This window comes from Salmo salar, chromosome 27 (genome assembly GCF_965601325.2).
Source record: "Salmo salar chromosome 27, fSalSal1, whole genome shotgun sequence".
Taxonomy (NCBI): Eukaryota; Metazoa; Chordata; class Actinopteri; order Salmoniformes; family Salmonidae; genus Salmo; species Salmo salar.
Window position 1 is genome coordinate 10,863,692 of NC_138317.1, and position 69,874 is coordinate 10,933,565.

A 69,874-nucleotide genomic window follows, 5' to 3' on the forward strand; every position below is an offset into this window, starting at 1 on the left:
AAAAAGTGTTAAACAAATGAAAATATATGTTATATTTGAAATTCTTCAAAGTAGCCATCCTTAGCCTTGATGACAGCTTTGCATACTCTTGGCATTCCCTCAACCAGCTTCATGAGGAATGCTTTTCCAACAGTCTTGAAGGAGATCCACATATGCTGAGCATTGGCTGCTTTTCCTTCACTCTGCAGTCCAACTCATCCCAAACCATCTCAATGTCGGTTGAGGTTGGGTGATTGTGGAGGCCAGCTTATCTGATGCAGCACTCCATCACTCTCCTTCTTGGTCAAATAGCCCTTACACAGCCTGGAGGTGTGTTTTGGGTAATTGTCCTGTTGAAAAACAAATGATAGTCCCACTAAGCGCAAACCAGATGGGATGGCATATTGCCTCAGAATGCTGTGGTAGCCATGCTGGTTAAGTGTGGCTTGAATTCTCAATAAATAACTGACAGTGTCACCAGCAAAGCATCCCCACACCTCCTCCTCCATAGTAGGAACCACACATGCGGAGATCATCCGTTCACCTACTCTGCGTCTCACAAAGACACGGCGTTTGGAACCAAAAATCTCAAATTTGGAGTCATCAGACCAAAGGACAGATTTCCATTGGTGTAATGTCCATTGCTCGTGTTTCATGGCCCAAGCAAGTATTTTCTTCTTATTGGTGTCCTTTAGTAGTGGTTTCTTTGCAGCAATTCGACCATGAAGGCCTGATTCACGCAGTCTCCTCTGAACAGTTGATGTTGAGATGTGTCTGTTACTTGAACTCTGAAGTATTTATTTGGGCTGCAATCTAAGGGATTTATCTTATTTTCTACAAAGTAGAAAATAGTCAAAAATAAGGAAAAATCCTTGAATGAGAGGGTCCAAACTTTTGACTGGTACTGTATATGTTCATGTTCATAATAATTCCATGTATTCTGTGTAATTTTGAAATGAAAGGGATTTGACAAACAAAATGCATTTCGTGAATCGAACGCTCGACGTCCCCAAGTGACGCTGAGTGTGCCGTAAAACTCCTAAATTGTGAGCCATGTCAATTGAAATAAAGAATTTAAACAAAATCATTGAAACAAATAATAATACCATTGGTGTTAAACACACATTATGATATCAATTAAAAGTGTCGGGAAATTCACTCAAGCCAAGCAGTAGCCTATCCAAAATGAGGATGTCTATTGCGCGTTTACTCTAGTCATGACGGTAGTTAAAAACCGCAGTAGCCTGTTTATTTCTGCCTGGCCATCGTCCCGACAGCACGTTTTCCTCAGCAGACTTATCTCCTACGCCAAAGTTAGTAGTTGCACTGCGGCCAGCCAGGTAGCTTGCGTAGCCTTCACCGCTTGATTGCTGCGGCTCTTTCAATCACTGGCGCGTCTCATTTTAAGACCTGGAATAGGCTACTTGTTTAATAGCACCTATTTACCTATAGCCTATAAATGATTTGATTTGTTTTCCGGTTTTCTTATTATGTCATGGTGGAACGCATAAGCTAAGTCGTCATAGGTTAAGGCTATTTAGGGATAGTTTTAGAGCAAGTTGGCTATTGTTTTCATCAGGAGTTAGCTTTCAAGCTAAATTAAGAAGTCTGTTTTGATGCCGGATTTTGAGCATTTCAGATTTTCATACTCAAGCATGAATCCATTATTGGGGGAGAACGCGTTCCTGGTTCAGCAACAGCAGCATAACCAGATGGGGAGCCATTCTGATTCTTCCATGACAGGCCTAGACTCCTACGGTGCAGCTGACTCAGGCTTCATCTTGGGCGACCACACTGGGTTTGGACAAGATGGCATATCTGGCCTGGACTTAAATTCGCTGCCACCTTCAGGACTCGCTTATTTACACCAGAACAACATGCACCGTGCACCGCCGCCCCCCGCAGCGATGGACCTGCGTAACGACTTGGGTTCCAACATCAGTGTTCTCAAGACCTTGAATTTGCGCTTCCGTTGCTTTTTGGCTAAAGTTCATGAACTGGAGCGTCGGAATAAAGCTTTGGAGAAGCAGCTTCAACAGGCTTTGGAAAATAATGAGGACAATTCAGAAGGACACGGGAAAAAGCCATTGACTAAGGAAATGGGAGTCCAGACTGGTTTCGTAGGGCCCATCGCAGTTAGGCCCGGACATATCCCACTCCAGAACGTCAATAACTCTGCATACCTGCCCGGGGGTCTTCTCTCTCCATCACTCAACAGGCCTACAACTCCCTCCTTTGAGTCCAACAGCAAATCAGTATTTAGGACCTCGACTCTGACTGACTCGACTTCCAACCTCAATTCCAACCAACTCACTCCACATATTTCCCTCAGTCCTTTATTAACCCCTACTGATACTTCCAACAATATATCCAACATTAACGAGAAATATGTCAGTTCTGGGACTGGTATGTCTACTATCCCGCCTCCCCGTTTCCTTCCCGGCACCGTTTGGTCCTACAACCACGACCGCAGGTTTGGCGCGGGGCGGGAGTCGCGTGTAACAGACATGGGTGTGCCTTGTGCCCAAACGGACGGAGTAGGTGTTCAAATCGACACCATCACCCCTGAAATACGGGCCCTGTACAACGTGTTGGGAAAGGTGAAACGAGAGAGGGATGAGTATAAACGCAGGTATGAATGAAGAAGTCTTGAGTATCATTGTTTAAAGATCTGGGGCCTTAAGCCTACGTTATTGTCACTTGTAGGCCTGATGTGTGATGTCATTTATTGTCTCTCTCTAGCCCATCATTATTAGGGCAACACCCCTACCCCAGGATTGGCCAACCCTCCTCCTAGAGAGCGAAGGGGTGTGGAGGCTTTTGTTCCAGCCCTGCTCTAGTCACACATCTGGGTCTACTAATCAGTGATCCTGTTTATAGCGACAGCCACCATAACATCTCACTGTCATTCTGCCAACCTCATGTCAGAATGGGGATATATAAAAGGGGTCTTGTCATAGAAAACTAGAAAAAATGATTGTGTTAGAGATATTTACAGTGGGTTCTCCTATTACAAATGTGGAGTGCAATGTATCTCAACGAACAGTAGCCTATTTTGAGCCCATTCAACTATTGAGTGTTTTTGCTTTCTTCATACCAAATTACACCCCAGAACACAAGAAAATAACATTACATCATCATGCAAGGTCTAGATGAGTTGCATGCATATCTTGTAATATAAGGCAGAGCTATATTTCAGGCTCTATGGCTGTCCAGCTGATGATCATGCTGCAGAAGTACTGTGTAGCTTAGAGCTGAGTTGAAATGGAGAGACATCTGTTTCTGTTTTTGTCGTCGTCATTCGTCATCGTCCTCCATCATCATCCTCGTCATCATCCTCCATAAGATGGCTTCTGGTTACTCTGTAAACCTTGAAGTGTTTTTAGCTGCTCTACTTTTTGTCTTCAAATTGCCCCTGTACTTCCCAAAATGATATGGCATGACAAGGCTTCACTATATGCTTGTAGGGGATCATAGTTCAAACATAGTTGAGCACAGCATTTAGAAGAACAGCACTGGCCAATCTCTTATCCAATAGGAGGATTATCTAGAGAGGGCTGAGTTGGCTGGAGAGAAGTCAGCAGTACACTTGTTTTTGTCACTTACATGGCCTTCCCCCATCTCTCTCTCTCTCTCTCCCCCTCCTCCGCCCCTCTGCGTTTTTGTCTCAGCACCTGCAATGCAGCACTGTGCTGAAAGCTGTGACCGCTAGTGGTGGCTCCAGAGGCTCTCCACATTATTCTCTCTCTTTCACGTTCCCTATTTCTCTTCCTCTCTCTCTCTGTATCACTCCATCTCTTGATCTCTTTTTCTCTCACCTCCCGCTCCCACTATTCTCTCTCTCTCTCACACACAAACTCTCTTTTCCGTTGTCTTTCTTTCTCTCTCACCCCCCCCCCCCCCCCCCCCTCTACCCATCCCGTACGGCCACTCGCCCTCTGCAGCGTCCATGAGAAGCCGCTGACGTCACTAAATGACACCAGTAACCTTCCCTACAGCCTGTAGTCCACTGTCTGAATGTTAATGGCAACAAGGCATCTCTCTCAGTTTACAAGCCTCTATGACTCGCCAGTCGAAACACCCTCCTCTAATTCTCTTTTATTGAGAAGGTCAAATGGCTTAACGGGAACATTTCCAATCATTTGCCTCGGATCTCATAAAAAAAAAAAAAATGTCTCATAACAATACAATATCAGACAATTGGTGTTTGTTTAATGAGTTTCCAGGGGGGCTGTGGGAAGATGGAATACAACTTAATTTTCCATTCAGTTTATGAAGTGTATACCGTTAATGGCTTGTAGAACTTGCAGTATAAGATGCCCAAGTATACCATTAAAAACAGGCTACTGTATTCACTGAGCAGACCAATAACAGTGCGTCGAGGTAATGTGCAATATGGCACCACTTCTCGCCTTCTGTAAGTGTTGCAGCAGCGTGCTCTACATGCATACTGCATCTGTTGCGTAACACAGCTGAGTAAGGGAGATCAGGCACACAACATGGATTCAAACACCGTCAAACTTTATTGAACCGCATGAACACAACACTGTAGCCTATAGTACATGATATTAGGCTCTCTGTCTGATTTCTGTCTCTCTGGTATTTGTAACCAGTGTTACTATTTTACAATTTTTGGCCTTTGACATAGTTATCTACCCTCAGTCACAGATGGTTGCAATAATTGAGGTTCTGGAGTACCCTAATAGACAATAATGGCAATTGTGGGATTGAGCTGCTAAAATTGGGTGTCTAAGTGGAAGTTGCGTCTTTGACACTGGCTGTCTGGAAGCAGTGTCGTTATAACAGTGAATACTGACGTCAATACTGTTCCCAAAAGAGAAGAGACAGTGATGATGGTGTGTGATGACTTCCTCATCAATCTCCATTCTCATCCATATGATCTCTCTCTCTCTCTCTGTGTCTGTGTGTGTGTGTGTGTGTGTGTGTGTGTGTGTGTGTGTGTGTGTGTGTGTGTGTGTGTGTGTGTGTGTGTGTGTGTGTGTGTGTGTGTGTGTGTGTGTGTGTGTGTGTGTGTGTGTGTGTGTGTGTGTGTGTGTGTGTGTGTGTGTGTGTGTGTGTGTGTGTGTTTCAATAGATGGGAGGAAGAGTACACAGTCAGAGTGGACCTCCAGGAGAAAGTGGCTGAGCTGGAGGAGGTAAGCCCTTAGCTGTGTCAATGATAAAGGGCAATCTGCTACGTACATTTTTTTATTCATGATATAAAGCCATTGATTCTTGAATAATAAAACCTATAAATACCTCATGAGGTTAGTCCAACTGTCTAACCCCCTCAGAACCCAAAATACACTGAAATAAAAATAGAAAGCAACATGTGAACTGTTGGTCTCATGTTTCATGAGCTGAAATAAAAGATCCCAGAAATGTTCCATACGCACAAAAAGCTGATTTCTCTCAAATGTGCACAAATTTGTTTACATCCCCGTTAGTGAGAATTTGATCCTTTATCAAGATAATCCATCCACCTGACAGGTGTGGCATATCAATAAGTTGATTAAATAGCATGATCATTACACAGGTGCACCTTATGCTGAGGACAATAAAATCCCACTCTAAAATGTGCAGTTTAGTCACATAACACAATGCCACCGATGTCTCAAGTTTTGAGGGAGCGTGAAATTGGCATGCTGACTGCAGATATGTTGCCAGAGAATTTACTGTTCATTTCTCTACCATAAGCCACCAGATCAGGACCTCCACATCCAGCTTCTTCACCTGTGGGATCATCAGAGAGGGGGGAGGGACGGAGGTGTTGAGGAGTATTTCTGTCTGTAATAAAGCCCTTTTTGGGGAAAAATGTATTCTGATTGGCTGGGCTGGCTCCCAAGCGGGTGGGCCTATGCCCTCCCAGGCCAACCCATGGCTGTGCCCCCACCCAGTCATGTGAAATCCATAGATTATGACCTAATGAATTCATTTCAATTGACAGATTTTCTTATATGAACTGTAACTCAGCAAAATATTAGAAATTGTTGCACGATGCGTTTTATATTTTTGTTCAGAACATAAGCGTGTTTAACGCCATTGTTTGTAAACAATGTAATTGTAAACAACCCCTGTATAGCTTTAAAACATGGTCAAACTATCAATTTGAGCACATGGATGGTCAGTCCTTGTGTCCATAGCACTGTTTATGAATTTGATATTGGTTACATTTCTCCAGCCCCATCCCTAAGCTGTTAACCTAAAAATGTGGTGGGTGACTGCTTTGTTATTGTTTGAACTGCAGATTATCCCTTTAATATTTCACACTAACATGATGATTCCACCTCAGATCAGCTGGGTTGATTGGAAAGCAGTAGTAGAGAGTGTATTTTGTTACTTTAGCTAGACAGAACTACAAATGAACTATTCAATACCCCACCCATTTTGTTGATTTGGTGTACTTATACTCATAATCAGATATTTTATGTCATACATGCTATGCAAATTAGGCTCTTTGTGTGTGTATGTGTGTGTTTGTGTGTGTGTGTGTGTGTGTGTCCTGTGCACACAGGACCTCCAGGAGAGTGAGGTGTGTCAGGATGAGCTGGCCCTCAGGGTGAAACAGCTGAAAGCTGAGCTGGTCCTCTTCAAAGGCCTTATGAGCAACGTGAGTCCCTCGTAGCACTGTTGGAATAGCTCACCCCAAAAAGTTGTTGAGATTTGTATACCTCAAAAGTAGTCCCACGAGAGATGGCGTGGAATAGGAATTTAGCTCTACTCGCTTTTGAGTAACAAAAATCTCGAACAAACTACTTTTATGGTATTGGTACAGTTTACTTAGGAAATGTCTTTGAAAACACAAAGAAGATCTGGGAACACATATTTCCTTTTGCGAGTGTCACTCGCTCTCCTCTCCTCTCTCTCTATCAGAACCTGTCGGATCTGGACAGTAAGATCCAGGAGAAGGCCATGAAGGTGGACATGGACATCTGTAGACGCATCGACATCACAGCTCGCCTGTGTGACGTGGCCCAGCAGAGGAACTGTGAAGACATGATCCAGATCTTCCAGGTCAGGACCGCTCATAGGCCACTATACTACTAACTATACTATCTGTTAAGTAGCCCCTAGACACGGATTTAAGTACAACTTAGCATTTACCACCGTAATGGTTACGTGTAGGATTTTTCCAGGGTAAGCTAACTCTAGCTAATTAGTATAGTTACGGCGTGATCGACTCTGTGGAGGCAAGTCCACTCATATCTTCTAGGTCAACTCATACCTGTGTTATTATACCTTAATAACCATGTTAATTACACCTTTATTACACTGCTATTACACAGTTGTTACACCTTTATCTAGCAGATGGCCACACCTCCTTCCACTCTGACCCGCCGGCCCCGGAAACAGGCGGCCCAATCGGTTAAAGGCGGCGACGGGGACGAACCAACCAGCATCTCTGAGAGCGAGGCGGGCAAGGATGAGGAGTCATGTAGCACATCAGCCAATCAGATCAACGAGGAAATGCAGAGGATGCTGAACCAGTTGTGAGTTCTCTGGCTGCTCTTTAACTATTTAGGATATGGTCTCCAACGTCACACCTGGAGAGCCACTCTGCACTAACACACTTGATACAAAAGCTTGTGGTCTAAATTTCAGACCATGGTTCTTTGAATCAGGACTGTTAAGAGTTTGGCTGGATAAAAATCCTACACACTGCCGATCTCCAGGACTAGAGTCTGTCACTTGTAAGACGTGAGTGGATCAGAGTCGGCCAGTGAACTATAAATAGATGTACAACTGGTAAGCCATACTATTGTTGGTCTTGCAGGAGGGAGTGTGAGTTCGAGGACGACTGTGACAGCCTGGCCTGGGAGGAGACTGAGGAGACTCTGCTGCTGTGGGAGGATTTCCCAGGATACACTCTGGGGGCAGTGGAGACACAGGGAGAGGTAAGCCACTATACTTGCCGGTAGACATTGGCTGATCTAAGATAAGTTGTGTATTTACCAATGTAATGGTTAATGTTAGGAGCTGGCTAGGCTAAGCTGATCCCAGAACTGTGTTAAAGGGCATGTTTTAACCAAAGCCACTGTACTTCCTGCTTGTCAATCATTCTTATGGTTGGGCTGCCATATCTGTGTGTCTGTGTCCTACTTAACACATTCCATGTACGACTGTGACATTGGCATGTCCTGATCCCTGGATCACAGTGTAATGTAGATAAGCTGGTAGCACACACACACACACACACACACACACTTATCTTGATTTACCCCGGTACTGTTAGTCATTCTCATTCCCAATAACAATCTGGTTAGTCATGAGTGGACAATTTAAATAATAGTGACAATTTAAAAAAAAATCTGTAGACAATATCAGAAAAAAAGAGGCAGGGCAATGGATGGGAAGTGTTTTAGATTTCCATATACTGATTGAAGTTCTTTTCATCTCATTTATATTAGGCAAATTAGCACAAAACAATGTTCTCTCTCTCTCTTTCGCTCACATCACACACACACACACACACACACACACACACACACACACACACACACACACACACACACACACACACACACACACACACACAACAGCAGCAGCAGCAGCAGGAGGAGTCCATAGAAAAGGTAATACAGGACACAGAGTCTCTCTTCCAGACCAGAGAGAAGGAGTATCAGGAAACCATCGACCAGATCGAGGTGAGACACACACACACACACACACACACACACACACACACAAAGCCCTTCTCTAAGTACCAGTTTTCCCGCTGCTATTTGTACAATATGAGGGCTTTGCTGCATGAGAAGGCTATTTATAAAGTCTGCAGAGAGCGATGAAGCACTGCTGTAAACAGAGCCATAAATACATAGAACTTTCTCTGGGATTATTATATTATGGAAATAAACAAGACGGTCATTCTATATGCTTACATGAGTCACTGTTGAAATGAGTTCCTGTGCAGATGATAAGTTAAATTGAAGTAACAAATTGAAGGTAGTATAGTCTTTTTCTTTGAATAGAACTCCTTTCCAGAAGTCGTCCTCTTGTTAACTAAATTGCTAAATTCTCTGTTCCCCACGGCCACGATAAGTACAAATGCAATCAACCAAAAAGCAAACACCGAAAAATAAGAAAAGATTTATGTAAATGACTGCGGCCTTTGGTTTTGCATTTGCAAAGATCCTGCCCCCCCCCCCCCCCCCCCCAAAAAATAACTATGTTGTGGTGACAATTTTAAACCGGAGCGAATGTCTTACGTTGGTTCCCCGCAGTTGGAGCTGGCCACGGCTAAGAGTGACATGAACAGACACCTGCACGAGTACATGGAGATGTGTTCCATGAAGCGAGGCCTGGACGTGCAGATGGAGACGTGCAGGAGACTCATCACCCAGAGTGGAGACAGGTATCAGACACCTCCGCATGGTGCTGAACACTCTAAACGCTCAAAAAGATGCCCTAGGTATGAGATATCAGTATGAGATACCTGTATGAGATATCCAAACAGTCAAAGAGACACCCTAGAGATACGGCTGGTATTAGACACCAGAAAGAGGTGAAAAGACGAGAGGAATGAGATCTATGCTGTAACTGTGACTCCTCTCGCAGGGTGATGCCAAGCACCTAGTTCATTCGTAATCATCGAACAGTAACCCATGTAACGAAATACAATTCTTAATGTGTGAAATATGTGCTGGTGATGCATCTATTACAAATTAGTTACAGTAAAAGTTAACTCTTTAATTCTCCCAACTGTACTGATAGTGATAGATTTCATATGCCATTACATTGACCTGTCTGTGAGTATGGTAGCCTGGAACCAGATCTGTTTGTGTCGTCTTGCCATCTCCTATGATCATTATAACGCCAATGACCATAGGAGCTGGCAAGACGGCACAAACAGCTTTGGGACCAGGCAATGAGCACGGACTGTTCGAGTCGTCTTGTCTCAAGGTCATTGCCGGTTGTATTGACTCCGCCTCTCCGTCTCCCTTTCAGGAAATCTCCCCCTCTCGTTACTGCGGTAATGGAAGACTCTGATGACGGAGAGAAGGAGAGGAATAAGGTGTCCCCACCCGCAGACTCTGAAAGTGATGAACCCTACTGTGACACCAAGGTTAATAGTGGTACCGTCCCTCACTTACCATGGAGGAAGTCCTAACCCTTACTGATGATGCCCTGTAGATGTACCATAGTCTGGATAGTGCTGTTGTTTACATTTTTTTGCCATAAATGATGTAAAACCAGTTTACATTTTTTTGCCATAAATTATGTAAAGCCAGCAGACTCTTTCCAGGGCCATAAGTCACCACTGCCCTCTTGTGGTAGGACTAAATGGCACTTAGAATAAGGAAATCAATTGGATTTCTTAACATTGTGATATTTCTATGATATGAACGATCAAAATATATACCTTTTTGTTAAGTTTGCCCATTGATCTTGCTATATGTATCAAGATCCAATCGAAAACAATTTGCACACAGTTTTTGTGGAACAAATGCCTTATGTTACATTGCATTTACAGACTTGAAACATCAGCAGAATTTTTGAAGGCAAACAAAAAAATGCACCATTAGCAAAAACATTGCACAGGATAAGTCATTATCTAGTACTGTCACATTTGAACAAAATTAACATTTACAGTTTGCTAAAGGGAAAGGGTCTAGCTCTTGATAGCATCTATGAAAATCTATTTTATTTATAGTTAATATCCTTCTCATTCCATTTTCCCTTTTTGAAAGTATGGATACAATTTCTGAGAAACATATAGAAAGATGAATGGATGTAAAGCCGTTTTAATCAATCTCACAACATTCGTATGTACACATGTTATTAACAGAGGTTCACAACATTCGTTTGTTCACATGTTATTAACAGAGGTTCACAACATTCGTATGTACACAACATGTAATTAACAGAGATTCATAACATTTGTATGTACACACGTTATTAACAGAGGTTCCCAACATTCGTATGTACACGTTATTAACAGAGGTTCCCAACATTTGTATGTACACAACATGTTATTAACAGAGAGGTTCACAACTTTATTGTTATTTATTTTGCTTGGTTACATATTCATGCACTTTATTTATTTCATCCCTTTTTCATTCGTCATTGAAATTCAGATAGCTACAGTATTTTTTTTTTAAATAAATAAATAACTTATTTTTATTGCTATTTATTAATTTATTTTCTATTACAATTGCGACAATGAAAGTATGACAGTTGATATTTTTTTAGATGAAATGCCCAGCATAATATTATGTCGTTTTGCAAAGACAATTCACAAAAGCCATAGGTATAATTATTCTCCAAAGTTTAGAGTTAAAAGAAAACCATTGGGACCATTAGCTTTGTACGGTCGTGCACATTGCTGTAATCCCAAACTAGAACCAAACACAGGAGCATACTGCACGTAGACCCCGGGATACTGTTGATATCACAACCCACATAAACACGTCCTATAAAAGCACTCACTCAATGCAAGTGTATACATACCCAGCCAGCAGTGACCTGCAATGGGAAAAAAAGCTCTCTGATTAACCAACGGTGAATCAGACTGCCGTTTTTGTGCGCTTTTTTTTAAATGTAGAGCCTAAGAGGTATGAGTTTAAATGCCTCTGACAAAGGGACAAGCACAGTAGATATTAATTCTGTTCAGGACAATAAAACACAGCTAGCAGGCGAATAACTGCTTTAGGAGCTCGTTCAAGGTCACTCGGTGACAAGTTTTACGTAGCGCGAGACCTTCATTATCTGAGCACGGGTAGACCACCTAGTGTGTTAAAACCCCATTTGCTTTGTGAGCTCTGTGGTTGTCTGTGGTTGTGGCACAGTTTCATCGCACTTGAACACGCTCAATGTTTACAGTTGTAGAAAACGTAAACAACAATCACGTCTAGGGCTCGATTCAATCCGCGCAGAATATCAGCGTTACAGCACGATTGACATTCAAAGGTTTCTGTGTTCGCGGAGACCGCATTCACGGTAAACGCTACGTATGTCGGCTCAATTGGAAATTACCTTTACATTTCAACCACACGATTCAATCGGGCCGCTCCTTTGTTTGTTGATGTCTGAAAGCGTATTGTAAAAACATTCCCCCCCCCCCTCTACATTGTACAGTTTGTAAATCTGCACATATAAAGTTGCACAAAATGATCTGTATTCAACAGTAATTGTAACGCTGTGTAAAAATGCTCAAATGTAACACCTTTACTAGCTGTTAGCCTACTGAATGTAAATAACATGTAAATGTACACTGTGAAGAGGAAGCCATGTAAGAGATTTTCAGAAAGAGATTTCAGACAGTATGACTGAAAAGGTGTCCATTGTATTGAGAGTGTCTTTGGGTGTTCTCATGGATACACAAAAAGCTAGTATACCTGTTGGTGTGCATGTATGTTGGTTACCTCTGTCTGTAGATATTATTTTGTGCAGGGTTTAAAATGACACGTGTGCTTCTGAGATACACCGTTTTGCGCAGAATCAAATTGATGGGTTATATACTACTTCTGGCAATATGACTATTTGTCTGTGTATCAAACATTCACATTGACTCCTGGGAATGCCTTAGCAGTGGGCTAGACCATATATACATTATATATACAAAAGTATGTGGACACCCCTTCAAATGAGTAGATTCGGCTATTTTAGCCACACCCGTTGCTGAGCACAATAACTGTTCGTCGGGAGCTTCATGAAATGGGTTTCCATGGCTGAGCAGCCGCACACAAGCCTAATATCAAATATCACCATGCGCAATGCCAAGCGTTGGCTGGAGTGGTGTAAAGCTCGCCGCCATTGGACTCTGGAGCAGTGGAAACGCGTTCTCTGGAGTGATGAATCACGCTTCACCATCTGGCAGTCCGACGGATGAATCTGGGTCTGGCGGATGCCAGGAGAACGCTACCTATCTGAATGCATAGTGCCAACTGTAAAGTTTGGTGGAGGAGGAATAATGGTCTGGGGCTGTTTTTCATGGTTCGGGCTAGGCCCCTTAGTTCCAGTGAAAATCTTAACGCTACAGCATACAATGACGTTCTAGACAATTCTGTGCTTCAAACTTTGTGGCAACAGTTTGGGGAAGGCCCTATCCTGTTTCAGCATGACAATGCCCCCGTGGACAAAGCGAGGTCCATACAGAAATGGTTTGTCGAGATCGGTGTTGAACAACTTGACTGGCCTGCACAGAGCCCTGACCTGAACCCTATCGTACACCTTTGGGATGAAGTTTAATATCAGTGCCCGACCACACTAATGCTCTCGTGGCTGAATGGAAGCAAGCCCCCGCAGTAATGTTCCAACATCTAGTGGGAATCCTTATCAGAAGAGCGGAGGCTGTTATAGCAGCAAAGGGGGGGACCAACTCCATATTACCGGCCATGATTTCAGAATGAGATGTTCGACAAGCAGGTGTCCACATACTTTTGGTCATTTAGTGTAGCATGTGGAAGTAGTGCACAAAAGGCACAAAGCTGGTAGCCAAAGTTCCAGAAATGCGTGAAAAAGGAGAAATATATAGGCCTACACATGATGATAATAAACAGAGATATCCACATACTGCACCTTTGGCCATGTAGTGTATGTCTGTCTATGACAATTGCAGGAATTGATTCAGAGTTTACTTGTTCAACCTCTCTGGGGATTCAAAACATATCTTTCATATTATAAAAACATGAATGTCTGCCTAGTCATTTCTCTAATCTTTACCACAAAAAAAAGTCAACACAGCAGAATGTACAGAAGCAAGCAACACAGCAAAAGCAGTCTTAAGACTTCTATCACCATAGCGACCAATAGACTACCATACCTCTTCATGCAACTGTGTACAGAAGCTCAGCAAGTAAACTTTTGAAAAAAATCGAAATGTAAATAAATCCATCTGTTGAAATGTGAATATTAGTAACAGCGGTGAAATAATACGATTATATGTGGTCAAAGAGTAACACATTACAGTTCCAGTCTCAACATTATTTGAAATGCAGGTGATTTTCCAATATGAATTTGTCAAACAGCAGCATTGTAAAGGAAGATTAGAATGATTGCAAACTATGACGTGTACTCCTGTGAGACCAATATATTTTATCTGGGACTGTGTATACACTGTATCTGTTGTTACTGAACAACCTCTAGGTTTCCGGAAACAATCTGTCAATGTATTAATGGAAGTGGTGTACAGAATAAAATATCTTGAAGGAGACTCTGGTCCCTGGAGTTTGTTTGTTTCTATTAATCTCCATGACAACATTTTTCCCCCTCGGGCGCATACTCCCTAATTATTTCATAATTCGCTTTCCATTTAGACTTTCCTAAAAGCCAAACAAGAAACGAATGACTCGACTTTGAAGTCATTGCTGGAGAGCCTTTCTGCTACGTGACCACTACAGATGACCTCAACTTCATAATGATCTGCTGCCTAAACGGGATTTCTTGCTTATGCATAAGCTCGAAGCAACCAGCACACAGACGCACTCACTCCCGTGTACGCACACTCACTCACTTTATGTTGAGCTAGTTCCATTTCTGTTTTGCAGTGGATTTACTCTTAGAAGCTGACATGAGTTACTTTCAAGCATCATTGGTCTGAGAAAAACGAGACAAAGCAGTAGGCTCTCCCTAGAGGTTCACAAAAGCAAGTCAGAGCAGCTGTAGTTTTTCTGATGGAATTATACATTCTGAGAGAGCGCACTTTTCTCGTGGCGACAAGCAAGTGATCATTTCCACTGGCTATATTTTTCAGTAGTCGACTATATCAATCCAAAAACTTTGGATCTAGAGTTTTGACTTCATTTAGAAGTGTTTATACAACTATCGATTGGGACGGTCACATACAGGGAACCTGCTGCATCACTCTGTAGGCTTGCCGACTGCGAGTCGTGCGTCAAAGGCTCATCGACATTTTCCACAGGCGAGCCCTCGCAGTTGTTTCAGTAGAGAGTTTGGAATAAATTGGACCAAAGTGACAGAAGACGTCTGGATTCCTACGGAGTACTGAACCAAAAGTCCCTTGTCTGTGTACAGTACTACTTTCACAAACATAACTATAGTCTCTCTCTCGCTCTCTCTCTCTCTCGCTCACTGTGCGAGCCCTCCCTCTCCTCTCTCCCTTGAAAGCGGATTATTTAGTATAAAGCAGCTACCATCGACATGTGAGTAAACTGAATTGTATCCTGTTTTTTAATTCAGCTAAATGTATACGATGTATTTCTAAAATAGTGTCTGATAGAGATACGGTGTGTTAAATAATGATTTTAGGATGTTAGAGAAAGTGTTTGTTTTGGTAATGTCAACTAAATGCAATTATGGGTTAGGGTCCTGCTAAGCTAAAGCTCTATTAAAACAGCTGCTCTTATATATTTATTTTAGTATTCCAATAGTCTCCCCGAAAAGTAAAATACATCACAGAAAGCAGGCCTATTACAATGAAATGTTAGGCTAGATGTCTCTCTATTGTCAGTCTCATCATATCAATAGTAGAACGCCTCATTCACAATGACTCAGTCAATATTCATCACTGTGCTCATCTTCATATTGGCTTTTATGAAGTGTTGTAGTGTTTAAAAAATATATATAATTTGGATCGTTTTTTTTAATCACTAGCCTACAGCACTTTGCCTGGCTTGTTTATCTGGAACAAGATGCATCCATCTTTGTTAAGAGCAGCCTTCATGGCTTTTTCCCACTAATCCCTCTCCATTTTGCCAGTGGAAATCAAGCCTGTCTAATACAGGCTCTGTACCAAATCAAACCCGAGGGGTTATTTAGTCAGGGTTTGCTCAGCCATGATGATAGAACAGGCCTATGATTTGCCTTTTATAGTTTAAACATCATATGGACAATTTTATACCATAGCCGATGTACAAAAACAACTGACAAATACTGCTTATTAATAGTGTTTGAAGAGGCCCACTTCAGTTATTCTTCACTTAGATGCTAATGCTAGTATAGCCTACTTACTATATGGCTTAGCAAGATCAGATAGAATCAAAGTCTATGTGCGTGCAGCAAAATGGTTATGTTTTTATTCCCTAACGATGGAGTAAAATGTCAAACAGGTACACAAATAATCCGTTTTGGTGGGTTTTTGTCAGTTGCTGTTGTTAGGAACATAATGCCTCTCTCTCTCTCTCTCTCCGCAGGTCGACCCCAGACGCAGGAACCTCGGGAGCCGCTGAGGGAGAGGGGGGGCCTTCGGCCCCAGCACCCAACCTCACCAGTAACCGACGACTACAGCAGACACAGGCACAGGTGGACGAGGTAAGACTCAAAGAGGACCGTTTTTGAAGTGTTGTTCTTTTGATATGTCGGTGTGATTGATTTATTTAGACGATCATGTAAACAACCTTTATCTGTCAGGGATGTACAGAAGGCTTATATGTGAAGCAAACTATTATAAAGACCAGGTGGAAGGTGGGAGGAAACGATAATGAAGGGTATGAATAGAGGGAAGGAGGAAAGGATAAAGCCAGGGGAAAGAAGAGAGGAAAGAATGAAGGGATAAAGGATACTCTCTTTACTGTAGTACGACGTAAGATGAAAATCAAAGTCAAGAACGATGGGAGGATGGGGGTCCTAAGTGGAGAAGATGGGCAAGGTGATGGGAGGCAGGATGGGATTAAAGGATGAGTGGTCCATAAAAGGAAGAATGATCGAAGAAAATAGGGATGAGTCAGTGAGAGGTTACAGGGGCCGAAACATTGATCACAGAGGGAGACAACCTGACGTATTCTCTAGCCATCTGTGTGAGTCACATCAACATTTTTAAAGTTTAGGTTTACACATCCTTTGTAATCACTCATAATGAGGATGAAGAGGGCCCATAGAGGTAAAAACGTTGCTATTGAAATACCGTAGCATTCAACCAACGATTCACAACATCCGTTCTGATCAGACGTGATTGATTACCTGGTCATTGGGTAATGTCGACTCTGTCCTGCCCTTACCGTCTACCGTACATTACTGACATTGGCAGTTAAAAGTTCACATTACTTCTACTCTGTCAGAATTCATTTCCTGACCATTCGGGGCAATGCTAGCCTCCACTGCAGACGTTCTACAGGTAACTGACAAAATAATGGAAACACTTGAGTAAATGAGGGCTACAAAGTCTATTGAAAGAAGGTGCTTCCCCACAGGTGTGGTGTAGGAGTTAATTAAGCAATTAACATCCCATCGTGCTTAGGCTCATGTATAAAAAAAATGTTGGGCAGGCTATTATTTTGGCTACCATGACTATGCCCCCATAGGATGACAATGCCCCCCACAGGGAACTATTGGTCACGAATGGTTTGATGAGCATGAACATGGTGTAAACCATCTGCCATGGCCGTCTCAGTCACCAGATCTCAACCCAACTGAACACTTATGGGAAATTCTGGAGCGGTGCCTGAGACAGCGTTTTCCACCACCATCAACAAAACACCAAATTATGGAGTTTCTCGTGGAAGAATGGTGTCACATCCCTCCAATAGAGTTCCAGACACTTGTAGAATCTATACCAAGGTGCATTGAAGCTGTTCTGCCTCGTGGTGCCCCAACGCCCTATTAAGAAACTTTATGTTGGTGTTTCCTTTATTTTGGCAGATACCTGTAGGTTTCTTCATCAACAAGAAATACAGTGTTGAGGTCTGATAAGGCCAAACTAGCATGATGCTGACTGTTCTCTCCTTTCCACTCCTGTCACCTATAGGTTGTGGACATCATGCGTGTGAACGTGGACAAGGTGTTGGAGAGGGATCAGAGACTGTCGGAGCTGGACGACAGGGCCGACGCGCTGCAAGCCGGGGCCTCACAGTTCGAGAGCAGTGCTGCCAAGCTGAAGAACAAGTACTGGTGGAAAAACCTCAAGGTTCGTGTTTGTGCGTGTGCGCCCGACTGGGGTCAAACCCGGTTCTCCTACACGCCGCAGGTCTGTATTAGCCCTCTGAGTTAATGCCTAGGCATTACTTCAGGGGGCTAACACAAGTCTTCAGGTCTCATGCAACTCTTCACACAAGCAGGAGTCATTTGTAAAATAACCTTCACATAGGTCACTCTTTAATTATAAAGTGAGTTTGCTGTTTTATGCTTAGGCTTGCATAGTGCAGGCTACCATACCATGGCAGTCACACACTAACTGTATATCATGATAAGGTATTGGGGTATTTCCACAGTGCTCAGACATTTTATACAAATGATGTCCCTATACAGAGAGAACTCTCTCTCTCCAACATATCAGACCTGGGTTCATACAGTATTTGAAATCCTTCACTTTAGCTGCGCTTGACTGAGCTTACCTGGAACCAACAGAATATGGAACCAACAGAACATTCCCAAAAGTGCAAATCCTGCCAGTCTATGTGACCCTTTGCCCCTACAACTACCATCTTAGGCCTTTGTTTTCTCCTTTCTCCTGTGACCTCACTTAGGGCTCTATTCACTCTGTATCGCTGAAGTGTTAGATTGCACAGTAGAAATGTAACTTGAATTTCCAGTTGAGCCGACATATGCAACGCTTTTTTTATTGTGAATGCAGCCGCTAACACGGGAACATTGCCTTGAAATTTCAGTCACGCTGTAACGTTGAACTTCGGCGATACGGATTGAGTAGAGCCCTTACCAGACACAAAATGTAGAACCTTCTATCAACCATGCTTCAATCCACCTTTCTCACAGCATGAATTTATAAACCCTCAACCAACCCCCAACCACCCCCCCCCTCCCTCTGCTTTTGAGCACAGATGGCTGTCCCGTCGCCCGTCCAATCACGTGTGTCCATTGAGGAGGGGGAGTGGTTAGAAATCCCAATCTGGATTACAGTGTGATGCAGGATTATAAACTCAGCTGTGGCTCGACTCGTGATGTAACCCCTACAGCTCATCCCTTTCTCCCTCTCACTCTAATGCTCCCTCTATTCCTCTCTTCCTCTGTTATGTACTAACCCTCCCTTCCTCTCTCTTCTCTCTCTCGCCCTCTCGCTCACGATCCCCTTGTATAATCTGTCATCCAGTCTCCGCCCCAATAGTTTATTTGTATTTTTCTCCTCTCTTGTGCTGTAATATAATATTCATCACGGCTAACCTCTCTCTGAAATGGAATCATTCTTTGCCATACAGGCATAAACTACATCACACCGGTGTACCTGTTTAGGTCATTGCTGATGTAAAAAGGTCTTTTAGAAATGAATGTGATTTGATGATTGACTTGCAGTAGTGTCATGGTCATGCTTATGTCTTCCTGGCGTATAATCCACATGGGACGTGCCGCAGCAGTATTATAGTGCTTTTGTTTATAAACTCAGCAAAAAAAGAAACGTCCTCTCACTGTCAACTGCGTTTATTTTCAGCAAATTTCACATTTGTTCATACAAATATTTACACAACAAGATTCAACAACAGACACAAACTGAACAAGTTCCACAGACATGTGACTAACAGAAATGGAATAATGTGTCCCTGAACAAAGGGGGGGTCAAAATCAAAAGTAAATGTCAGTATCTGGTGTGGCGACCAGTTGCATTAAGTACTGCAGTGCATCTCCTCATGGACTGCACCAGATTTGCCAGGTCTTGCTGTGAGATGTTACCCTACTCTTCCACCAAGGCACCTGCAAGTTCCCAGACATTTCTGGGGGGGAATGGCCCTAGACCTCACCCTCCGATCCAACAGGTCCCAGATGTGATTAATGGGATTGAGATCCGGGCTCTTCGCTGGCCATGGCAGAACACTGACATTCCTGTCTTGCAGGAAATCACGCACAGAACAAGCAGTATGGCTGGTGGCATTGTCATGCTGGAGGGTCATGTGAGGATGAGCCAGCAGGAAGGATACCACATGAGGGAGAAGGATGTCTTCCCTGTAACGCACAGCGTTGAGATTACCTACAATGACAACAAGCTCAGTCCGATGATGCTGTGATACACCGCCCCAGACCATAACGGACCCTCCACCTCCAAATCGATCCCGCTCCAGAGTACAGGCCTCGGTGTAACGCTCATTCCTTCGACGATAAACGCGAATCCGACCATCACCCCTGGTGAGACAAAATCAAAACTCGTTAGTGAGGAGCACTTTTTGCCAGTCCTGTCTGGTCCAGCCATGGTGGGTTTGTGCCCATAGGCGACGTTGTTGCCGGTGATGTCTGGTGAGGACCTGCCTTACAACAGGCTACAAGCCCCCAGTCCAGCCTCTCTCAGCCTATTGCAGACAGTCTGAGCACTGATGGAGGGATTGTGCGTTCCTGGTGTAACTCGGGCAGTTGTTGTTGCCATCCTGTACCTGTCCCGCAGGTGTGATGTTCGGCTGTATCGATCCTGTGCAGCAGGTGTTGTTATACGTGGTCTGCCACTGCGAAGACAATCAGCTGTCCGTGCTGTCTCCCTGTAGCACTGTCTTAGGCGTCTCACAGTACAGACATTGCAATGTATTTCCCTGGCCACATCTGCAGTCCTCATGCCTCCTTGCAGCATGCCTAAGGCACATTCTCGCAGATGAGCAGGGACCCTGGTCATCTTTCTTTCGGTGTTTTTCAGTCAGTAGAAAGGCCTCGTGTCCAAAGTTTTCATAACTGTGACCTTAATTGCCTACCGTCTGTAAGCTGTTAGTGTCTTAACGACCGTTCCACAGATGCATGTTCATTAATTCTTTATGGTCCATTGAACAAGCATGGGAAACAGTGTTTAAACCCTTTACAATGAAGATCTGTGAAGTTATTTGGATTTTTACGAATTATTTTTGAAAGACAGGGTCCTGAAAAAGGGACGTTTCTTTTTTTGCTGAGTTTACTATGGCTGGGATTCAATCCAAGGGACATTATAGAGCAGACTTTTAAAGGTAATTTACGCTTGAACCGACATGTGCATGCATTTTGCTTTGGAAATTGCCTTTTAAAAGGTTGACCTTTCCAGTCCGCTGCTCTTGGATTGAATCCCGGCCTATGTAACGCATTACAGTTTGATCTGTTTATGATCAGTAGCTGATCTACTGTACATTGTAAATAACCATGAGAGAGATGGAGAGAAGCAACAGCAAGCAATATACACTATATATACAAAGTATGTGGAAGCCACTTCAAATTAGTGGATTCGGCTATTTCAGCCACACCCGCTGCTGACAGGTGTATAAAAATCGAGCACACTGCCATGCAATCTCCATAGATAAACATTGGCAGTAGAATGGCCTTACTGAAGAACTCTGTGACTTTCAACATGGCACTATCGTAGTAGGCCACCTTTCCAACAAGTCAGTTCGTCAGATTTCTGCCCTGCTAGAGCTGCCCCGCTCAACTGTAAGTGCTGTTATTGTGAAGTGGAAACGTCTAGGAGCAACAACGGATCAGCCGCGGAGTGGTAGGTCACACAAGCTCACAGAACGGGACCGGCGAGTGCTGAAGCGTCGGGAGCTTCATGAAATGGGTTTCCATGGCCGAGCATAGTTTGCGCTAGGCCCTTAGTTCAAGTGAAGGGAAATCTTAACGCTAAAGCATACAATTACATTCTAGACAATTCTGTGCTTCCAACTTTTTGGCCATGGAAACCCAACAGTTTGCTCCATACAGAAATGCGAGGTCCATACAGAAATAGTTTGTCGAGATCGGTGTGGAAGAACTTGACTGGCCTGCACAGAGCCCTGACCTCAACCCCATCGAACACCTTTGGGATGAATTGGAACGCCAACTGCGAGCTAGGCCTAACCGCACAACATCAGTGCCCGACCTCACTAATGCTCTTGTGGCTGAATGGAAGCAAGTCCTCGCAGCAATGTTCCAACATCTAGTGGAAAGCCTTCCCAGAAGAGTGGAGGCTGTTATAGCAGCAAAGGGGGGACCAACTCCATATTAATGCCCATGATTTTGGAAAGAGTTGTTCGATGAGCAAGTGTCCACATACTTTTGGTCATGTAGTGTATATGCAAAGAGCAAGGTTACAGCTGTCATGATGAGAGAGTAACATTGAAGGGATTTGATTCAGCCCTCTCCAGATTAAAAATGATACAGAAATGTGTTAGAGATAATATAGAAGTGTTCATATTTGAAGGTTTTATATCGTTTCTTTTTTTTTTCTCCAGATGATGATAATAATGGGAATCATAGGAGTCATATGTGTTGGAGTTGTCTTCTGTAAGTACCATATATAGCTATACTGAATCAAAATATAAACGCAACATGTAAAGTGATGGTCCCATGTTTCATGAGCTGAGATAAAAGATCACCGAAATTTCCCATACACACAAAAAGCTTTTCCATAAAATGTTGTGCACTAATGTGTTTACATCCCTGTTAGTGAGCATTTCTCCTTTGCCAAGATAATCCATCCACCTGACATGTGGCATAAGTAACAGTGTAGGTTCCGTCCCTCTCTTCGCCCCAACCCGGGCTCAAACCAGGGACCCTTGCACACATCAACAACTGACACCCCACGAAGCATCGTTACCCATCGCGCCACAAAAGCCGCGGCCCTTGCAACGCAACGGGAAACCCTACTTCAAGTCTCAGAGCGAGTGACGTCACCGATTGAAATGCTACTAGCGCGCACCACCGCTAACTAACTAGCCATTTCACATCGGTTACACATATCAAGAAGCTGATTAAACAGCATGAAAGGCCACTCAAATCTGCAGTTTTGTCACAACACAATGCCACAGATGTCTCAAGTTTTGAGACATCCGTCGTTTTAGCAAATTTGGCAGTTTGTCCAACCGGCCTCACAACCGCAAACCACATGTACCACAAATTTGATGTAACCACGCCAGCCCAGGACCACCACATCAGCTTCTTCACCTGTGGGATTGTCTGAGACCAGCCACCCGGACAGCTGATGAAACTGAGGAGTATTTATGTCTGTAATAAAGGCCATTTGTAGGGGAAAAAACTCATTCTGATTGGCTGGGCCTGGCTCCCAAGTCGGTGGGCCTATGCGTTCCCAGGCCCACCCACGGCTGTGCCCCTGCCCAGTCGTGAAATCCATAGATTTGGGCCTACTTTATTCATTTCAATTGACTGATTTCCTTATATCAACTGTAACTTAGTAAAATCGTTGCCATTGTTTTACGTTGCGTTTTATATTTTTTGTTCAGTATACATTTTCACTTACAGACGAAGTCTGCTTCACTTGAGTTTTGTGAAATACATGCACATTTATTTTTGTATTGCTGTAGTCTGATGTCAAAAGTAGGAAACAACTGTTTACTCTGTGATATTTACAGTTCATTCAGGAAGTAGTCAGACCCCTTTACTTTTCCCACATTTTGTTACGTTACAGCCTTATTCTAAAATGGATGAAATAATTTTTTCCCCTCATCAATCTACACACAATACCCCATAATGACAAAGCAAAAACAGGTTTTTAGAAATTTTTGCAAACGTATAAAAAAAACATCACATTTACATAAGTATTCAGAACCTTTACTTTGGCAGTGATTACAGCCTCGAGTATGATGCTACAAGCTTGGCACACCTGTATTTGGGGAGTTTCTCTCATTATTTTCTGCAGATCCTCTCAAGCTCTGTCAGGTTGGATGTGGAGCGTCGCTGCACAGCTATTTTCAGGTCTCTCCAGAGATGTTAGATAGGGTTCAAGTCCGGGCACTGGCTGGGCCACCCAAGGACATTCAAAGACTTGTCCCAAAGCCACTCCTGCGTTGTCATGGCTGTGTGCTTAAGGTTGTTGTCCTGTTGGAAGGTGAACCTTCACCCCAGTCTGAGGTCCTGAGCGTTCTGGAGCAAGTTTTTATCAAGGATCTCTGTACTTTGCTCTGGTCATTTTTTCCTCGATCCTGACTAGTCTCCCAATCCCTGCCTCTAAAAAACATATCCGCAGCATGATGCTGCCACCATCATGCTTCACCGTAGGGATGGTGCTTAGTTTCCTACAGATGTGACACTTGGCATTCAGGCCAAAGAGTTCAGTCGTGGTTTCATCAGACCAGAGAATCTGGTTTCTCATGGTCTGAGTCTTTAGGTGCCTTTTGGCAAACTCCAAGCGGGCTGTCATGTGCCTTTTATTGAGGAGTGGCTTCCGTCTGGCCACTCTACCATAAAGGCCTGATTGGTGGAATGCTGCAGAGGTGGTTGTCCTTCAGGAAGGTTCTCCCATCTCCACAGAGGAACTCTGGAGCTCTGTCAGAGAGACCATCGGGTTCTTGGTCACCTCCCTGTCCAAGGCCCTTCTCCCCCGATTGCTCAGTTTGGCCGGGTAGCCAGCTCTAGGAAGAGCCTTGGTCGTTCCAAACTTCTTCCATTTAAGAATGATGGAGGCCACGGACCTTCAATGCTGCAGAAATGTTTTGGTACCCCTTCCCCAGATCTGTGCCTCGACACAATCCTGTCTCGGAGCTCTACGGACAATTCCTTCAATCTCATGGCTTGGTTTTTGCTCTGACATGCAGTCAACTGTGGGACCTTATATAGACCGGTGTGTGCCTTTCCAAATAATGTCCAATCAATTGAATTTACCACAGGTGGACTCCAAGTTGTAGAAACAGGAAACAGGATGCGCCCAAGCTCAATTTTGAGTCTCATAACAAAGTCTTTGAATACTTATGTAAATAAGGTATTTTTTTTATTTTTAATACACTTGCAAAAATGTCTAAAAACCTGTTTTCACTTTGTCATTACGGGGTATTGTGTAGATTGAGAAAAATGTATTTAATCATTTTTCGGAATAAGGCTGTAACGTAACAAAATGTGGCAGAGGGGGAAGGGGTCTGAATATTTTCCGAAGGCACTGTACATGGTCTCTCATCTTCTCCCTTGCAGTGTATTTCTATTATTGAGCTGGCCTCTTCAGGGACGGACAACAAGCGCAAGACGAGATACTGAAATGCCGCCAAATCCACGTGTGAATCCTGCCTTCCCTTTACCCCTCCTTCATCCCCCTCTTCTTACCAATGCCTTCCATCTGAAAACCACCATGCACACGTAGACGTCGGCGCAGTGCCTCTCCCTCTTCTATCCTCACGGGTTATTCTCTGCCGCTGTGTCCTTGAGCAAGGCACTTAATCCCTACAATTGCTCTGGTGACGCTGCTCTGTGGCTGACGCTGTGCTTCCCCGGACCTTGTGGGTGTGTGTGTGTGTAAGGTTGGGTATTGTGACAGCAAATCAATCAACTTCTGTTGTAAAAATGGACAATAAAGTATCTATTCTATTTTTGGCGCTCTCTCCAAGTGTTTTTGTCTTTCTTCACCCCCCCCCCCCCCCAATCCCCATCCCATTTGTGTGTTTTCCCTTCAAGGGACAATTTGTGACATTACACAAGGCTTATAACATTTAATGACTGCATGGATTTCTCTGATATATTGAGGGGGGAAAGGCGGGGGGACCACGTGGACAAAAGTTATAGAGCTGGAACAAAGGGGGAGAATGAATCCTGTTTCAAAAGCGAACCCCGATCGGTCCATGTTGAATGAGTTTCCCTCCATTTTTTCCCAATCAATGATTGTCTCTTCTGTTTTTCAAATTAATATGCATGTCTTGAACTAACTTGTTAGGTATAGTGGTCTTTCGATATCCACATGTCCTTTTTCTCTCCCTTAAGACCTGTATACCTCCCTCCAATCTAACTTCACTGTAAAAAGGTACAGTAATAGCAAAGAAAGACAACAAGATATGCGAAATGATTGAGTTTCACTTTGACTACACTGTACTAAACACACCCCCGTGTAGGTTTATGACAGTAAACAGAGGGAAATAATATAGTTCACCCAGTTTACTTGAGTGGACAATCTGCACAGATGTAAAATATCATACTTAATGGAATGTTTCAGATTTACGTACAGAATAAATGTTCTGAGACCAGGTAGCTATAGATGACTAACAAATCAACCAATATTTGGATATTGCCACCTAATGTATCCCCTGAAAGTAAGTTAGCTGATTAAAACTAACGCCATCATGAACTACCCAGTAACAGATCATTTTAGCAAAAAAAAAAACTTGGCTGCAAGTGATTTTCCAGCAAGATAAGAACCTCAAGCACACGTCTAAACCCACAATCTTATCTGCTTATTTGTGGGTTCTATCCATAGAGATCCTATTATATTACTACAGGGAGTATGCCATGTATCCTCAAAGTTCCATAATGGGACCAAAATGGCAGCCATCTTGGTCAGGGAGAAATCCAAAACCAGTCTAATTGGAATGAATGGCAGTAAAGGCATAGGTGATGCATTTCCTGCTTTTACATATGTAGGAAAATAAAAGGCATGTGATGTCAGAAATTGTGTAATGGGATTATAGACAAATAATAAATACTGTTTATATGAGTTTTATACACGTTTTCTGTATAAATATCAGATTTGTTCTTGGAAAGCTGTGTGCCATTATATGATACAATATCAGTAGTTGCATTTACTACTTGTTAAGGCCAAATCAAACAAAAAGCTTTTTTTTTTATAAAAAAAAAAATGTACAAACAGGAATGAGAGAATACAGATGGGCCGCGAGCGTCAACACCGTCAACGGCATCATGTGCTTCAAAAAGAAAGCACGTTTATTTTTCTCGCGTCTACACAAAGCAATGCTGGTAAAGTGAGCAGATAATGCACAACGTCTTATTTTCTGGCAATTTATGTTAGGAATTAACAGTTAAAAAGTGTATATTTAGTGTTAAGTTTAGCTGCCAGTGTCAATAATACATATTTGAAAACAATAACTTTATGCCTACCTGTTAATTTCGACACAGGCATATAGCCTAGGCAGGCTATGGCTGGCAAACTCCTGGAACTCTGTTCGAGAGAGAATACTGTTATGTAGAAAGAATGAGACTAGCTAAATTCTTTATAAACCGCTACAGTAGGTAGGGTAGCTCTCCTTGTGACCCAACAGAACAGGAGGCGGATACAGTGGCTCCCGTAGGACATATAAAGTAAGTCAAAAAGGAACACAACAATAATTGACAAGGGCTACATAGCGAACATAAAAATACAACCGTTTATTGTGGATTCTCATGACATTAAGTTGGCATACTCTACGTAATGTATGTGAATTGACGCGCTCTACTCTCGCAAGCAAATTTTGACATCGTCGACGGCGTCACTGTGTGGTTTCGGCTTAAGTCCTATCCTCAACTGATTTCAGCCAGTGTATGGCTGTGGATTGACTAAATTGTTTGAATGGAATGTTGGCATATTTACGGTTAATAAAAATAACAAAAATTGAGTCATTCCTCTAAAACTGTCTTGCTAGCTAACACAAATACAGTGCAGGTAAATTCTTCACAATATCTTACCACAGCACTGGCAAACCATGGTTGACAAACTCCCTGACCAATATGACTGACCTTTGAACCATCATAAGAAGGTTCATGACCATTCTAGTATTCAAAATGATATAAATGTAATTATTTACATATTTTCTAATCCCCTTTAATTTATTCCCCTACCACCCCTCCCGATTGCACCAAACTAATAGACAACCATAATTCTACTAACAGCTATTTTCACTCACATGTACAGTACATGTAGTTAAATAATTATACATACAGTACCAGTCAAATGTTTGGACACACCTACACATTCAAATATTTTTCTTTATTTTCACATTGCAAGACAAGACATTGACATCAACATCAAAACTATGAAATAACACATATGGAATCATGTAGTAAGCAAAAAAGCGTTAAACAAATATATTTTATATTCGAGATTCTTCAAAGTAGCCACCCTTTGCCTTGACAGCTTTGCACACTCTTGGCTGGTTACTGCATGATTCCACATGTGTTATTTCATAGTTGATGTCAATGTCTAGTTTTACAATGTTGAAAATAGTACAAATAAAGAAAAACCTTTGAATGTGTAGGTGTGTCAAAACTTGACTGGTACTGTATGTATAATTATTTAGCTATTTTTACTCACATGTACGGTACATGTAGTTGTCTTCACTATTATTCTACAATGTAGAAAATAGTAAAAATAAAGAAAAACCCTTAAATGAGTAGGTGTGTCTAAACTTTTGACTGGTACTGTATATTCCTAATTTTCTCTTTCTGCAAATGCTGGATTATCACCCACAGCGGCCAATCCATCAATCATTCTTCAAGCCTCAAATATCCACAGATTAAACCATCTTTCCAAGTATAATGCCATTTTGCAATTGAAACCCATTGAAAACCTATGGTTTGAATTGAAGAGGGCGGTCCATAAATGCAGACGAAGGATATCAAGGATCTGCAATGAACGCGAGGCATTCATTTTGACCCCTACCTTTAAAAAATAAAATAATTGTTAAACAAAATCTTTTCATGTGAGCAATTGTATAAAATAATATTTCCCTTTTTTAATTTTTTTTTTACATACAATATAGCTCAGTATTTCAATTATTTATTATTGTCATTTTTACTCATCTTTATCAAGGGTGTCAATCATTTCGGACCCCACTGTAGTTTGCATTTCGTTAGCCTTGCTTAGGAGGACTTAGTTTCCCCCCGCTGCCCTTCCTTCACCTGACAGTTGACTAAAGGCAGATCAAAACTAATTTCACACATATAAAAGATGTCGCCTACAGACCAGTTTAAAATCGCAATAGTCTGATGGGTGACAATATTAGGCTATCAATTGCCGATTGTGAATGAAGGATTCAGCACCGAGCATAGCGCCTCGGTGGGGTTTCGCTCATATGATGAGTAATATGTAACGTAACAATTACTACTCTCAAATGTAATGAGCAATATACAACAAATTACTTTCATGAATCCAAACACTGATCGAGGACCACAAATCCCCAACATTACAATGATGTGTAATGTAGGGGTGTATAATGTAGGGGACTTGTATGGCTATATAAACACAACTTGTTTTTTTGGTGTACCCTCAAAAGTGTTCTACGGTTGAAAGCCATGCCACATGCTTGACATTTGAACGGTTTTTCTCCGGTATGGATGAGCATATGTCGTTTTCTATCTTTGCTGACATAAAAGCGTTTATCGCATATGGGGCACGGATACGGCCGCTCCCCCGTGTGTCTCCGTAGATGCTCCTGCAGCTCACTCTTCTGCCTACAACCTTTTCCACATTCTTGGCACTTGAACGGCCGTTCTCCAGTGTGTGTCCGGGTGTGTATCCTCAATTCAGCTGTAGATTTGAAACCCTTCCCGCAGAGATCACAGAGGAACGGTCTCTCGCCAGTGTGGATTAACATATGCCTTCTTAACCATACCAACTGAAAAAACTTCTTCCCACAGTCTGGGCAGATGAAAGCGGCATCTTTGTGATGTAACATGTGTTGTTTTAATAGCTCTCTTCTCTGGAACCTTTTCCCACAAGTGGAGCAAGAGTGGGGTTTTCCCTCAACATGACTCTTAGAGTGTGATTGTAGTAGTTTTTCACTCCGGAAACCCTTTCCACACTCAGCGCAGAGGAACGGTTTCTCCCCTGTGTGAATTCGCTCGTGAATAGTTAAGGTATACTGTGTTCGGAATAGTCGCTGGCACACTGAGCATTGGTAAGGAGTGGACTCATTTCTCTGATGTAAGCGCAGCTCAGTTAATGAAACAAAAGTCTTCTGACAAGAAGGGCAGGGGAACGGTCCCGTAAATTGATGAGTACGACTGTAGTGGCTCTTCAGGTCCATGCCCTGAGAAAAGATCTCTTCACAAAAGGTACACTTCAAAATGTCAGGGCACTTGTTGAGACTTTCCTTTTGGTGAGAAGCAATGTGCCTTACCATGGTTGCTTCAAATTTAAAAGTCTTCTGGCATACAGGACATGCTTTGGGAATTGTCTTTTTATTAGAGGACTGTGCTGTAGTGGTGGGAACTTGAGAGGTTGTTGGTTCCTGGGTTGCTGTACTGGAAGGCTGAGGAATCTCATTTTTCTTTTCCCTAAGAGTCAGCGACCATGCTGGCCTACTCCCATTTTTGTGACTTCTCTCTAACCGACAACCTCTTTTGCTCTGCTGGTGTCTCTTCCTTTGACTGTGGGATACAAAAGCCTTCAAACATCGGGGACACTTGAAGCGGCTTTTGTCTGGGGCATGATGGTAAAAATAGTGGCTTTTCAAACTAGACGTTTGTGAAAAAGTTGCATGGCATACAGGGCACGTTTTGGAATTATTTGTATTTAAGGAAAGTCCTGGAGTTATGCGGGCATAAGGGTTTTTTGACCCTAACTCCTTCCTTTTTTTGACGGCTTCACTTGTAGGACAACCTCTTTTGTTACTCTGGTGTTTCTTCAAAGCACTGAGGAAGGCAAAACCCTTCAGACAAAGAGGACACTTAAAAAGTCTTCTGCCTTTGTGAAACACAATAAGATGCCTTCTCAACATATACTGAAATTGAAAAGTCTCATGGCATAGATGGCATGTTTTTGGATCAGTACTTGCATTACTGGACTCTCCCGAGATCCTGTCCTTTCCATGCTGGTGTTCCTTGACCCCCTGTTTCATCATCTCCTCACAATCATTCTGCCAATGTTTTTGTAAGTCGTCCGGGTGGTCAAAGCCTTCCCCACACTGGGTGCACTGGTGAGGGCTCTGCTCAGTGTGAGATCTCATGTGTGTTGTCAAATCCTTTGCTTCAACAAAACTCTTCCCACATAAGGAGCATATTTTGGCACGTTTGCTTCTTTTAGTACACTGCCCTGTGGTATGGGAAACAGGACGAGGATCACCACCTGGTGTTGAGAGGAGAGAAGATCCATTGTTAAAGGACACAGAGGATAGAGATGTCACTCTCAACCCAGTTATTACACACACACACACACACAACTGCCATACCCCTAACTTAAACCATGGAATTAATTCTACACACACAACTTCCATACATGTCATAAATATATTGTTTAAAAATGTTTTACTCACCTGTCACAAGAAGGTTGTCATCAATTTGGGTTTGCGGCACTACGGGTTGAAGTTCCAAATCAGACACATCTTCAACTGCCCGTTTTCTTCCAATATTCATTCGGCTGTCACTTTCATCCCTCTTTCTCTCTTCCGTTTGCTCTCTGGTGGGCGTCTCGTCTTTCCCTTTTCTAGAAACCACTTCCTCATTTAGATGCTCCGACTCGACATCCACAGAAGGCCCTTCATCCTGATCTGAAGACATGACTTCATCGGAAACCTTGACAGTTTCCTTGGAACCAGGCATGTCAGGCATGGCGGCGAGAAAGTTGTGCAGTTCAGAAAAGAACGGACAGGTTGCTCGGCCACTACTGCTTGGGTTCCTCAATGCTTGTCTGTAGCTGTGCTTCATGTGCTTCATCTTTGATTGGCATTGCTTCCACGTCCTTTTGATGCCAATGTTCTTTAGCCGCTCTGAAACTTCACTGTACGCATGTTTTTTTCGGTAACTCTGTTCCATCATCTGAAGAACCTGTTTGTTTGACCACACGGAGATCAGTGCTTTCGTCCCCTCCAGGGTCCAGGTCCGTGTATCATTGTCTACCAATGTTGTTGAGGACATATCTTCAACCATCTGTTTGCGACAAAGTTTTCTGGGGGGGATTTTCATCTTGCGGTCACTTTGAGGGCTGCAAAAAGCATCATCCCTCTTTCCCTCTTCTGTTTGCTCTCTGGTGAGGGTCTCGTCTTTCCCTTTTCTAGAAACCATTTCCTCATTTAGATGCTCCAACTCGACATCCACAGGCCCTATATCCTGATTCAAAGACACGACTTCATCGGAAACCTTGACAGTTTCCTTGGACCCAGGCATGTCAGGCATGGCGGCGAGAAATTTGTGCAGTTGAGAAAAGAATGGACACGGTCGGCTGCTTGGGTTCCTCAGTGTTTCTCTGTATCTCCACTTCAAAGCTTTTATCTTATTGTGGCACTGCTTCGTCGTCTTTTTGACACCAATGTCCTTTAAACACTCAGAAATTTCTCTGTACACATGTTTTTTTCTATAACTTTGCTCCATTTTATGAAGAATCTGTTCATCTGACCATACAGAGATAAGCGCCGTTGTCTCATCGGGGGTCCAGCAGGTCCATCCGACGTCGTCTGCTGTCATCGATGACGTTGAGGACATGTCTTCTCCATCTACAATCTCAACCTGTAAAACATTATAATCCAACTGATGTTGCAGTCTCTCCTCATAGAAGGAACGAAGAATGGGGAGAGAAGAACTATCTGTCATTTCCACTGCCTTCTTAACCGTGTCCAAACTCATCCCCAGCTCCTTCTCTGCATTATCTTGCTCTATCAAAGTGTCCCTTTCTTTTCTGGGTCCACATGTGGCTTTAGACTGGCTATGTGAGCGTGCTTCATCAATGTCCATTTCCACCCTCTCTGAGAATGTGTGAGACAGTGAAGAGAGGATGCGATCATCAGCACAAGATGAATGACCTGAAACATTGGGGGGGGAAAAAATCAAAAAAATCAAATATTTTGTCTTCCTGTGACTTTAATGATATATACTCATTGATTATTGAAGAATATACAGTGCATTCGGAAGGTATTCAGACCCCTTGACTTTTTGCATATTTTGTTATGTTACAGCCTTCTTCTAAAATTGATAAAATAGTTTTTCCCCCATCAATCTAAAACACAATACCCCAAAATGACAAAGCGAAAACAGGTTTTTAGACATTTCTGCAAACGTCTAAAAAACCCCCGAAGAAATTACATTTACGTAAGTATTCAGACAATTTACTCAGTACTTTCTTGCAGCACCTTTGGCAGCGATTACAGCCTCGAGTCTTCTTGGGTACGATGCTACAAGCTTAGCATACCTGTATTTGGGGAGTTTCTCACATTCTTCTCTGCAGATCCTCTCAAGTGCTGTCAGGTTGGATGGGGAGCGTTGCTGCACAGCTATTTTCTGGTCTCTCAAGAGATGTTCGATCGGGTTCAAGTCTGGGCTCTGGCTGGCCCACTCAAGGACATTTAGAGGCTTGTCCTGAAGCCACTCCTGTGTTGTCTTGGCTGTGTGCTTAGGATCGTTGTCCAGTCTGAGGTCCTGAGCTCTCTGGAGCAGGTTTTCATCAAGGATTTCTCTGTACTTTGCACTGTTCATCTTTTCCTTGATACGGACCAGTCTCCCAGTCCCTGTGGCTGAATAAAAGGGTGCCAGGTTTCCTCCAGATGTGACACCTGGTATTCAGGCCAAAGAGTTCAAACTTGGTTTCATCAGGCCGGTTAATCTGGTTTCTCATAGTCAGGGTCTTTAGGTGACTTTTGGCAAACTCCAAGCGGGCTGTCCTGTGCATTTTACTGAGGAGTGGCTTCCGTCTGGCCACTCTACCATAAAGGCCTGATTGGTGGAGTGCTGCAGAGGTGGTTGTCCTTCAGGAAGGTTCTCCCATCTCCACAGAGGAACTCTGGAGCTCTGTCAGAGAGACCATCGGGTTCTTGGTCACCTCCCTGTCCAAGGCCCTTCTCCCCCGATTGCTCAGTTTGGCCGGGCGGCCAGCTCTAGGAAGAGTCTAAAGGCATGTTATTGCTTTGACATTATGGGGTATTGTGGGTAGATTGATGAGAAAAAAACGATTCAATACATTTTAGAATACGGCTGTAACATAACAAAACGCTTAAAAAGTCAAGGGGTCTGAATACTTTCCGAATGAACTGTATATGCTTGTTTTAATCCATTATTGTAAACATACTTGTAAACAAACACTTTATAGCCTCAACATGGTTAAAATGATACATTTTGGAATCATGGATGGTCAGTCCTTGCATCCATAGCGTCGTCTACGAATATATGTGGTTACATTTCTCCAGACCTATCCCTCAGATGTTTACCAAATCGATACCTTGAAAATGGAAACAGTGCGTCACCCATAGCTTACGCCCAGGTTCCCTTTCAAACAATGGGAGCATCTCTGCAAAAGTTCCCGTTCAGGGTAGCAGGTTTAAATGTAATACAATGTTTATTTTCCACTTATGAAAACAGAGCTGGGGCAAAAAAAAGCCTACCATTAGCGAACAAATGGCCATGGCATCTGTGGTGGTGGAGGAGAGTCTTCAAAGGCTGAGGTTGAGTCACAGACTGTGCACACTCCTTCAGCATAGAGGGGGCAGGTCTGAGCCAGGATGCAGTCTGAGAACGGGAGGTGGTTTTAAACGTGCAACAAATTCAATTGACCAAGTACAACAAGAACGTATGGTACACTCAGCAATATGACAACATCAATTCAAAAATCAGCCAAGGCTGATACCGCTGGCTCTTCCCAAATTGCTCATACCTGTTGAAATGTTGGTGTTGGAAGCAGTTTCTCCAGCCTGGAGAGGAACTCCCACATCAGAGTCTGCAGTGCTGTGTCATACATGGGGCCAAATTCTTCTGGAAAAACTTCCTAGAAGAGTCGAGTATAACAGATTAAATAAATGCATAATTAGTAACTATACAAGTCCACTCAATATTAGCTAATGCAAGCTGAGGTTCAGCAGTACTGAGTAAGCCAGTAACAAGGATTTCAATGGAATAGGATGTGGAATAGATTGTGTATGCACTGCTGTTCAGTTTACCTCCCAGATTTAAATGTCAGTTTAGCAGAAAAATTGTTCTCACACCAACCTGGAAGAAGTGTTCCCTCTCAAGTGGGTCATCTAGAAGAGTTTGGACGAGTTCCAAGAAGTTTGACTCTGATGCCTCCACCTCTGTATCTATCTACAGAAAGTATACATAACACAGTAAATTAACCCGGGCGGCAGAGTTACAAGTCTTGATCACAGAGTGGCACTCACCTCCTTTTCTCTATGAGTGATGATGCAGGTCCTCATCCTGCTCAGGTGTGGCTGGATGGTCTCCGGGTCGGCTGAATGATCAGAGCGACACAACTCCAGAACCAGCTGTCAACAACAAACAGGTAACACTGAAACATTTTGGATGCAAACCAATCTGGCAGTGAGTACGATATAGGAATGTTCTAGTATGTGGTATTTACTATAAAGTCAAAGCCTGTATCAAGTGAAGCCATGTCACTCAGTCCCCATATTGGCTACGCCTACAGGGCGCTTGTTTTCATGAAAAGACCACAGCTGTTTGGCTAACACAGAAACTGTGACAGAGAGCATGATCAGAGAAAGCAGCAAAAATGATTGGTTACGTGGGACCAGCGCAACCTTCCTGCTGCCGAACCCATTGTAAATTAGCTATATTGTATTCCTCCACTTAGTACAAAAAAATATGGTCTAGTTTTAGAGGCCCTTACTGTAGAGGACTCAACAATGATCATGGTGTGTGAAATATAACATTAACATTGATTGATTAGACATGATTCCATTTTAATTATTTATGTACCGTAATTTCCAGACTATTGAGCGCACCTGAATATAAGCCGCACCCACTGAATTTAAAAAAAAAATATTATTTTGAACATAAATAAGCCGCACATGTCTATAAGCCGCAGGTGCCTACCAGTACATTGAAACAAATGAACTTTACACAGGCTTTAACGAAACACGGCTTGTAACAAAAATAAGTAGGCTTTAACGAAAATAAAAGATTTGCAGTAAACAGTAGCCTACCAAGAAAGTCATTGGTCACTATCTTCCTCCTCCTGTGCACTGAAACCACTGGTCATCTCCTTTCAAAAAAAATTTAAAGGGGGAAAAATCCATATATTAGCCGCGTCATTGTTTAAGCCGCGAGGTTCAAAGCGTGGGAAAAAAGTTGCGGCTTATAGTCCGGAAATTACGGTACTTGTTTGATATTTTATTGCATTGTTAGGAGCAAGTAACATACTGTATGCAATTCGCTGCACTCGCTATAACATCTTCTAAACTGTGGACGCGACCAATAAACTTTGATGTGATTTTTTCTATTTTTACCTTAATGGGGAGTCCCATTGAAACCAAGGTCTCTTTCACAAGGGAATCCTACATGCGGACAATGTCACCCAACTTCCTACCTCAACCACACCCCTCTTAATTTCTCACCTGTGCTCGCAGCCCCATGATGAGCTGGACTTTCTCTCTGTAACGCATCAGATCAGGGGTTATCTCCAACACAGTGGTTACAAACTCCTCCACCAACCCGTAGTCCATTGTGTCTCTGCGCTGAACAACTTGCCATAGAGCTGCGGACACCAGCCGCAGTGGAGGAACCAAAAGACGCAGAGACGACAGAGGAAGAGGACGACCTGGTAGGAAAGAAACACTTTGTTGACGTTCCAAGCCACCTTTATTGCGATTGCGGACTATCAGACTTTTACATGTCATGTGGTTTTGTTGCTGGGTAGCCTAATGTGGGTGGCAGTAGTATGGAGTGAAATACCTGCCAAAAGGTTGAACTTATGTATCGTTAGGATCGTAAGAAAAGCCATGCGTGAAACGTAAAATTTTATCTGTGAACATACAAACACCATGTTACGATTACAGACTAACATTGTAGGCTTGAACAAATCTTGTGTTGCAATTCTGACATATACAATAATACCGTTCAGAGTTTGAACAAACATAACACACACAAACAAGCATAACACAGTATAAAAAAAAGTTACGTAGACATCCCCATGCATGCACCTTATCAAAATATGACTAATTCAGTATTGCACCACCCCATTCTCTGGGCTCTGTCTGCAAACATAACCAGTAGTATCTACCAGCAATATCTACCAGCAATAATGAAACATAACCAGCAGTATCTACCAGGAATAATGAAACATATCCAGCAGTATCTACCAGGAATAATGAAACATATCCAGCAGTATCTACCAGGAATAATGAAACATAACCAGTAGTATCTACCAGGAATAATGAAACATATCCAGCAGTATCTACCAGGAATAATGTAACATATCCAGCAGTATCTACCAGGAATAATGAAACATATCCAGCAGTATCTACCAGGAATAATGAAACATAACCAGCAGTATCTACCAGGAATAATGAAACATATCCAGCAGTATCTACCAGGAATAATGAAACATATCCAGCAGTATCTACCAGGAATAATGAAACATATCCAGTAGTATCTACCAGGAATAATGAAACATAACCAGCAGTATCTACCAGGAATAATGAAAGATAACCAGCAGTATCTACCAGGAATAATGAAACACGGAACAATAATAGATCTTTGGTGAATCTATGAATTATGTATGACCACTGGAGTCTCCTCCACTCAAAATATATTACAATATTTAGATATTTATTTCATCACTAAATTTTGCCAAAGCATATTCTGTAGGAGGGGGTTATATGAATTTAAAATAATTTGACATGATTTATATCAAATCGGGTTTTATGTTTTTATTTCACCTTTATTTAACCAGGTAGGCTAGTTAAGAACAAGTTCTCATTTACAACTGCGACCTGGCCAAGATAAAGCAAAATCAGTTTGACACAGACAACAACACAGAGTTACACATGGAATAAACAATAAACAAGCCAATAACACAAACAAGTCAATGACACAGTAGAAAAAAAAGAAAGTCTATATACAGTGTGTCCAAAAGGCATGAGGAGGTAGGCAATAAATAGGCCATAGGAGCAAATAATTACAATTTAGCAGATTAACACTGGAGTGATAAATGAGCATATGATGATGTGCAAGTAGAGATACTGGTGTGCAAAAGAGCAGAAAAGTAAATAAAAACAGTATGGGGATGAGGTAGGTAGATTGGGTGGGCTATTTACAGATGGACTATGTACAGCTGCAGTGATCGGTTAGCTGCTCAAGATAGCTGATGTTTAAAGTTGGCGAGGGAAATAAAAGTCTCCAACTTCAGTGATTTTTGCAATTCGTTCCAGTCACTGGCAGCAGAGAACTGAAAGGAAAGGCGGCCAAATGAGGTGTTGGCTTTAGGGATGATCAGTGAGAGATTTACCTGCTGGAACGTGTGCTACGGGTGGGTGTTATCGTGACCAGTGAACTGAGATAAGGCGGAGCTTTACCTAGCATAGACTTATAGATGACCTGGAGCCAGTGGGTCTGGCGACGAATATCATGAACATGTGGACTTTGAAAATAACATGGGAGAGGTTAAATATAGTCTGGCATAAGCTTATTCTCACACTTTACAATAACTCTGCAGTGGTCTTAGGTAGTCACCGTATAGGCTATTCCCTCCATCGACACACTGCTGCCCAGTTAAAGAGTTTGATCTCCATGCAGCACCACAGCACCATGAGCCTTAGGAAAAGCACCCCTTCTGGAGGCATGCAGTCAGAGTCATTATACCCTAATTTGACTATTTGCCTACTAGCCAAATAAAGTGCAGAGCATGCGATCTTCAGTTTCTTGGCAATTTCTTGCATGGAATAGCCTTCATTTCTCAGAACAAGAATAGACTAACGAGTTTCAGAAGAAAGTTATTTTTTAGCCTGTAATCAAACCCACAAGTGCTGATGCTCCAGATACTCAACTAGTCTAAAGGCCAGTTTTATTGCTTTTTTAATCAGAACAACCGTTTTCAGCTGTGCTAACATAATTGTAAAAGGGTTTTCTAATAATCAATTAGCCTTTTAAAATGATAAACTTGGATTAGCTAACACAACGTGCCATTGGAACAAAGGAGTGATGGTTGCTGATAATGGGCCTCTGTAGATATTCCATTAAAAATCAGCTGTTTCCAGCTACAATAGTCATTTACAACATTAACAATGTCAACACTGTATTTCTGATCAATTTGATGTTATTTTAAATGGACCAAAAAATTGCTTTTCTTTCAAAAACAAGGACATTTCTAAGTGACCCCAAACTTTTGAACGGTAGTGTATGTTCAACCTTTTGGCAGCTATCTCACTCCATACAGTAGCCTAGAAGCTTGCCATCTATTGGACAGTTTGTTACTACTTCTACACCTTCTGTGAAACTGAAATGATTAAACTACATGAATGAAGGTGACTAAGATTTTTTTATAACAGCTTACATGCATTTATTTGACACATATCAATTTAACAACTAACCTATACTGCAGTCAATTTAACATAATGAAGCTTTGGTTTTCAGACACAATTTTTTATTTTTTTTAAAGTTAAACCTCCCCACCTTGCCCAAATCTGATCAGATTTTATTTTGTTAACAGCAGGGCTCAGTTTTTCTTGTGCAAGGCACTTAAACTCTCCCAGCTGTTCTCAATCCAGGGGTGCTGCACACTGTGCCTCTCAACGTGTGTGTCTGGGGGATATTGGGAAAGACAGAGGACGAATTTCCATTTCAACTAATCTTGTCCTCCAGCCAGCGCTCTCTCTTTTGAACCTATATGTGGTCGCAATTAAGCCTGGTTACATTGTTTACACAGGCAACCCAATTATGATATTTTTTTCACTAATTGTTCTTTTAACCAATCAGATCAGTTCTGTAAAAGAGTTGCTGTGAGAAGAGCTGATGTGATTGGTCAAAATATCAATTAGTGGGGGAAAAAATAACTGAATTTGGCTGCCCATCTAAATGTATCCTTAAACTATTGGAAGACGATCTGTGTGACTGGGTTTACACAGGCAACCCAATTTTTACACCAATTGGTCTTTCGACCAATCACATCCGATCTTTTCACATGAATAGTGTGACACTGAAAACTACTCATTCCAATTTGCTTACCATTATCTTCCTCATCGTCGGTTTCCTTAGACTCAGGCATGTCAGGCATGGCGGCGAGGAATTCGTGCAGTTCAGAAAAGAATGGACACGGTCGGCTGCTGCTTGGGTTCCTCAGTGTTTCTCTGTATCTCCACTTCAAGGCCTTCATCTTATTTTGACACTGCTTCCACGTCCGTTTGACACCAATGTCCTTTAGCCGCTCCGAAATTTCGCTGTAAACATGTTTGTTTCTGTACGTTTGCTCCATCTTCTGAAGAATCTGTTCGTTTGACCATACGGAGATCAGCGCCTTTGTCTCCTCCGGCGACCATGTCCATCCGACATCGTCTGCCAATGACATTGTTGATCTAGTTGATAATAGCCTACAGCAGCGTAGTTAGATAGTACAAGGTTAATATTAGTGGTAGTACCTAGCTAAATTCAAAAGCTTCGGTCGCCTGAACAGTGGACTACTCCCTCTTTGGCTGGCTACTTCCAGGCGTGACGTAATGACGTCATTTACAAGGAACAGTGGTCGAGTTCCAGGTGGTCTTCTTTGCAGTCGTGCTGCGTGTCTGAATATTGCCAAAGATGTTAGAAATTGAAAGGAATACGTACCAACTTACCGAAGCAAGTTCGATTTAAATGTCTCTGTAAAACAGTCCAGATGATGGTATCAATGTCTGCACACTGAGTTCAATTTGATCATAATACATATAGAAATGGTGAGGTCTAACATAATTCCATATTTCAGACATTACAGAGAAGCATGTCTATTTATTCAACTAGGCAATACATTTTATATTTATGAAGTACTTTGAAAACTTATCTGAGAGTGCTTTCATGTTCATCATAGACCTATGAATTAAAATGTTTACGCAAGAAGGCTTACCATTTATCCTATGGTTTAGTTATCAGTGGCGGACTTACCCTCAAGGGGCCTCGTGAAAATGATTATATATTTTTTTTAGGAATCCAGTCTCAATTTACTGTTGGTAGTAGAATACACAAGGTTGCAATTTCTAAATTGGTAGTGCATCAGTAGTTGTCAGTCACTCAGTTAGCCCACATCAGTTAAAATGTTATATATTCCTAGGTAAATTAGTCTTGCCAGCTATCTCAACCTTGTAATAATCAGGGATGAATTACCGACCAGGCACTTAGAGCACCTCCAGGGGTCCCCCTCTAGCCTTTTGGGGGCCCCTCTTGATTTTGTTATTCAACCAGATATCGTATGAACATGGCATAAATCAAGGCAAAATGTGTATAATTGCAGGAAATTAGTTTTTAAAATTGCAAATGTTTCTCTTCACCACGTAGCAAAATGTGCAGTATTCCAGGAAAGTAGCTTTAAAACTACAATATTTTCTCTACTCATAGCAAAATGTGCAGAATCTAACATTGAATTTGATCATAAACCATTGAATCATACTCCTCCCAATGACAACACAATCCTTTATAATCATTTTACTTCGGTCACCCAAAAAAATGGACATTGTGGTGTTGAACAATTCAAGCACCCAATCAATATGACTCGAGTCTGAAAATCTGTGCAATATGACTGAAATGCAGCCAAAACCATCAGGGTCATTCCTACAATGTGGTGCTTTTTCTGTTCCCGGGAAATATCACTTCTTATTTACTGTAAAATGTTGATTCCAAAAGGCTTTAAATATAAAAGGTCAAGTGTCTTACCTTAAAAACACAAAAATGTGGATCTTGAAAGGGAATTTTATGCATTTTGCACAATTTTTTTAGTGGATGTAGGTGTTTTTTGCCATGAACTCGAGTGTTATTCATCAACGTCCATAAGAAATAGAACCCATCAAATATTTAAAAGCTTTTATTATTTTATAGTCCTAGTTAATTTCGCTCTTCAAAAAGGTTTTTTCATGATTATTGTATTTATTATTTTATTTGTTTTCTGTGTGTCCCTGATGTCACTTCCCACCCTGTTATTTTGTTGTAATGCTCCTTTAAAAACAGCCCCTTCCTACAATGCCACCACATAGAGCTCGCCAGCTTGTAGTCCTTTAAAGCGGAAATGAGTTACCTCTAGTTCGTTCAGACATTCCTGTGGGGAAAGAATAGGGTTTTGGGTTAAATGCCGATAATAAGGTCAGAGGCTAACACAGGCTTAGGAGATCTTATATACGTTTAGTTTATTATTACATAAATGTTTCAAAACTCAAAGTCTAGTTAGCTGACGAAGATTATCTCATAGAACAAAACAGGTCAGATCTCCTAAGCCTGTGTTTACCCAGACCTTATTTTCGGCGTTTATCCAAAAACCCTACAAAAGACGTCATTCATTTCCCTATAGGCTTTGTCCAACGAACCATGGAGTTAGTGCCTACAAAAAGACACCAATATTTACTATTTCTCTCTATTCAAGAAGTGTCATACTTTCTTTGTTTTCCCACCAATGGTGCAAAGCTAAATAAACATCTATTTTTCCATGTTGTTATTCTGTATGTCCCACTCAAATTCCTTAAAATGTTAAAACATTTGATAGGGAAGTTAAAAATCCGGTTCAAGTGTTCACCATTACGCTACCTCAATCTTGCTCACTCACAGAGCTATGGCTGATTTAGGCTCCAAATTTCCAGTTATGTTGACCCTGTTAGGATTATGCACCTAACCGGTTGGAAAATGCACCTAAACATTTAAGTGTCTGAGCTTGACCAATATGTCTTTCATAAAGTCAAACATGTCCCTTTTCTGATAGAATACAACAACAAAATCTAAAAGATACTTTCCCCCCAAAAGTTAGGTCCAAAAAGCACCGCAGACTAGGAATGACCCAACTAACAACTAAAATAACCAGACGCTATGCCCATGCCTTTAAAAAAAACAATGTAATAACAGTCACATACATAACACGTCCTTGAAGTTCTTTACAAAATCCATCATTGTAACAAAAAAACAAACATAGGCTACAACTGTGGTTTATATTGTTGTCACTTTGTAAACAAATACTTTTTCTTGGCTTCAGATCTTAAAATGTGGCTTAAAGGAACAGGTCCAGTTCTGTCAGTCAGGAAACCACTTATTATAATGATGTGCTATGTAGGGGACTTGTGTGCCTATATGAACACCTCTTGGTTTGTTGGTGTACCCTCAAATGCCCTTTACGGTTGAAAGCCATGCCACATACTTGACATTTGAACGGCTTCTCTCCGGTATGGATGAGCATGTGTCGTTTTCTATCTTTGCTGACATAAAAGCGTTTATCGCACACGGTGCACGGATACGGCCGCTCCCCTGTGTGTGTCCGCCGATGTATCTGCAGATGACACTTCTGCTTAAAACTTCTTCCACATTCTGGGCACTTGAACGGCCGTTCTCCAGTGTGTGTCCGGGTGTGCAACCTCAATTCAACTGTAGATTTGAAACCCTTCCCGCAGAGATCACAGAGGAACGGTCTCTCGCCAGTGTGGATTAACATATGCCTTCTTAACCATACCAACCGAAAAAACTTCTTCCCACAGTCTGGGCAGATGAAAGCGGCATCTTTGTGATTTAACATGTGTTGTTTCAATAGCTCTTTTCGCTTGAAACTTTTCCCACAATGGGAGCAGGTGTGGAGTTCTCCCTCAATATGAATCTTAGAGTGTTCTTCCAGGGTTTTTGCATCCCGGAAACCTTTTCCACACTCAGCACAGAGGTACGGTTTTTCCCCTGTGTGAATTCTCTCATGAACAGTCAGTTTATCGAGTGATAAGAATGATCGCTGGCACAAAGAGCATTGGTAAGGAGTGGACTCATTTCTCTGATGTAAGCGCAGCTCAGTTAATGAAACAAAAGTCGTCTGACAAGAAGGGCAGGGGAACGGTCCCGTAAATTGATGAGTACGACTGTAGTGGCTCTTCAGGTCCATGCACCGAGAAAATATCTCTTCACAAAAGGAGCACTTGAAGACGTCAGGGCACTTGTTGGGGGTCGAGTTCAGTCCGACAACATTTTCATTTGACCCTAACTCCTTCCTTTTTTTGACGGCTTCACTTGTAGGACAACCTCTTTTTTCACTCTGGTCTTTCTTCAAATCACGGAGGTACCCAAAACCCTTCATACACAGAGGACACTTATAAAGGCTTTTGCCTTTGTGAAATACAATAAGACGATTTTTCAACACATACTGAAATTCAAATGTCTCATGGCATAGATGGCATGTTTTTGGATCAGTACTTGCATTACTGGACTCTCCTGAGATCCTGTCCTTTCCATGCTGGTGTTCCTTGATCCCCTGTTTCATCATCTCGTCACAATCATTCTGCCAATGTTTTTGTAAGTCGTCCGGGTGGTCAAAGCCTTCCCCACACTGGGTGCACTGGTGAGGGCTCTGCTCAGTGTGAGATCTCATGTGTGTTGTCAAATCCTTTGCTTCAACAAAACTCTTCCCACAAAAGGAGCATATTTTGGCACGTTTGCTTCTTTTAGAAGACTGCCCTGTGGTATGGGAAACAGGATGAGGATCACCACCTGGTGTTGAGAGGAGGATACAGAGAGTAGTCACTCACCTCTAACTTGAGACTTGGAATTACATTTTCTACACACGTAAAACATCCATAAATTAATCTATTGTTTTAAGTGATATATCAAATGTTTTACTCACCTGTCATCAGAAGGGTTTCATCAAGTTGCGTCAACATCACTACGGGCTGAAGGTCCAAATCTGACGTGTCTTCAACCATCTGTTCGCAACGGTGGGATATTCTTCCGATTTTCACCCTGCTGTCACTTTGAGGGCTGTGAAAAGCCTCATCCCCTTTCCTCGCTTCTGTTTTCATTCCAGTGAGTGTCTTGTGTGTCTCTTTTCTGGAAGCCATTTCCTCGTGTAGATTCTCTAACTTGACATCCACAGAAGGCCCTTCATCCTGATCTGAGAACATGACTTCTGGATCTGAAACCTTGACAGTTTCCTTCGACTCAGGCAACCGGATATCAGTTGCATCAGGCGTGGCGGCGAGAAATGTGTGCAGTTCAGAAAAGAATGGACAGGTCACTCGGCCACTACTGCTTGGGTTCCTCAGTGTTTGTCTGTAGCTGAACTTCATGTCCTTTATCTTTGTTTGACACTGCTTCCAAGTCCTTTTGACGCCAAGGTCCTTCATCTGCTTTGAAATTTCGCTATACACATGTTTTTTTCTGTAACTTCGTTCCATCGCCTGAAGAATCTGTTTCTTTGACCATACAGAGATCAGCGCTTCCGTTTCCTTTGGGGACCAGGTCTGTCCGACATTGTCGGCTGTTGTCAATGACGTTGAGGACACGTCTTCTCCATCTACAATCTCGACCTGTAAAACATTATAATCCAACTGATGTTGCAGTCTCTCCTCATAGTTCTTCTCTCCCCATTCTTCGTTCCTTCTATCCGTCATTTCCACTGCCTTCTTAACCGTGTCAAAACTCATCCCCAGCTTCTTCTCTGCATTATCTTGCTCTATCAAAGTGTCCCTTTCTTTTCTGGGTGCACATGTGGCTATAGACTGGCTATGTGAGCGTGCTTCATCAATGTCCATTTCCACCCTCTCTGAAGGTGGAAACTTGTGAGACAGTGAAGAGAGGATGCGATCATCATCACAAGATGAATGAGCTGAAATAGTGGAAAAGAGAGAACAATAAAATGTCTTATTGTGATTGCTACATGTTTTTTTTGTACCTTTACATTCATTATATACCCATTGATTCTTGAAGAATATAACTTATAAATGCTTCATGAGCTTAGTTCAACTGTCGTACACCATCAGAACCACAAATATAAGATTGTTTGTAAACAACGTAATTGTAAAACACTATATAGCCTCAAAACATGGTTAAAACTATTTTTGGTATCACGGATGGTCAGTCCTTGCATCCATAGCTCTGTTTAGGAATATGAACGATTTAATCTTTCCAGCCCCATGCCTCAGCTCTTTACCAAATTGATATCTTGAAAATAACATATTAAGCGTAAATGAATGCAGAGCCACGCTGCTTCCGCCCAGGTTTCCTTTCAAACACCAGGAACATCTCACGCTCTGCAAACGTTACACGTCCAGTGTAGCAGGCCTGTTCGTCTCTGAGCAGGTGGTTACAGACATGATTTAAAATCTTACAAAACAGTTATTTTCTACTGTTATGAAAACAGAGCTGGGGGAAAAAAAGCCTACCATTAGCGAACAAATGGCCATGGCATCTGTGGTGGTGGAGGAGAGTCTTCAAAGGCTGAGGTTGAGTCACAGACTGTGCACACTCCTTCAGCATAGAGGGGGCAGGTCTGAGCCAGGATGCAGTCTGAGAACGGGAGGTGGTTTTAAACGTGCAACAAATTCAATTGACCAAGTAACAACAAGAACGTATGGTACACTCAGCAATATGACAACATCAATTCAAAAATCAGCCAAGGCTGACACCGCTGGCCCTTCCCAAATTGCTCATACCTGTTGAAATGTTGGTGTTGGAAGCAGTTTCTCCAGCCTGGAGAGGAACTCCCACATCAGAGTCTGCAGTGCTGTGTCATACATGGGGCCAAATTCTTCTGGAAAAACTTCCTAGAAGACACATTAAAGTGCATCTGAGTGGTGTACAACAGATGAAATGCATTCTATTGACATCATTAGTAGCTATACGTTGTTGGATTCAAGCTTGAAATATACTTCTTCATGTTTCCAGACTAGAACGTACTGATTGACCTTCTTGTTTCTAAGGAGGGAGGCAAAACGGCAATAGTTAAGTCTCTGATAAGGCAGGCCAGCTGCAGAACAAGGGAGGAGCGACGATTGCATCTCGAGGTCAAGTCAACTGATGAAGTGAGAAGAAACCTCTGGGGGGGGGGGGGGTTGGGGGGGCGGGGCAGAGGGGCCCACCACAACAACTCTCCTACTACAGTCCTCTCACATACATACAATTCCACGCCCACAAAGGTTCTAGTGTCAGGCAGTGAGAGGGCCCAATTAAGTTCCTGCCTAGCAACAGAGATGTATTGGCTGTCTAGACGTGCACAGAGTTGACCCCGCCTATTAGAAGGTTATAAATACATGTGCTTGTGTAATCATACCTTGTCTTTGCAGCTGTATGACCCAGTGGGTGAATAAACTTGGTTTGAGCTTTTTCCTAGTTGTCCGTTTGAGTTTTTAACTCCGTTTGTTCAGAACCTAACAAAGTCAACTCAATATTAGCTAACGCATACAAGTTGAGATCCGGCAGAACCGAGTAGTGATGAGGATTTCAATGGAATATCATTTTTTGTATTTTATTAGGATCCTCATTAGCTGTTGAAACGTGACACAATACATTAATAGACAAGAACAGCTCAAGGACAAAACTACATACATCTAAAAACAGCACATGTAGCCTACATATCAATACATACACACAAACTACCTAGGTCAAATAGGGGAGAGGCGTTGTGCCGCGAGGTGTTGCTTTAGCAGTTTTTTTTAAAACCAGGTTTACTTTTCATTTGAGCAATATGAGATGGAAGGGAGTTCCATGCAATAACGGCTCTATATAACACTGTCCGCTTTCCTCAATTTGTTCTGGATTTGGGGAGTGTGAAAAGATACCTGGTGGCATGTCTGGTGAGGTAACTGTGTGCGTGTCAGTGCTGTTAAATGTGTTAACATGAATTGAAGTGATTCGGTCAGTCTCTCCTCAACTCTTAGCCAAGAGACTGGCATGAATAGTATTTATATTAGCCCACTGACGTACCGCTCTGCTCTGGGACAGCTGCAGCTTAACTAGGTCTTTCTTTGTAGCAGTTGACCATATGACTGGACAATAATCACGTTAAGACAAAACTAGAGCCTGCAGGACTTGCTTTTTGGAGTGTGGTGTCAAAAAAGCAGAGCACCTCTTTATTATGGACAGACATCTCCCCCATCTTTGCAGCCGTTGAATCTATATGTTTTGACCATGACAGTTCACTGTCTAAGGTAACGCCAAGTAATTTAGTCTCCTCAACTTGTTCAACAGCCACACCATTCATAATGAGGACAAGATTGTGCATACACACACTGCTGTTCAGTTTACCTCCCAGATTTAAATGTCAGTTTAGCAGAAAATGTGTTCTCACACCAACCTGGAAGAAGTGTTCCCTCTCAAGTGGGTCATCAATAAGAGTTTGGACGAGTTCCAAGAAGTTTGACTCTGATGCCTCCACCTCTGTATCTATCTACAGAAAGTATACATAACACAGTTAGTAAATTAACCCGGGTGGCAGAGTTACAAGTCTTGATCACAGAGTGGCACTCACCTCCTTTTCTCTATGAGTGATGATGCAGGTCCTCATCCTGCTCAGGTGTGGCTGGATGGTCTCCGGGTCGGCTGAATGATCAGAGCGACACAACTCCAGAACCAGCTGTCAACAACAAACAGGTAACACTGAAACATTTTGGACGCAAACCAATCTGGCAGTAAACTGACTTGTTGCACCCTCGACAACTACTATGATTATTATTATTTGACCATGCTGATCATTTATGAACATTTGAACATCTAGGCCATGTGCTGTTATAATCTCCACCCGGCACAGCCAGAAGAGGACTGGCCACCCCTCATAGCCTGGTTCCTCTCTAGGTTTCTTCCTAGGTTTTGGCCTTTCTAGGGAGTTTTTCCTAACCACCGTGCTTCTACACCTGCATTGCTTGCTGTTTGGGGTTTTAGGCTGGGTTTCTGTACAGCACTTTGAGATATCAGCTGATGTAAGAAGGGCTATATAAATAAATTTGATTTGATTTGAATACGATATAGGAATGTTCTAGTATGTGGTATATACTATAAAGTACAGCCGAAGCCTGTATTAAGAGAAGCCACGTCACTCCGTCGTCATATTGGCTACGCCCACAAGACTCTTACTTTCATTGGAAAGACCACAGCTGTTTGGCTAGCATGGGCACCTAGCGTGCGAGCTAAGTAAAAACAAATTAAGACGTCGATACAATACAGCATAGAAAGCTTCCGTTTAGTGTCTTGCAACAATTAATGTTGTTATTTATCCGACTAGTCCTTCTTCTGCGCCTATCCATCCAGACGGCATGATCAGAGTGTGCAGCTAATATGATTGGCCATGTGGGACTAGCGCAAGCTACCCCGCCTCCTGCAAAACCCATTGTAAAATCAGTTATATGGCATACCTCCACTTAGTAATACAAATATGGTATAGTTGTCAGGGCCCTTACTGTAGAGGACGAAACAAACATCGATTTCAGTCTGCAGGGGGATTTTGACAACACAACGTCACCCAACTTCCTACCTCAACCACACCCCTCTTAATTTCTCACCTGTGCTCGCAGCCCCATGATGAGCTGGACTTTCTCTCTGTAACTCATCAGATCAGGGGTTATCTCCAACACAGTGGTTACAAACTCCTCCACCAACCCGTAGTCCATTGTGTCTCTGCGCTGAACAACTTGCCATAGAGCTGCGGACACCAGCCACAGTGGAGGAACCAAAAGACGCAGAGACGACAGAGGAAGAGGACGACCTGGTAGGAAAGAAACACTTTGTTGACGTTCCAAGCCACCTTTATTGCGATTGCAGCGTACAGATGAGCAGATCTCACACATCATGGTGATGTTTTGTTGCTGGCTAGCTAAATGTGGGTGGCAGTAGCCTAGAGATTTACCTTTTACTGGACAGGTTATATAGCCTATTACTTCTCCGCTTTCATGGTGAAACAGACTTGAGCCTACACGAATATAGGTAACTAAGATTTTTTTTGTTTAAATTGAGCCTGCATTTCACTTACATGTAAGTACATGCCTTTATTTGATACTTCAATATAACAACTGACCACATACTATACTGCAGTCAATTTAACATAATGAAGCTTTGGTTTTCAGATGAAAGTTGTTGTTTTTAAACCTCCCCACCTTAGTTACACTGAATATCTTGCTTGTGGTGCCTTTCAACTTTCTAAATCCACGCTGTAGCCACCCTTCCAGCGGGATCATGATTAACGGCATCAAAACAATCCTAATCACAGCCTTTGGGTTTGGAAAAATGCAAAAACATTTATTCCTGAATAAAAGGTCAGATTGGATTACCAAATATGAATCCCTATTCCGAGAATCGGCGTCGCATTTTTCTGTGTTGAAATACCCAATTCGATTTCTAAAACTACAGTTTTGAAAAACTGTGCCCTGCTGTTGTGTTCTTGAGCAAGGCACTTAGCCCCCCCCCCCACAACTGCTCTCAAGGCACTGCACCCTGTGTCAAGGCCCAGTGCAGTCAAAAACTTGATTTTCCTATGTTTTATATACACTGAACAAAAATATGAAACGCAACATGTAAAGTCTTCAAAAAGGAGGACCAAGGCACTCTTCATATAATTAATTAAAATGCCTTTATTTGTATGGCATGTTCAATAGAAACAAGGTTTTAAACATCCGACGCGTTTTGGCCGCATGGCCTTCGTCAGGGAGTACAAAGAAATAATACAATGTCCTCTTTTGAACAGCTTTTCCAATTAGCCCTAATTTGAAGAGGGAGTGGTTACATAATTGATTGGACACACCTAGTAAGCAATACTATACACATTAAAAAGTGAAATACTGTAACTATGTTATCATAAAAATACAACTCCAAGCTGGAAGTATCAGAACTACCTTTAAGTGTTCTAACCTTGTGTGTGATAGGTCCGTTTGCTGTCATCTAGTGGACATTTTGCTCAATTTCCCTCAGCTATGTTAATACTGTTGTTCATGTTTGCTGTGTTCTAGTGTACTATGGAATATATAGCTTTCTTATTCTTGACACTTCTCCCAGTCATATTTAAGGTTAGAACTACCTTTCTAAGCGTTCTGATACTTCTAGCTTGGAGTTGTATTTTTATGATAACATAGTTACAGTATTTCACTTTTTAATGTGTATAGTATTGCTTACTAGGTGTGTCCAATGTCTCAACTGTCACAAGGCTCAAAAAAAAAAAAGTGGATTAAACAAGTGACATCATTTAGGGATCATAGTCTTCACCTGGTCAGTCTGTCATGGAAAGAGCAAGTGTTCTTAATGTTTTGTATCCTCAGTGTATATTTCCACACTATGAAGTTGGAATAATACTGTGAATATGTGAAAATTATGATAATGCCCTTTAGTGTAAAAGCTGTTTGAAAATAACACCTGAAATTTCAGCCTGTTTTGGTGGGATGGAATTTTGGTCACCTTGATATACTAATTTCTTGACAATGGCTCACCCTTCTTCATACTCGGCAACTTCAACCTCCCGACATATCCCTTCAATTAATTTCTTTCAATGCTCTCTCTCCCATCCTTGCCTCTTTTGACCTCACCCTTTCCCAGTCCCTTACCACACAAGGCAGGCAATACTTTTGCCTACTAATCTCACTGCAACCCCCCCCCCCCCCCCCTCTCTGATCACTACTTTGTGTCCTTTTCTGTCTCCCTCTGCTCCAACCCTAGCCACTCAGCCCCTACCCAGATGGTCATGCACTGTCACAATCTTCACTCTCTCTCCCACTACTCTCTCCTCTTCTATCATATCATATCTACCTTCTGGTAAATCCTTCTCCCTCCTGTATCCTGATTCTGCCTGTTCCACCTTACTCCCTTCCCTTCCCGCATCCTATGACTCGCACTCAGTGGAGACTGGTGGGGGGAGCTATAGGAGGACGGGCTCATTGTTAGGGCTGGAATGGAATAAATGGAACGGTATCAAACATATGGAAACCACGTGCTTAACTCCGTTCCTTTTATTCCATTCCAGACAATACAATGAACCTGTCCTCCTATAGCTTCTCCCACCAGCCTCCACTGTTCGCACTGTCCCCTTTCCTCCCAGCCGGCTTGGCCCTCCCCTCCTGCTCTGTGGCTGAGTGACTCATTGCAAGCTTACAGAACAGGGCGGTTGGCAGCGGAGCGAAAATGGAGGAAAACTAAACTTACGGATGACCGGTCATCCTTTCACTCCCTCCTCGTCTGTATCCATTGCTAAAGCCACTTTATATCACTAAATGTCAAGCTTCTGCCTCTAACCCTAGGATACTCTTTTCCACCTTCTCTTTCCTTAATCCCCCCCTTCTGCGGACGACATGGTCAATCCCTTTGAAAAAGGTTGACACGACATCCGCTCCTCACGAAACCAACACTCGACTCCTCTGACTTAAAAAACTACAGACAGGTATCTCTTCTTTCTAAAACACTTGAGTATACTTTCTCTGACCAACTCTCTCCATGTCTCTCTCAGAACGATCTTCTTGACCCGAACCAGTCAAGCTTCAAGGAGAGTCACTCAACCGGAGACTGCTCTTCTCTGTGTCAAGGAGGCTCTCAGCACTGCCAAAGCTGACTCTCTCTCTCTCTCCTCCTATCAGGTGACCAGGGCTTGGTTCTAGGCCCTCTCCTTTTCTCTCTATACACCAAGTCACTTGGCTCAGTCGTATCTTCACACGCTCTCCTTTCATTGCTATGCAGATGACCCCCCCCCCCCCCCCCTTCTAACACCCAGGTGGCGACACGCATCTCTGTGTGACTGGAAGATATCTCAGCTTGGATGTCAGACACCCACCTCAATCTCAACAAGATGGAGCTGCTCTTCCTCCTGGGGAAGGCCTGCCCTCTTCAAGACCTCTCCATCATGGTTGACAACTCCAGTGTCCCCCACCCAGAGTGCCAAGAACCTAGACAACACCCTGTCGTTCTCTGCAAACATCAAAGCAGTAACTCGCTCCTGCAGGTTAATGCTCTTCCTCACACAGGAAGCGGCGCAGGTCCTAATCCAGGCACTTTGATATTTAGATTTTAAAAAAACGGCTGTATTGGACCTTTAACGTGTGTGTCTGGGGTGTTGTGAAAGGCTGAGGACGAATTTCCATTCTAACCAAGTGACAGGGTGGGTATAATTTGTGGAACGTTCCAACAGGAATCTGTTCCAAAAACTTCGTAAATACAAAAAGTTATTCTGCCGCTATACAACTTTGTATTTGCTAAGTTTTTGGAACAGATTCCTGTTGGAACGTTCCACAAATTATACCCACACTTGTCACTTGATTAGAATGGTAATTTTATTTCGTTTTTCACTCGCCACGTTTACTCCTAAACATTTCTGTCCTCACTCTGGACAAACATTAAAAATAAGCTACGTGGTGAGTTGATGCCTATTCGGCAACTAGTTAGCTAGGTGAATTGATCAAGCTACTTTGTATGCGTTGTTTGTTGGCAACCTTGTACTTTAGAAGTTTTTGGAACAGATTCCTGTTGGAACGTATTACAAATTATACCCACCCAAATACTGGCCTAAATTGTGACATCGCTCACACACTATAATACAGACACTTAGCCGGCGACAACTAAACTCTTAAATCTTGAGAAATATAAAATATTACTCCATTTGTGTAATTTATATCCATACATAGTTCCAAGAAAACAATTAGCGATGATGGTGTGTCACTGAAAACTACACATTTAACCTTTGCTTACCATCTTCCTCGTCGCCAGTTTCCTTAGACTCGGTCATATCAGGCATGGCGGCGAGAAATTCGTCCAGTTCAGAAAATAATGGAAAGGTTGTTCGGCCACTACTGTTTGGGTCTCTTCGTGTTTGTCTGTATTTGTACTTCAAGGCCTTCATCTTATTTTGACACTGCTTCCACGTCCGTTTGACACCAAGGTCATTTAGCCGCTCCGAAATTTCCCTGTAAACATGTTTTTTTCTACATGTTTGCTCCATTTCCAGAATATTCTGTTCGTCTGACCATACGGAGATCAGCGCCTTTGTCTCCTCCGGCGACCATGGCCATTCGACATCGTCTGCCAGTGCCATTGTCGATAATGTTGATCTAATTTTGTTGCTAGTAGCCTACAGCATCTAGTAAGTTACCACATGGTTAATATCAGTGGTACTAGCCAAATTCAATACCTTTGGTCGCCTAAACAAAGTGGTGGGCTACTTCCAAACATGACGTCATCTACAAGAAGCAATGGTCGAGTTCCAGGTGGTCCTCTTTGAAGTCGTCCTGCGTTTCTGAATATTGCTATATCGAAAGATGTTAGGAAATAGAACGAAAGGAATACAAACTGACTTGCCGAAGGACAGCATCTGTTGACCGTTTCTCTGTAAAACAGCCAAATAGATAGTATCTTTCCAATCATAGTAAATGTATTCTATAGAACAGGTGATGTCTGACATAATTCCACATTACCGAGAAGCATTTCGGCTCCACATTTTATGTATATTATGTACTTTGAAAACTTCTCTGAAGGAGTGCCTTCTGAAAACCTTGACACAGAGAGGTGTGTCACCGGGGCCGAGCTCCCTGACATCCAGGACCTATATGTCAGAGGGAGGCCTGAAAAATTGCCGAAGAATCCACCCAAGCCATACACTGTTCACTCTGCTACCTTCCGGTACATAGCCGCAGGAAGTAGTGGTGCTGCAGTAGGGCACTGGGCCTTTACTAGTCCTGTATTAGCGGACCGATATAGCCATCTGTAGTGCAGGCGGAGAAAAAAGTTGCAGCACCCCCAAACTACTTCCTGTGGCTATGGTCCCAGAGCGTCAGCTCTTGGACCAACAGGTTCCAAGACAACTTCTAACCCCAAGCCATAAGACTGCTAAATAGCCATACTGCTATATAGTCAATGAATGGTACACAAACTATCTTGTACTGATCCTATGCACACTCACTAGACCATACTTTATATTCACACGCACACACACTACATTACACTCATCATTTGCTGCTGTTTTTTATTTTACCCGTGTTATTATCTATCCTGATGCCTAGTCACTTTACCCTGACTATATGTACATATCTATCTCAAATACCTCATACCTCTCTGCACATAGATCTGGTACTGGTACTTCCTGTATATAGCTCCATTCTTGTGTTTAATTGGAGTCTAATGGGAGGGACATGTAATCTGATGTATAGCTATTATTGGCAGGTGGGCAAACTCTCTTTGTTATTGGTCTGTTAACTTATACCGTCTGGTGATGTAGCCAGGCGGTCCAAACCCGCTGCCTTGCAAAACAAACTGACATTTCAGGCGGTCTTTTTAAACAGCTCTTACACTAAAAGGGCATTATAATTTTCACAAGTTCAGTATTATTCCAACCTCATAATGTAGAAACAGATACAGTATATATAAACCACAGGACTGCACTGCCCCTTGAAGAGGATCAACTGACCTTATGGTCACTTAGCTGAGATTCTTTATCATGTGTGCCTCTGCTTGAGAATGAGCTAAACTCTGAAAATCTAAATGTGGTCCAGAAGTGTCACAACCGTACGTGTATAATTTCTCAATTATATACAAATTCGGATATTCTGGATTGTATCATATGATTTTCGGATTGTGCATCTATTGATTTGGAAAGTGGAAAATACGCTGAAATTGCCACACCTGAAACGGTCAATACTGATACAAAACCGGTTAATATCGATACAGTATTGTATTTTGTTACGGTAGTGACACTTTGATATTTACAAACTGCTGTATTGTTGTACATTGTGCATTCGGAAAGTATTCAGACCCTTTGACTTTTTCCACATTTTGTAACATTAGTCATATTGTAAAATTGATACAATTATTTATTTCTCCTCATCAATCTACACACAATACCCCATAATGATAAAGTGAAAACAGGTTTTTAGAAATAGTTGCAAATGTATAAAAAAAAGTAAAACAGAAATACCTTATTTACATAAGTATTCAGACCCTTTGCTATGAGACTCGAAATTGAGCTCAGGTGTATCCTGTTTCCATTGATCATCCTTAAGGTGTTTCTACAACTTGGAGTCCACTTGTAGTAAATTAAATTGATTGGACATGATTTGGAAAAGCACACACCTGTCTATATAAGGTCCCACAGTTGAGAGTGCATGTCAGAGCAAAAACCAAGCCATGCGGTCGAAGGAATTGTCTGTAGAGCTCAGAGACAGGATTGTGTCGACGCAAAGATCTGGGGAAGGGTACAAAAAAATGTATGCAGTATTGAAGGTCCCCAAGAACACAGTGGTCTCCATCATTCTTAAATGGAAGAAGTTTGGAACCACCAAGGACAACTTTCTTTGCAGCACTCCACCAATCAGGCCTTTATGGTAGTGGCCAGCCGGAAGCCACTCCTAAGTAAAAGGCACGACTGCCCGATTGGAGTTTGCCAAAATGCACCTAAAGGACTCTCAGACCATGAGAATAAAGATTCTCTGGTCTGATGAAACCAAGGCTGAACTCTTTGGCCTGAATACCAAGCGTCACGTCTGTAGGAAACATCATGGTGTGGGGATGTTTTTCAGCGGCAGGGACTGTGGTTCTATGTTTTATGGGAAAGATTAATGGAGAAAACTACAGAGAGATACAGTTGAAGTCGGAAGTTTACATACACTTAGGTTGGAGTCATTAAAACTCATTTTTAAACCACTCCACAAATGTCTTGTTAATAAACTATAGTTTTGGCAAGTCGGTTAGGACATCTACTTTGTGCATGACACAAGTAATTTTTCCAACAATTGTTTAGAGACAGATTATTTCACTTATAATTCACTGTATCACAATTCCAGTGGGAAAATTCCAGAAAATGATGTCATGGCTTTAGAAGCTTCTGATAACCTAATTGACATCATTTGAGTCAATTGGAGTTGTACCTGTGGATGTATTTCAGGGCCTACCTTCAAACTCAGTGCCTCTTTGCTTGACATCATGGGAAAGTCTAAAGTAACCAGCCAAGACCTCAGGAAAAAAAATGTGGAGTCCTCCACAAGTCTGGTTCATCCTTGGGAGCAATTTCCAAACATCTGAAGGTACCACATTCATCTGTACAAACAATAGTACGCAAGTATAAACACCATGGGACCACGCAGCCGTCATACCGCTCAGGAAGGAGAAGCGTTCTGTTTGACTGCTAACATTAACAGAGGCATGTTTTACAGATCAAGATCAAAACCACTCCATCAGTCTTACATGTTGTCTGCAGCCGGTATAACAAGTGTCATTGATTAGTGGGAGCTTTTCAACTGTGGCTGACGTGTGAGTCTCTAGCAGGTGTTATGCAACCATGATTCAAATGTAATACATCTTATTTGCCACTGTATGAATACAGAGATGGAAAAACTTCAACAAAAATGTCTACCATTAGCGAATAAATGGCCATGGCATCTGTGGTGGTGGAGGAGAGTCTTCAAAGGCTGAGGTTGAGTCACAGACTGTGCACACTCCTTCAGCATAGAGGGGGCAGGTCTGAGCCAGGATGCAGTCTGAGAACGGGAGGTGGTTTTAAACGTGCAACAAATTCAATTGACCAAGTAACAAGAATTTATGGTACACTCAGCAATATGACAACATAATACACAGTGGGGCAACTTCCTGTTAGTACTACCAGACATCAAAGACATCAGAAATTCAAGACTGCCACAATTGTCTCTTCCCAAATTGCACCTACCTGTTGAAATGTTGGTGTTGGAAGCAGCTTCTCCAGTCTGGAGAAAAAGTCCCACATCAGGGATGTGTCATACATGGGGCTGAATTCCTCTGGAAAAACATCCTAGAAAACAGGACAACAAATTACAACCGGTGTTTTGGTCAGAAGCAATCGTCCCGGCGCGTTTCCTCTCTAATGCATACAAGTTGAGTTTCAGCAGTACTGAGTAAGCCAGTAACAAGGATTTCAATGGAATAGGATGTGCATGCACTGCAGTTCAGTTCAGTTTACCTCCTTGATTTAAATGTCTGTTTTAGAAATATTGTTCTCACACCAACTTGGAAGAAGTGTTCTCTCTTTTTTGGGTCATCTAGAAGAGTTTAGACAAGTTCCAAGTAGTTTGATTCTGATGCCTCCACCTCTACATTTTACATTTTAGTCATTTAGCACACTCTTATCCAGAGCAACTTACAGTAGTGAATGCATGCATTTCAATTCATTTCATACATTCTTTTTTCTCCATACTGGCCCCCCGTGGGAATCGAACCCACAACCCTGGCGTTGCAAACACCATGCTCTACCAACTGAGCCACAGGGATCTATCTGCAGCAAGTATACATAACACAGTTAGTAAATTAACCTAGCCAGCAGAGTTACAGTGCTAAGAGAAAAGTTTGTGAACCCTTTAGGATTTTCTGTATTTCTGCATGAATGGGATCATATTTGAATCTAATTCATAATAATAGATCAAGTGAACCCGATTAACAAGTCAAACTCTGAGCGGTTGTTTTGAAAATAGAAACGTATATATTATTTGAAAGCTACAGGCATTGTTTTTTGGGAATTGTTTTTAGGGAAATCGAAATCAAATCTTTCTACTGTCATAAGAAACCCCCATGCTGAGAAATACGTTCAGCCATTTTGGGACAGTGATTCACAACGCAAAGCAGATGCAGCTGGTTTCAAGTGGCCAAGAGACATCATGTGTTCTCCTATTGCTATCTAGTGGACGAACTGGGAATCGGACAGAGGATATATTTACATCAATGGATAGATGGAGACTTCAGCTTTCTCCTCACATATATATATACTTCCTGTAAGATGAAGGTATGGCACGTTGCACAAGCCCTGCACTTTTAAAGTGGCTGTGTTCCAATGGGAATTTGTGCATGTTTAGAGTTCCACTATTAAGTAAAAGATCTGACATTCTAATTTATTTTGGAACAGTAATTGGTGACATATTTGATCTCAAACCTAGACTTTCAAATCTCTTATTCCCCAACATGGGGACATTTTGGGGGGGACCCTCAGCCCCCGAAAAATAAAACCCCAAGTAATTGTATTTTGTTTGTTGGTCTGCTGCATCTTGGGCTCTGTAGTAGTCACATTGTTTCAGGCACCTTTATCTGAATCCCAGTGTTTTTTAACAGTACTAAGCATGTGTTTAAGACTTACAGTTTTGAAACCGAAATCTACTTAATGAGCATTCATAAATTCACTCTGGAGTGCCAGTGCGCACTCTGGGCCTTTGTAAGCCTTCATAAATTCAGAGCGTTTAGAGCGCACGCTGGACGCTCTGGCCGAGGAGCAAGGTTGAGCTGGTCGTTCTTGACCTCACAGCAGTCAAGCTAACTTTGGCCAGCTTCTCCCAGACATAAATGAGAGAACACCTCACTGACCATTTTACTCACCCTTGCGGAGCTGGTTAGGCTGTTATCATGTTATCCAGAGCGTTGGTGACTAACTGTGCTGCTGGCAACAATTTAATGAAGCTTTTTTGCCGATGTTTACTGACACAGGCAATATTCAACTGGTGTTGAGAGTTTGTAAATTCATCAGTTATTCTGCGCTCTGGCACACTCAGACGAGAGTGCTCTGAAATCGGAGTAGATAGCCAGAGCTAATTTACGCCCTGAGTGTGCCATAGCGCAGAATAACTGCTGAATTTACGAACACCCAGATGCCACTGGCACTCCAGGAAGAATTTACGAACGCACCCATGGTCTCGTTGCAGGTCGCGTTCTTTGCAGTTGTGCATAATGATTTTTTTATAAAGTATAAAAGAACAATGTCTGTACAACACAAGACATTTTGAATAGACTGTGTGCCTCCACCGGGTTCACTGGAATTTGATCTTACCTCATGTCATTGAGACTTCACCCAAAGCGATTTACATCAGTGAATGCATACAATTTAATATGACTGTCCCCAGTGGGAATTGAACACACAACACTTGCGTTGTTGCCACCAAGCTCCTAACAGCCACACAGTACCACTAAGGTCCAGGCAGTGCATGGTCCTTTCACTCCATTTCCTTTTATCATATAAAGGGCCCTGTACAGCCTACGCCAGGGTTCCCCAACTGGCAGCCTGCAGGTGATTTTATTTCCCCCCCCCAATTTAATAAAAAAATAAACATTCATCAGTCTGTCTGTTACTTCAAAGTCTAAATGAATTTGTCTTGACTGGAACAAAAAGAGGTAAAACAAATATATGATTCAGTCACTCTTAGATCCTCCCTGTTCTGTATATTTTCACTAGCCTTGCTTATACACCATTGAATCGTTCCCTCAACACCCCCCCCCCACACACACACACACAAAATCACATGATAAAAAAACAAACATCCTTTATTACATTTTTATTTAGGTCCCAAAAAAATCATAATAACATTATATCAATAATATTAATAAAGTCAAAACAAAAGGAAAAATTAAAATAGCTATTATTTCCACAGTGTCCAGGAGTCAGCCTGTAGGAACGCTGCAAGTCCATATTATATAAAGGGCCGTGGTTTCAAGCTTGGGCGCATCATCGTCTGCTGTGCCGATCAGGAATGTAGAGGTGGTGAGGTTCAAGGGGGCTAAGCCAGGCTACTGTTGTGACAGCTGTAAGAGAAAGAACGCAACAAGCACATTACAAAACGTGACAAGACTTGTGCACAAAACATTCACACACCCGTCATTGGGTTGGGATGCTTACCTGCGGTTGTTGAGGCTGTGGTTCGGGGCCTCTGCTGGCCAGGCGGCTGAGGATGTTCCTCTCGGACATCTGGAGTCTCACTGCGACCGGGGGTATCCGGGCGATGGTTGCCGGGAGACGGGTCACGTCTGCTTTCATGTCACTGAGCAGCTCCTCCAGCTGTTTCAGCACTGAGGGGGAAAGAGAGAATGGAAGTGCTTGCCAACTTACATATGCCTATATACAGTGTATTCAGAAAGTATTCAGATGCCTTGACTTTCTCCAAATGCTGTTACATTACAGCCTTGTTCGAAAAGTGATTCATGTTCCTCATCAATCTACACACAATACCCCATAATGACAAAGCAAAATAAATTGTTGCAAATATATATATTGGCTTGGCTAACTAGCTAGCTAGTAGTATGATTTGAATGACTCGGCAACACCAGATCAACAGCATTGGCTTTTTGCCTCCTGCCCCAGTTCCTAGTGGACAGCGGTGTACAGAGATGCAGAATTACACTTTGTAAGGGGGCTTTTCTGGACCACTGCTGAGGTGTGATGGTCTTACAGTCGCCGAAGCGTCACCCAGGTGGGTGCTACATTTCAGTAGTGGACGATCCAGCCCATCTACGAAGGAGGAACTGTGACAATGGAAGACGGGGTGGCCGATGAATGATATCTCTACCTCCCTGCCTGACTCTCCATTATGCTCCCTCCTGTTAAGATACTTCCTTTCTTACTTGGAATGAAAAGTGCTGTATAAAATACATCTATTATTAACTTTACAAATCTTCAACTAAGCCTCAAGGTACTTTAGGTTAGGTTGATAAATGTATTTTGGTCTGTCAGCAGAGACACTATTCTTCCTATTCCTTTGCACAGGGTCACGTTCAGTAGGCACAAAACGGTCAGACACGAAGTTAAATGGGGAGGTACCATAGGAACCATTTTAATTTTCCGTTGCCAAACATTTTTCTACAGTGTGCCCTAATGAACTCGACCCGGGCGTACTAGGCGAGTGCCAGCTGGCTAGCTTACCTTTGTGCAGGACGGCGTTGGCGGGCTTGTTCCCCGACATGGACTCCTTGCTGAGGTGTTGGTGGGACTCGGCCAGACACTCCACCTCGCTGAAGCGAGTGTTGAGGGCCATGGAGGGGTGGGAAGGGTCCTCCGACATGTTGAGGTAGGCCGCCCGGCGCAGCTGCTCCTCGATCACCAGGGCCTGCTCCAGCAGCTAGGGGGAGGAGGGATGAGAGGAGATGGGGAAGCACAGGAGTGGATGAGAATACAGCAATACAAAATGCACAGTGTGTACATGGAGCACAACAAATCTTTACGCGAGAAGAGTGAAAATGAGACCGGCTGACAAACAGGCCTGGGGGGGGGGGGGGGGGTATAAAAAGAGGTGGCTTATAAATGATCATGGCTAATAAGGGGTTAATAAAGGCCTTTATACCTTGAACCTCCTGGCCAGAAACTTGTTTTTTATCTCCAGGAAGTTGCCTCGGTTCATCTCAGCCTTGAAGGGCTCGTTGAGGATGGCGTACTTCACGTCGTTCTGGATGTCCTGCCAACGCGCGTAGCCGTGTCTCGGGGGCGCCAGAGTCAAGGGATAAACAAAAACAGACTGGCCCCACTGTTTGCGGTATGACCCAATATTGGCCTAATGTATGTGACCATTAACCAATACTTGAAGCTGGCCATAGTTATTAGATCTGTTGAGATTGTACTTTTCCTGCTACAGGCAATTTTCCAATGAGCGTTGCACCGGTTACATTTTGAAGAGAAAGATTTGACCGTAAATCACTGATGTTTGTTTGCAAAGAGCCACGGTGGGCAGCATAGTTTGTCAACAGTGGTATAAAAGGATACTGTATGATGCCAGCCAGAAGCCAGTAGTCATGGCGACGGTGCCAGATCTCATTGGTCTTCTTGGTGACGGTGGCGGCTCTCTCCTCATTCTGCCACAAGGAGTGCAGCTCTGTAGGGGGGAGAAAAAGAGTGATTCCCTGAAGTAACAATTGAGACTTGTTGAAACTGAGACCATTGAAAACGCTATTTAGTCCAAGAGTAGCGCTTAACCATGTATGAAACCAACCAAAACTCTGCTGAGAACGTGTGGAGATCTGCGCATGCGTTTGTGGTATGCTTTCCCTCTTGACACTCCAGTTCTCTTACCTGTGAATCCTCCGTCGGCGATGTTGAACATGAATCTCGTCTTGGCTTTCTTCTTCTCCTCACTGACTCTGGCCGCCGCTCCCTCCTTCACACTGTCCCCGTTCTGCAGCTTGGCCAGCTCCTCCGCCTTCACGCCATCCTTCTCCTCCTTTTGCTCTGCAGACAGAACAAGGTTGAAAATGGGGTGAGAGAGAGAACGGAGTGAAGAAGAAACGTGGACCGACACAAAGCACGGAAACCAACAGTATGTCCTTTTCTGCAGTTTGCTGATTGACGAGTGCAAAATGAGAGAGAATGATGGCGAGGGGAGCTACCTTTCTTTTCCTCTGAGGCAGGAGTGGTATCCATCTTCTCCGTCTTCTCTTCTGCTGCAAATCCAGAGGGATGGAGAGAAAAAGGGGGAGAACATTAGCAAACATCAAAGGAGTGTCTAACAGAATGCAATAGAAGTGGTACTGTGGAAAAATAGTACTGAACCATATTCTATTACGACATCACCTTTGGCCTTGGAGTCTTCCGATTTGACCTCGGACACGTCCATCTTGGCCTCTGCTGCTGGAGACTTGGTCTCCTCTCCTCCCTGAGTAGGCTTCTCTGCAGTCTCGCCGTCCTTCTCCTTCTCCGCCTCTCCATTGGTAGGCTTGTCTGTTTCCATGGGCTCTTCTTCATCTTTCTCTTTCGGTTCAGGGGAAGGAGTCTTCTCATCTTTATCGGGGATCGCATTTACCTGAAAGAGAGGAACATTCCTTAGAACCAGAAGCACAGAGAACAGCACAGGCGTTTTAAACTTACTAAAACTAACTATTCTGGACAAGGAGCTCCATCTCAAACTTCACAACAATGATATATACTGTGGTATCTATACCCCATGTAGAAGTATGATAAATTGATTGGCTTTGGTTAGACATTGGCTTATTCTAGTCTGTTGACCAATGTAGATCAAGTGTATAATTCTTTACCTCTGGGTCTTCCGTCTTTCTGGACTCCTCCTTCTCCACCTCGCCATCTTTCTTCTCCTCTTTCTCGCCATCCTTCGCGGCGTCCTCAGTCTTCGAAGGATCGTCTGCTAAACCAACAGGACATCAGCTCTTAATCCACCTTCCACATCTCCAAGCACTGATTGACAGTCACACATTTTACACACCCAAGCACCTCTTTTTTTTCCTAGGGTGGTTTCACTAAAACCAGCATAGCAGCAGCAGAGCTTGAGTCGGTGTTTGACCCTGCATGTCAAGAGTCCTGGAACAGTGAGATGGTGTGGAGGTAGACAGGGGGGAGTGGGGGACAGAGTTGGTTTACCTGGGGCAGGCGTGTTGGGTTGTGTGTCTGCGGGTGTGCCAGTGGAGGGAGTTTTGGGGGCTGGGGAGGGCGAGCACACAGAGGGGAACAGGGGTTAAAAGCATCATCGCAGGAGAGGGTCTAGACTCTGCAAGACACGGGACGTACTTGCAGAGATTTTGGGTTACAGACCATAGGTCACTACAGCTGGGAAAGACTGAAATGCAGGAAGAGCAAGGACCGGGGAGAGGGTTGTGGAAGAGGGCGTAGTGGTCTGTACCTGTGGCGGGTGTGTTGGGCTGCGTGTCTGCAGGCGTGCCCGTGGAGGGGGTCTTCCCTGGGGAGTCGGGGCGGGCTCCAGCTGCAGCGGCCGCAGCCTTTTTACTCTCCTCCAGCTCCATCATCCAGGGCATGGACCACTGGCCGTTGACGTGCTCGAACTCCTGGACCTGGTGGAAAACACGGTCAGGACGAGCTACACTCACACTTTAGCGTGTTGAGTTGAATTCCTCCCAACTATCCCAAACCAGGAACTGGGCTCTACCTTCTTGCGGATCAGCGACATCACACCGATGCGGGTGAGTACGTGTTGCCGCGACAACCCCTCGCGGGGGACGCCGTCAGCGAAGGTCTCCGCTCCGTCGGCGCCGGGCTCGCACAGGTGCCTCATGAAGAGGGAGACGTACGCCCTGCGTGGGAGAGAGGATCCGATGTTAAACAAAATATAGAGGACAAATTCAACCAATATCAAGGCATTACTATTTTGGATTTACACTATAACATGTTAGTTACTCACTTGAACTCTTTCTCAGATTTCCCACGCAGGTCTCTGACCAGCCACTGGGTGGTGAAGGCGTCCTGAGGAGGCATCCCATAACGCATCACTGCATTCAGGAAGGCCTTCCTCTGGCGAACGTTGAAGCCCAACACCTGAACACCAGAGAGGCAGGGTTAGTGTTGCGTTAACAGGTAGTCCACATATTGACCCCTGACCTTTATTTCTGTACAAGCCAATTGAATGCCAAGAGACAAGTGGTGGGTTGGCCCATCCGTAGATAAGCTAAATTGCAAACACATTCAGGATCATGCAGAGCATTGGTTCAGAGTGCAGTGATCGATGGACATTGGAAGCTGACCTCAATGTTGCCTCCCACTCTGGCCAGCAGGGGGGGCAGTGGCTTGTCCCTGTCGCCGCGCATGCCTTTCCTGTTGGGTCTGCGAGAGTTGGCTGCACCGCCAGAAAACAGGAAAAACACCAAAAGTTATTCTCTTAAGCTTCACAAACCACATACAAAAACACACACACACACACCCACTCTTGTAAACACCGACAGAGACACCGTCTGTCCACACACACTTTCGCTTACCTTCTGCCCGCTCATCAAAGTCCTCGTCACCCTCCTCGGAGGCCACAGAGTAGTCCGAGTTGTTGTCCGATTGGTCATCCTGCCAATCTGCTTGGAGACAGAAGACACGGGGCGCAATTTCAGTACACAGTCCAGAAACTTCTCTGAACTTCTTCAAACATGAACATTTAAAAGAGGGGGGGAAAGAAGATTCTACAAGGAAGTGGACTTTGAGTAAAAGGTTGACAACCAGACCAAGCACAGAGCGCTAGAAGGAAACCAACGCCACAGATATGGGGGTGATGTGTCAACTTGTCCACAAGCAGTGCCCGAGTGCGAGTAGCTGACTCAAACCACATGTGGGACATTGTTTAAGCTAGTATGTGTACAGTTAGGAGCCGAGAAGAGATGCACTGTTTCCCGACTCAAAACGGAAGGGGTACAAAATACAAAACAACTGCAATTCAGTCACACGCGCCAACTTATTCTTCAAATCTCTTAGGGTGCTAGGATTAAAGAGTGCCACATTTTACAGGGGCGGGTGCTGGCATTTTCATCCTCTAGGTGAGGGGCCTGAGATCATGGTGGCTGTGCAGTGCATTGTGGGTAGTGTAGTTCGCCATTGCAATGCATTGTATTCAGGTGTCAAAAGTTAAAGGAAAGCTGCCATTCCAACATAAAACTAACAAGGACTTGGAACAGATATCCGCTCACGTTAATGTAATTCTGAATAGTTTGGATTGTTGCTGGGAATAGAAGATCACGAGCATGTCGGAAGATTTACCAGGCTTTCTGAGGACTGACATAGAGCCTTTCTGAAGAGGTAATGCAAAAGGGAGGAAAATTCAAATTGCCACCACAACTGAAGAGGCATGCCTCATGCAGGTGAGGAGTAATCAAACCAGCACAAACACACGACACCACTCAGTTACTAAGACTTCGCTGGTGAAACTCACACCCACCACTCTCTCTCTCACACACGTAAGTAAGTAATGGCATTGGCGCTTGTTGTTGTTACCCCGTCTACTACCTCGGTCCTCCTGGGAGCCGTCGTTGTAGTTGACCTGCTTGCGGATGCGCTTGCCCTTGCCCAGGTTGCGGGCCAGGTCCTCCTGCTGCTGCTCATAGTGGTGCCTGAGCAGCTTCTCCCAGTAGTCTGGGTCGACACTCTCCTCCTGCTTGATGATCTCTCTCTGTACTTCCTCCTCCTGGGGGGGCCCGAGAGAGAGGGAGGGAAAGGAGAGTCATTGATCAAGTGTGCATGTGTCAAATGAGACGTCAGTTACACACACACACTCACAACGTCTGGGCTACAACAAGGCCACTTGGGAGTCGACATTCTAAAAATATAAAACATCACTATGGGTCAAAGTGTCTGCTAAATGGTGTTTTTGACCCAAAACAAACTTACCGGCTCCTCCTCGTCCTTGACCACGTACTGGGCCACCTTGAAGGAGCCCAGGTACTCGTTCATGCTCCCGATCTCCGTTTCCTCCGGGGTTTCGGACTCCTGGTTCCTGTCCAGAAGTCTGTCCACCGCCATGTCATCGTAGTGGATCACCTGGCTGTCCTCCTCCTTGTTCTCACCTGGGGGACATGAAACATTTTCAGAACATGGTCCAAACATTATCAGAACGTGTTATAAACATTGTCATAACCTTATCTTGAACTAAATCTGTTCTAGACATCGGTTTACCCAAAATGTTGATAATTTCACCTAATAAGTAATAACCAACAAACTATCATCGTATTTGACTGTTCGTATCTGCTGGCATTTGCTCGTTTTCTGTTCACCTGCAACACGCTTCCAGTAACCTGCTGTGGGCAGGTAAAAAAATAAAATAAAAAAATATACAATAAGACAACATTTCATTGCTCCCTTTCAAGACAACTGAAAGGTGATTTAACAGAGGAACAACTATCCACTCCATCCTTCCACCTACCCATCCACCCTCCCCATCCATGTTTACAACAGCAGGAGCTGTTTAGTTCCTTTTACCTTCTTTGTCTCCCTTTCCAAGCTCGTCCTTGAACAGCTCCTCCGTGCCAAACTTGAGGATGTCGTCCAGCTCCTGTTTGGACATGGAGCCCGTCTTGGAGCCCAGACCAGGACGCACCACCAGGTGGGTCAACATCATCTTCTTCTTGGCAACCTGGAGAGGGAGGGAACGTGGGATGTTTCTATGTCTGCATTGACTTTCTTCCTGCCAGTATAGGCCAAAGAACTGAAATGAGTAGCGCTGACGACAGACGAAGCTCGCTTCCCACACACACACGACATTCATTGGATCCAACAAGGTAGCAATTCTATGATACAGATTTGTTATGTTACGTTGTGAAGAGGTCATTGTGATGTTGCGGGAGAGGGGACAGCCTCTTTACCTGAGTGATCCTCTCCTCCACAGAGGCCTTTGTGACGAAGCGGTAGATCATCACCTTCTTGTTCTGTCCGATACGATGAGCTCTGCTGAACGCCTGAGATGAGAAAGAGGCAGAGACAAACAGTATGAATCTTTCGTCCTTGCAACCACCTTAATAAAAAGTTGATATAATAGAGAACAAGGAGATGGTGAATGGCCCAATCATAAACTGATCCATAAGCACTTGTGGAGATCTGATTGGATTCGACAGGTGTAAGCAATATGGTAATAGCTCCACCTTACCCTCTGACAGGCTAGGTGGAAGGTTCACCATAGTACTTCTACTAATCAAATTCTCAAAGATCATTGGGCTTGACTTGGGCCTGTGTGTGATGGTTTCAAGTGTGTTACCTGGATGTCGTTGTGAGGATTCCAGTCGGAGTCGTAGATGATGACAGTATCGGCGGTGGCCAGGTTGATGCCCAGACCTCCAGCTCTCGTCGACAGCAGGAAGGCAAACTGCAGCGCTCCAGGAGCTAAGGAACAAACAGATCAACCACTCAGACCAAATCACTATACATCAATCTATATTTACATCAATCACTTGCTTTATCTCTATAATCATTCACTTTCCAGGGATTATTCAGTTTTCTGGCCCGCCTAAATTCAAACAAGCAACGTGGCGCCGTTTCCACCTACTGAGAATTCCATCTCTTAAAACCCGATACAAATTGTAAAAAAGATAAATGGACCTATATAATTGTGTATTAATATCACGTTTGAGAACTAACCAAAGCTGGACAGTCAGGGATGATAACAAATTCCCCCAAAAACTATTGCAACAAAGACTCAGAACTTCTTTGGAGCCCTGTTTTATCGCTGGTATTCTTAAAACGAAATTCATTTGAGATTGCATGCACCTGCGTGGTAAAACAAGCTCGATTTCAACGAAAACCCCACAAGAATAAAACACTACTTTAGATAACCCGACGTTGATATCAGACAGCGGCAAATTTGGCCATCTGGGTTGTCTATTCCCGCACAATTGAATTAAAGAACTATCAAGAGCTTCAGAAAACATAAGGCTGATGAATGTAAAATAGCTTACTATAAGAACAGGATTAGCCTGATAGTCCTACAGACTAGTTCATTCCAATGTTTCACCATAAATGGCATTTCATTTGATAAAAATAAAACATTTCAAATAAACAGTATCAGTCAAAAGTTTGGACACACCTACTCATTCAAGGGTTTTTCTTTATTTTTACTATTTTCTACATTGTAGAATAATAGTGAAGACATCAAAACGATGAAATAACACAAGGAGCCAGAAGATAGCCCTTATTGGTAAAAGGCCAAGTCCATATTATGGCAAGAACAGCTCAAATAAGCTAAGAGAAACAACAGTCCATCATTACTTTAACACATGAAGGTCAGTCTATCCCAAACATTTCAGGAACTTTGAAAGTTTCTTCAAGTGCAGTCGCAAAAGCCATCAAGCGCTATGATGAAACTGGCTCTCATGAGGACCGCCACAGGAAAGGAAGACCCAGAGTTACCTCTGCTGCAGAGGATACGTTCATTCGAGTTACGAGCCTCAGAAACTGCAGCCCAAATAAATGCTTCAGAGTTCAAATAGACACATTTCAACATCAACTGTTCAGACGAGACTGCGTGAATCAGGCCTTCATGGTCAAATTACTGCAAAGAAACCACTACTAAAGGACATCAATAATAAGAAGAGACGCGCTTGGACCATGAAACACGAGCAATGGACATTAGACCGGTGGAAATCTGTCCTTTGGTCTGATGAGTCCAAATTTTGGTTCCAACAGCCGTGTCTTTGTGAGACGCAGAGTAGGTGAACGGATGATCTCCGCATGTGTGGTTCCCACCGTGAAGCACGGAGGAAGAGGTGTGATGGTGCATTTCTGGTGATTTATTTAGATTTCAAGGCACACTTAACCAGCATGGCTACGACAGCATTCTGCAGTGATACACCATCCCATCTGGTTTGCACTTAGTGGGACTATCATTTGTTTTTCAACAGGACAATGACCCAACACACCTCCAGGCTGTGTAAGGGCTATTTTACCAAGTAAAGTGATGAAGTGCTACACCAAATGACCTGGCCTCACCCGACCTCAACCCAAATGAGATGATTTGGGATGAGTTGGACTGCAGCGTGAAGGAAAAACAGCCAACAAGTGCTCAGCATATGTGGGAACTCCTTCAAGAGTGTTGAAAAAGCATTCCAGGTGACTACCTCATGAAGCTGGTTGAGTGTGCAAAGCTGTCATCAAGGGAAAAGGGTGGCTACTTTGAAGAATCTAAAATAACATATTTTGATTTGTTTAACCCTGTTTTGGTTAACTACAAGATTCCAAATGCGTTTTTTCATAATTTTAATGTCTTCACTATCATTCTACAATGTAGAAAATAGTCAAACTAAAGAAAAACCCTTAAATGAGTAGGCGTGTCCACATTTTGACTGGTACTGTATATAAATCCCTCTTGATATTTAACAATTATAGGATATATATATATATATAATATATATATATATACACCTAATTTAGATCTGAAGACTACAACTATATAATAGTCACTCTGAAATTGCAGTATACACAGTGATCTAGTTAGATAGTGAATGAGGAAGTCAGTGTGGGGTGAGCCTCACCATTGAATCTGTCGATGGCCTCCTGTCTCATGCCCCCGGTAATGCTTCCGTCGATACGCTCGTACTTGTAGCCCTCGTTCTCCAGGAAGTCCTCCAGCAGGTCAAGCATCTTGGTCATCTACGACAGAGGGCGTGAACGGGTGGTGAGTAAACAAATAAAGCTCATGCACAAGTGGAAAAACAATCTACATGAGTAAGCAGTGTCCATGTGAGGCGTGTGCTTTTTGTATCCAAGACCTTTGAAATGTTTGAATCCTTCTTGATGTAATGTGAGGGACTCAAATAAATGGACTTCGTGAACTCAAATAAAATATTGATAATGTGTGTGTTGGTTAACTAACCTGAGAGAAGATGAGTACTCTGTGCCCTCCGTCTTTCAGCTTCCTCATCATCTTCTGCATTA

The 69,874-nt window shown here is 43.0% G+C and overlaps 5 protein-coding genes across 29 annotated transcripts in view; 2 read left to right on the forward strand and 3 right to left on the reverse strand.

Annotated features, from left to right (window-relative positions):
• The first annotated feature begins 1,245 nt into the window (after window positions 1-1,245).
• LOC106588429 (non-homologous end joining factor IFFO1) lies at window positions 1,246-14,131 on the forward strand. 3 transcript variants are annotated; one of them, XM_045709650.2, is made up of 9 exons: window positions 1,246-2,611; window positions 5,075-5,135; window positions 6,494-6,589; window positions 6,853-6,993; window positions 7,288-7,469; window positions 7,754-7,874; window positions 8,520-8,624; window positions 9,201-9,388; window positions 9,925-14,131. In XM_045709650.2, exons 1-9 carry the CDS (start codon window positions 1,596-1,598, stop codon window positions 10,085-10,087), a joined length of 2,073 nt encoding a protein of 690 aa, XP_045565606.1. In that variant the 5' UTR covers window positions 1,246-1,595; the 3' UTR covers window positions 10,088-14,131. The 3 variants fall into 3 exon arrangements, with proteins under 3 accessions (XP_045565606.1, XP_082826117.1, XP_082826116.1); XM_082969991.1 differs by having other exon boundaries at window positions 9,201-9,331; XM_082969990.1 differs by having other exon boundaries at window positions 8,523-8,624.
• Window positions 14,132-14,400: 269 nt separating this feature from the next.
• Window positions 14,401-25,067, forward strand: LOC106588428 (vesicle-associated membrane protein 1). Its single transcript, XM_014177408.3, has 5 exons — window positions 14,401-15,080; window positions 16,071-16,188; window positions 17,621-17,779; window positions 21,975-22,026; window positions 24,664-25,067. Coding segments are annotated over exons 1-5 (348 nt in total). The 5' UTR covers window positions 14,401-15,078; the 3' UTR covers window positions 24,681-25,067.
• A 1,751-nt stretch (window positions 25,068-26,818) lies between these two features.
• Window positions 26,819-45,934, reverse strand: LOC123723742 (uncharacterized). Of its 2 annotated transcripts, none has more exons than XM_014177405.3 (11): window positions 45,729-45,934; window positions 45,459-45,582; window positions 43,922-44,902; window positions 39,328-43,755; window positions 35,721-35,923; window positions 34,527-34,631; window positions 34,357-34,449; window positions 34,025-34,135; window positions 33,756-33,879; window positions 30,702-32,183; window positions 26,819-30,514 (listed from the first exon to the last, which is right to left on the reverse strand). In XM_014177405.3, the coding sequence occupies exons 4-11, from the start codon at window positions 39,665-39,667 to the stop codon at window positions 28,632-28,634; spliced, it is 4,341 nt and encodes a 1,446-aa protein (XP_014032880.3). In that variant the 5' UTR covers window positions 39,668-43,755; window positions 43,922-44,902; window positions 45,459-45,582; window positions 45,729-45,934; the 3' UTR covers window positions 26,819-28,631. The 2 variants fall into 2 exon arrangements, with proteins under 2 accessions (XP_014032880.3, XP_082826115.1); XM_082969989.1 differs by having other exon boundaries at window positions 39,328-43,788.
• Window positions 45,935-46,147: 213 nt separating this feature from the next.
• Window positions 46,148-53,258, reverse strand: LOC106588427 (uncharacterized). The gene is made up of 4 exons (XM_045709259.2): window positions 52,726-53,258; window positions 48,570-48,772; window positions 47,543-47,647; window positions 46,148-47,461 (listed from the first exon to the last, which is right to left on the reverse strand). Exons 1-4 carry the CDS (start codon window positions 53,066-53,068, stop codon window positions 47,336-47,338), a joined length of 777 nt encoding a protein of 258 aa, XP_045565215.2. The 5' UTR covers window positions 53,069-53,258; the 3' UTR covers window positions 46,148-47,335.
• A 6,019-nt stretch (window positions 53,259-59,277) lies between these two features.
• LOC106588422 (ATP-dependent chromatin remodeler CHD4) overlaps window positions 59,278-69,874 on the reverse strand; it is a 24,052-nt gene continuing 13,455 nt past the window's right edge. For 2 of the 22 annotated variants that reach the window (XM_082969998.1, XM_082969992.1), the window contains exons 20-42: window positions 69,813-69,874; window positions 69,472-69,589; window positions 67,203-67,327; window positions 66,814-66,906; window positions 66,431-66,584; window positions 66,226-66,249; window positions 65,843-66,018; window positions 65,450-65,639; window positions 64,452-64,542; window positions 64,222-64,321; window positions 63,882-64,015; window positions 63,630-63,774; window positions 63,366-63,534; window positions 63,107-63,166; window positions 62,767-62,873; window positions 62,306-62,534; window positions 62,122-62,175; window positions 61,808-61,963; window positions 61,502-61,610; window positions 61,086-61,218; window positions 60,668-60,863; window positions 59,648-59,817; window positions 59,278-59,553 (exon numbers count right to left, since the gene is read on the reverse strand). The exon at window positions 69,813-69,874 is cut by the window's right edge and continues 70 nt beyond it. In XM_082969998.1, coding sequence (XP_082826124.1) covers window positions 59,539-59,553; window positions 59,648-59,817; window positions 60,668-60,863; window positions 61,086-61,218; window positions 61,502-61,610; window positions 61,808-61,963; window positions 62,122-62,175; window positions 62,306-62,534; window positions 62,767-62,873; window positions 63,107-63,166; window positions 63,366-63,534; window positions 63,630-63,774; window positions 63,882-64,015; window positions 64,222-64,321; window positions 64,452-64,542; window positions 65,450-65,639; window positions 65,843-66,018; window positions 66,226-66,249; window positions 66,431-66,584; window positions 66,814-66,906; window positions 67,203-67,327; window positions 69,472-69,589; window positions 69,813-69,874 — 2,810 coding nt within the window. In that variant the 3' untranslated portion in view covers window positions 59,278-59,538. The remainder of the gene's footprint in view (window positions 59,554-59,647; window positions 59,818-60,667; window positions 60,864-61,085; window positions 61,219-61,501; window positions 61,611-61,807; window positions 61,964-62,121; window positions 62,176-62,305; window positions 62,535-62,766; window positions 62,874-63,106; window positions 63,167-63,365; window positions 63,535-63,629; window positions 63,775-63,881; window positions 64,016-64,221; window positions 64,322-64,451; window positions 64,543-65,449; window positions 65,640-65,842; window positions 66,019-66,225; window positions 66,250-66,430; window positions 66,585-66,813; window positions 66,907-67,202; window positions 67,328-69,471; window positions 69,590-69,812) is intronic. The other 20 variants (XM_082970004.1, XM_082970002.1, XM_082970001.1 and 17 more) reach the window with 18 other exon arrangements.

What these genes read in the sequence shown, in the direction of transcription:
- LOC106588427 (XM_045709259.2), bottom strand. Translation starts at nt 53,068, where the DNA reads ATGGCACTGGCAGACGATGTCGAATGGCCATGGTCGCCGGAGGAGACA. An exon ending in AACTGGCGACGAGGAAGATG is followed by an intron (nt 48,773 to 52,725) that starts GTAAGCAAAGGT and finishes CTTTCCTACCAG; the next exon opens with GTCGTCCTCTTCCTCTGTCG. An exon ending in TCACTCATAGAGAAAAGGAG is followed by an intron (nt 47,462 to 47,542) that starts GTGAGTGCCACT and finishes TACTTTCTGTAG; the next exon opens with ATAGATACAGAGGTGGAGGC.
- LOC123723742 (XM_014177405.3), bottom strand. Translation starts at nt 39,667, where the DNA reads ATGTCATTGGCAGACGATGTCGGATGGACATGGTCGCCGGAGGAGACA. An exon ending in TCATGGGGCTGCGAGCACAG is followed by an intron (nt 34,632 to 35,720) that starts GTGAGAAATTAA and finishes TGTTGTTGACAG; the next exon opens with CTGGTTCTGGAGTTGTGTCG. An exon ending in AGAGGGAACACTTCTTCCAG is followed by an intron (nt 34,136 to 34,356) that starts GTTGGTGTGAGA and finishes CGACTCTTCTAG; the next exon opens with GAAGTTTTTCCAGAAGAATT.
- LOC106588428 (XM_014177408.3), top strand. An exon ending in CACAGGCACAGGTGGACGAG is followed by an intron (nt 16,189 to 17,620) that starts GTAAGACTCAAA and finishes TGTCACCTATAG; the next exon opens with GTTGTGGACATCATGCGTGT. An exon ending in ACTGGTGGAAAAACCTCAAG is followed by an intron (nt 17,780 to 21,974) that starts GTTCGTGTTTGT and finishes TTTTTTCTCCAG; the next exon opens with ATGATGATAATAATGGGAAT.
- LOC106588429 (XM_045709650.2), top strand. Translation starts at nt 1,596, where the DNA reads ATGCCGGATTTTGAGCATTTCAGATTTTCATACTCAAGCATGAATCCA. An exon ending in AAGTGGCTGAGCTGGAGGAG is followed by an intron (nt 5,136 to 6,493) that starts GTAAGCCCTTAG and finishes CTGTGCACACAG; the next exon opens with GACCTCCAGGAGAGTGAGGT. An exon ending in CAGAGGATGCTGAACCAGTT is followed by an intron (nt 7,470 to 7,753) that starts GTGAGTTCTCTG and finishes TTGGTCTTGCAG; the next exon opens with GAGGGAGTGTGAGTTCGAGG.